Here is a 54,464-nt window from a genome sequence, read left to right as displayed (position 1 = left end):
ATTCCTACTTTACGAGTAGTAATTGGATCCATGGAATAATTGTTTCCATCTTGAGTGGGAAAGAAATTAGAATTATTACTTTTCTCCCCCATATATTTATTACTTTTGCCCTTGGAGCAAAAGTTGTGTGCCCAAGAAAAATTAAAGACATCTATCTGAAAAGTAAGAGATGTTAATGAAACATTGGGGAGAAGCAAAATTGAACATATCATTCAGATCTCATCTGGCAGGACAGGACAGTGCCCGCAAAAAGTAAGGATGTTGACCTGTTCAAACCTTATCACTTTTAGTGCTTAAATGTAGAAAGTGTTCTGTAAGAGAAAAAAATAAAGGAGACGTTGAAGAAAAGTAAACGACCAGAGAAAGTATTTTGGATGTTGGATAAACGAAAATCAATTGTTTTTCTCTATTTAATTCCTACATATAGAAGTCAGTATAGAGTTTATTTCATAAATCACATTAATGAAAAGGATGTTAGAACAAGCAGTCACCTCCAGGAAACAGAGAAAGATTTGTTGACATATTCCCATAAGCCTTCTTCATCTTCAGGCTGATTCTCAGGCTTCATCCTTCCTGAGAATTTCAGCACAAGTGTTCATTGTTATTTTTGGAACTGACTCCTGCACTCAAGTCCTTGCTTCTATAATGTGTTTTCCCTTCCCTAAGCTTTCTGTTAAAAACTTGGGTTTTAGAGAGCATGCACAGATTTCAGAATGCAAAGAATTGTTTTAAAAGGGATATAACACAAATAGAACACATTTTAAATAAGATTAAATCCCTTCACTACTTGCTAACATTTTCCAAAGTACCATTACACTATCAGAAAACATACACTCCTTATTTATTCTGTAGTATTTTCTTTCCTTTTTCAGTACACAAGTAACAGTCTCTTGAATAGGGAAAGTATTTTATTCTAAGCATTTTATGAAAAACAAGTATCATTATCAAATGCCAACATTTTAGGGTCAAATACCTGTCAAAAAACTACAAATATTTCATGTATACTAATTTAATCAAAAAGACTAAAGGATGATGGAGAGGCTAGATCTCAGTTGTTCTTCAGTTAGCTACTAATATTTCCACTAAAACATTAATATGATTTAATATATTAGAAATGTACTGTCCATTTCAAAGAAGGCAGTCTCAGAACTCAGAAGTCCTCTTGGAAGAAAGCTTTAGCAAGGAATAATCAGTGTAGTCTCCACCACAAACTTTTGTTTCTTTTCAGTTTTCCTCTGAACAAATGGAAGCTTCTGTAAAATAAGTATTTCTAAAAGAGAGAGGATACAGAATGGCAACATTTCTGAAATTCATCATAAGTAAATTCATAAAAAAATTAATCTCTCTCTAGGTGTAACTCTATTTAAAGTCTTAAAGACACCAATTTTTCCTAGCAAACATTCTATACCAAAAATCAGTGATACTTTCATTCTTTACATTTCAGCACTGCAATGTCATTTGATACTCTACAGCCTTTTGTGTAATCCTCACTTGTCCTATTAACTGCTGACAAGCATTTTAAACCTGTAATGCTGATGCATAATCCCTAAAACAGCCTTCACCAGGAAGAGAAAGGAGCAGGGGAATAATCAGCCTTTGCCCAGTAACTCTTTGTTTATGAGGTGTTTATCATTCAAATAAAATTCATTTAATATGTTTATCAATCATGTCTTCCTGGAAAAAGTAACATGTTTGACAAGCTGGAAAACACTAAGCCAAAGTCAAAAAGGTGACTCCACTAGGAAAATGCAAAACTATAAGCAGAGAAAATATCAAAGTCCAGAGGGTGAGTCCAAATTCTCTGTAAGCACAACACTGGATAGTGACTGTGAATAGGAATCACCCCGTGCTTGCCAGAAGGTGGCAATAATCACACTGTACTTGCATGGACAGGTTTAGATTTAGAAAGTTGGAAAGGATTTAAGCATTAAAAAAATTACCTTTGTAGAACTGCACTTGTACTGCTAACTTCTTATGGCACTCTTCATTTCCCACTAGAACAGGGGACAGAAAAAAAGCCTCCTGCATCCTACAGCTGCCTCTCTCGAGCTTTCTAAGAGAAATTCTATGAAGCAAAGCCAAGACTGGACTGTTTCTCTGATTCACTTTTTTAAACCACACTTTTATACCTACTAAATGCACTGCAGAGGTGGTGGATGGCTACCTGTGCAAAACCTAACAAAAACTGAACAAACAACTCCGTAGATTTAGGAAACCATCTAACTCAGTAGAACATAATTATGTTTACCAGCTAAATAAGGCAAACACAATAATTGGAGGAAACACGAACAAGAAGTAGTAATAAAAGATACTAATCCTTTTATCCACCATAAAATATTGAAGTTTTAGTGACTACAAAAAATATTTCTTGGTCTGCAAAAACACGACACCTTCCAGTGAAATATTAACATGAACCAGTAAGGACCATCCATTCTTACAGCTCTGGTTTTGTTACACTTCATGCAGTACTGAAGGAAAAGAATACCCATAACATTGCTCAAAATCCATTTAATACAGCCTACTTCAGCACTCCTTGCCAGCAGGATAAAAAATCCTAACTCCTTAAAGTAGCAACTTTGAGATACACAGCTAATACAGCAGCCTCTGGGACTAGCAGATATTAATATTAAACTAGTTTAATAGCAATATCAATATTAAACAGTTTAATAGCAATATTAAACTAATAAAAAATTATAACCATTAAACCTATTTTCAGCACTCTTTTAACCAGTTTGCCCAGAACTTTACTAAACCTGCTTTCAAGATTTACATATTGTGTCAGGGCCTAAAATAGATTAATAAGTTCTGATGGCCCTGGACATCTCCCCCAGGTGCATTCTGCTGCTGCCCTACCTACAGCTCAGAGCTTTTATCCTAAAAATTAGGATACTAAAAGAGCTGAATTTTTGCTGCTAAAAGAGCCTGCTCTGACCACCCAGCTGTTGCAGTATATGTTGCAGTTGAGACAGCCACAATACGCAGAGCATCATCAGAAAGCTCCAACCCATACACAGTAACACCTTAACCACACCAGAAGGCTTCAGGTGTCTGCCCATACAGAGCGACACCCAATCACCTCAGAAGGCTGCACACATCTGCCCTTCTTGTCCTTCAGCCCAACCTTTTAATATCCCTCATGGTTCATGCACTGCACCTGTGTGCCCTCTGTTCCCTTTGGTGACAGGTCAGTAACACCTCAGCACTCCATGGCTCATTGCCCTCAACACTGCTCACCTGCTTTTCACAGCTGGAGCCCATTGGGGATGGGGCTCAGCCACAGCCCAATTCCCAATTCCCAGCTGTGTCCACACCCAGCTGGCTCTCATTGGGGCTCATTTATTTAAGGACATGCACCTCAAGCACAAATGGTAATTTGCTTGCAAAGAGAGATGGTCAGGTAGGTAGAGGTCTTTTTTTTTTTAATATACTGCTATTAAAGTACTTTTGTTAAGCTCAGTTCTCCTTCCTGAAAAAGCTTTATAATTCCATATGATAATGAAGCTTCCAGAGCAGTTTTTTGTTGGTTTTTTTTTTTTTTACTGAATATAATATATATCACAAGTGAAACTTCAATTTGCTGTATCTTATATTTGTTATATCAGTTTTTCTTGTTTAACAAGATCTTTTTAACAATCCAAATTCAATTTCCCCAGTAACAAAATCCCATGAAATAAAAACAAAAGACAGCAGAATAAAACAAGCCTCTTTTCTTGAGATGTCCCTAAGCACTCATAAAGTGAAAAAAAGCAGCTGTTTTCACTGGAGCAATAGTTTACACACTAAAGAGATGCTACATAGCCAACTGTGACTTATTGTTATGAGTGTATATGGAAAGAAAGGGAGTCCTCCTGCTTTAAACAATATAAAAGTCAATAGGATAGTAATAAAATTTTAAACCATTTAAAATGTGTGAAATAGGTTTGTACCAGAGAGCAAGAATTGTTTTCCCTCTTTAACTTTGGCTTAATATTCCATCCTTTAAAGGTCTGACCCTATAAAATCTTTCATTAAAACTAATTTTCTGTCCATGAGGAAATCTAGTTTTCTGCAGCAACTGGTGAACAAATACTCAGGAACAGGCTATCTTTTCAATCCAAAGAGCTTCAGCATTAACTGAAATATCTATAAAGTAGTTTTCTGATTTTGAAAAATCAGAAAAGAAGGCGTATGAATTCTATTAAATTAGCACCTGGCTCTGCATAATATTGGTTCTGGCATGTTCTTAGTGCAAAAAATACATACTCCCATAAATTTCAACATCACTCTGTTTTCCTGTCACATTTCTCTAAAATTGGTATTTATGGAAGAAATCCACTCATAGAGTAGAAGAAATATTTGGCACAATGCATCGGAACAGGTAACTCAGTTCAGAATAATTAGTGCATAAAACAAAATCAGAAGGTCACTTTCAAAATGTTAAGTAATCAAAAAATGCTGCTTACTTTGACTTCACAAAACAGCCGACACTGCAAGTCATCTAGTCGTTACCCCTATAATATATAGGATTATAGTAATTCATACTTATTTTTTAAATAAAATTAACTGATTTAATGCCTTATAGTTGTGACTATCAGTTAATTCAAAGTTTTGTATCGTGTGGACAATTAGCTACAGGACAAAATCAACTTAGCTCTAGGGTTTAACAGGCTGCATAAATAACACTGGAGGTTGGGGGGTTCTTTTTAATAATTTCTGTAGAAATGTGAGAATCTTTTAGTCTTACTACCCTTTTTTCCCCTTGGTACAACTCTAAAAATAAGCAAGATGGGTCAAGATGGGTCATAGGTTACTGTGCTTGCTGTGTTTGATCCAAATATGCAATGTATCTGCCATCATAATTAGAAAAACACAATTTAGGAGCCCAATTGTGGAATTCCTTCTTTACTTTGCACTTCCGTGAGGCTGAGTCAATCACACGGCCAGGGCTCCAATGTTACCACTTTCCGTATTTGTCATTAAAAACACTCCTCTAACTACAATATAGTTGGCCCACCTGAGGCTGAAAAATTGTACATACGGACCAAAAGTATTACACCAGCTAAGCTAGTCGGATAATGTAAATTTGGAGTTACACGTTGGTTTCCCACGAAGATGGGGAAAATCCGCCCGTTTTAACGTGTTTATTTGGAAATCTTTTGACGCTTTCGAGATGCCGTGAGGAGAGGCGCCGCCTGAGGGAGCCCCGAAGCCCAGGGAGCTTTACCCGGGCAAACCTGCTCTATTTACCGCTGTAAATGTGCGTGTACGCACAGACACCCAGCACAGCCTCTCGGTGATCCATAGGTGCAGACAAACCAATTCCTAGGGGCGGGCGTGACGCGGTCACACCGACAGGCACCGCCCTCACACCGCCCCGGGGCCGGGCCCGCCCCGCTCCGCCCCCGTTCCCGAGCACGTCCGGGTCGGGCGCTGCCGTGAGGGGAAGTGCGCGCGGCGGGCCCGGCCCGGCGAGTGGCGGCTCCGGCAGCGCTGTCGCCAAGATGTCGCGGGGCTCCATCGAGATCCCTCTGCGGGACACCGACGAGGCGAGTCGGGCGCGGGCGGGGAGGCGGCGGGACAGGGCAGGGAGGGCGATCCGTGGCGGGCGCGGGCGGTCGCCGCTGCCGCCCGTGGTTGTGCCCCGGGCTCGGGGCGAGCGTCGCTCGCAGCCCCCGTGGCGGGGTCGCAGGTGCGTGTCCGGCCGCGTTCGCGCCGCGCTTTGCTGGGTCAGGGTCTCTTGGTGTTCCTCAAACAGCGCATAGACACAGGCAGGGCAGAGGGACTGATTCTGTAAAGTTATTTCACCCTGGAGCTAAAAACTTAATTTGACTTTTCTTTATTTAAGGTACGCTGTCACAAGCCAAGGTTAAGGTTAGAAAGGTTCAGAAGTGTGTGGAGATTTGCGGCATATAACAAAGTTTGGCATTAAATCATTCCATGGCAGATATTAAATTAATAGTGTAGTTAAGTGAGGTGTTGAAACATAATGCTTACAGGTTGAAGAATATTCTCTGTGAACATCTGTATCCCTCCTCTTCTATATATGTACACATATCATACATATATGCATACATGTATACATATACATGTGTACACAGAGACATTTATATATGCACAAATATATATACAGAAACAAATTTCTAGATGGCTGCCATTGAGGTTTTAAGTCACATGAAATTACTTTATTCTATGATGGAGTTTGCATGTTTAAGGGCATTTTCTTCTGTGACAGAAATTTCTCCCTGAGGTGTCAACATGAATTGTGATCTTGGTGCTGCTGTTCAGGGCAGGACTGCTTGGATCCCAAAGTTCTGAATTGATCACTAGGGAATGCAATAAAATACCCCTCCACTCACTCCTGCTCTCTTTTACTTCCATGTTTATTTACTGTGTTGGTAATACCTATTTCTCATTCATAACTATTTTAGTTGATGGATGAAGGCCATTATCTGTCAAACAGGAGGTGCTATGCAAGATAAAAGTAAAATGAAACAAAGTTAAGCAGAAATATTTTTGCTGATATTCTAAAGTCTTGTATAGTCAAAACTAGAAGCCTTTATAAACTGGATTGTTCTAATTGAGCCTACAGAGGAGTCCCAGCATTGGTAATCAGGGTACAACAACCACACTTCTTTCTTGCTGTAAAATTGACTAGTAACACAGATGACTAACTGTTACAGGCAGCATGGCTGAGTAAGGTGAACTAACAAGCAGTTAAATTGCGTTCCCAAATATCCCATCTGGGGAGTTCCTGTTCCTTTTTCCTCATTTTATAATATCAGAAGATTAGATCAACATAGGACACTAATACTCACAAAACAATGCCTGAATGATGAAAAGTTCTTGATGTCATTTGCTGGTCATATCTACAGTTGTGAATATTCAGAAATTTAGCTGCTTCAGTAGTCTCTTAATTTCCTAGGGCATAAAGATGTTTTTACAAAATTTCAGGAATCTGAGTCTTAGGTATTGATTTTCTGATACCAGATGACTTGGAAGATTTTGTCTATGAGCTAGATCTCTATATTACCTGTAGGGAACGTTTTAGAAAGTCAGCAGTGTGCAGTCAAGTTGATTATTAGCTGATTCTCAGCATGAACTCCATAGTGAAAGAAGTTGAATTAGGATCTCTGCTTATTCTCCCTCACCTGTATCCCAAACATTGGTTTATCTTTTCTCTAAAGAGAGGCCATTGCTTTTATCTTGAAGAGAATGCAATATATTATCTCTCCTTTCTTTGTCCATAACCTTGTTTAAACACAAATAGTTATTTATGTTTTGTGCTCTGACAGGTCCATTTCCTTTGAGCTCAGTGACAGAGGATGTTTTTAATGCTGTGTGAAAAGATGATCTGTGTTGTTTGGTTCTAGGTTATTGAGCTTGACTTCGATCAGTTGCCCGAGGGTGATGAAGTTATAAGTATACTGAAACAGGAGCACACCCAGCTGCACATATGGATTGCTCTAGCGGTCAGTATAGATACAAATTGTGGATTTAAACACTGTATTCACATAATCTATGACTAGTGATAACTGAGTTCCAAACAGGTACTTTATGGGGTCTTTCAGTCTTTGATTCTAGGCCAGATGTTCTGACTGACATATGCATATTAGGATTTAAATTTAATCACTTTTTCTTGAAACAATGCTTCTTGAGGGTTGCTTTCTATGTTTATTTTTCCTTCAATCCATAGTTTTCCTGGTTTGTGCCTTTGATTATGTGCTTCATAAAAAAGGAGGGGGGCAGTATCTACACTGTGGAAAGTATGGTTAAATGTCATAATGTCAAAGAGGAAGACCAGTGGATTCTTCACTTCTTCTTCTTCAAAAAGTTGTGTTTTAAGGTGGTGAGGCACTGGCACAGGTTGCCCTTAGAAATTGTGGATACCTCATCCCTGGAAGTGTTCAAGGGCAGGTTGGATGGGCCTTTGAGCAACAGGAAAGTGTCCCTGCCCATGGCAGGGCAGTTGGAACAAGATTATTTTCAAGGTCCCTTCCATCCCAGGCCATTGAACGATTCTAGGACAGAAAAATATTTGGCATTTTAAGAAAACCTTTCTCTGATGACACCTACATTTATTTCTGCTTTATCCCTACATCCTAGAAGAAGTGTCTGTGATACCTAAAGCATCAGCTTGGTGTGATCTGTACTCACTGGGGTGGTGTTGTCAGTTAAAACTGTGTTTTGTAGCTGGAGTACTACAAGCAAGGCAAAACAGAGGACTTTGTGAAGCTGCTGGAAGCTGCCCGCATCGATGGCAACCTGGACTACAGAGACCACGAGAAAGACCAGATGACATGTCTGGACACTCTGGCAGCCTACTATGTGCAGCAGGCTCGAAAGGAGAAGAACAAAGACAACAAGAAGGAGCTCATCACCCAGGCCACCCTGCTGTACACTATGGCTGACAAAATCATCATGTACGATCAGGTAAAACTGATATCTGATCAAAAAACGTTTTTGTAAATTAGTGATTGTAAAGAAAACAAGTGTTCATTCACTAAAGGGAAGCTAGAAACTGCTCAGGCTTTCAAGTCACACATAAGCAAAACTTGTATCTGAAATGTGCATGGTGCTACCAGGAATAATTCTGTCTAGCTTGGCACACCTGATAGAACTACTTCAGTCAACTTTGGAGTTTCAGAAAGAAGAACTGGTATCCTTTTGCTTGATAAATGTAAGAGAAATAATTTAATTGTAAAAAGCATTATTAGGCAATTAATCTTTCCTGTAGGCCAAACTTGACATTTTACAAAGATAAATGTATTGCAAATTCTTTTCCTTGTCTAGAATCACTTGTTGGGAAGAGCCTGCTTTTGCCTGCTTGAAGGTGATAAGATGGACCAAGCTGATGCACAGTTCCACTTTGTGCTCAACCAGTCTCCAAATAATATTCCTGCCCTGCTTGGTACGAGTTTATGGATATTTGTAAAAACCTGGTCTTTGATTGAGTTTTGGAATGGATTATGTGCTTAAGAGGGTGTGTGTACAGAGAATGTGATCAAGACACACATGGCAGAGACTAATTCAAATTTGGGAAGTACACATAGGTGAAAGAGCTAGGTGCAGTGCTAACTGGCATCTTCTGAGACCCATGGGCATACATCCAGTCCAGCTATTTATGCTTCCCTGGTGGTGGCAATGAAGCTGGACACTCTGTTAAGGGTGAAGTTACCACTTGGGAGGGGTCAACAGACTGTACACTTGTAATTTAAGTTGTTTACTAGTCTCAGTAAGTATCTTTCCTCTGGACCAATAAGGAATTAAGTTTCTGCAGAAAAATATGAAAATGTAAATTTAATGTGTTTTCATGTTTGCTTTTTTCATATACTTGACATCATCAAATCTAATAAAAGTTGTCATTGTGTGAATTTTCTGTTAGTTTTTAGCTGTAACTTTTGAAAATGGGCACAGCACAAGTTAGCCAAATAATACTTGAATTTCTGGTTTATTATCTTTGTTTTATTCCTGGTGTGTTCTAACAGGTAAGGCATGCATTTCTTTCAACAAGAAGGATTATAGAGGAGCCCTTGCCTACTACAAGAAAGCACTGCGTACCAATCCAGGCTGCCCAGGTAAGACAGAAAGTATTTGCTATGCTTGGAAACTAACTCAGGTCTTCCTAATTCAAATTCAAAGGGCATTTTTATGGTCTATATCTGTCAAAAGAACCCCAGCTCTCATTGTAGAGGGGTTCAGGCATTCATTGACTTGAAGTATCTCTTAATATTTAGAGAAGGAAGTTGTGTTTAGGAAAATACTGTCCTTTTTTGGAGTATTGCCTTTTAAAGAGATATTAGAAAATGGGATTTTGAATGAGAAATTAAAGTGGTATGGAGAGGGAGGGAACTGTTTAAGACTCTTGCAGAATTTCTTTCTCTATAAGCTCTTGGAGCAAGGCTTCAGAAATTACATAACATTAATGAAACAAGACATAAAAAGCAAAATTCTACTTACAGTGCATGATGTGAGTTTTCCTGGTCTTGTATTACTTTCTTTATGCAAAAATCTGGGAAAGTGATTTTTAATGGCTGTAAAAGTGATACATGGGATTTAGATACATTAATTCAATATATTTATATTAGGATCAAAAAAACTTGAAAGTCTCTTGAGAGATGTGATAGACTTTGCCTTAACCTATCTGAGCAAAGGTTTATTGCAAAGTTGATGTGTGTTCTGTAGTCTGCTTTACCATAAGATTGATTGCTACAAAAGCCTTACTTTTCAACAAACATCTTTCCTTTGCTCCCCTTTTTCTAATGGACAGAGGTTTGAAACTGCTGCTTATAAATTCTCTGTACTCTTAGATCACAAGTAGTCTGAAAGGGCAGTATGATGTGAATTTTCTGTATTAGTCCATCTGTACTCGGTCATGGAAGTTGGAGGATGACAAACAGCATGTGAATCAGTTGATCGTTTGAGGAGAAATGCCAGCTAACTTGCTTATTCATCTGTGTTTTCTGAAGCCCTGCTACTTTGGGGTGAACTTGACTTACCTAAGAAATGTCCAGCCCTTCCATCTGGCAATTTTTTAATGCTTTTTTCTATTATTTTTTAATACATTCCCATAAAAGTAATTTTTTATTTGTTTGGCATTGGAGTCTGTGGAAGATAGATCAGTGTTTATGAAGAAATAAAGTCTTACTAATACATTCAAGTTCATTTTGTGGCCAGCCAAATATGGGCTGCTGCCTTGAAAAGCAGCAAATTGTTTTTAGATGGCTTTACAGACTTTAAGGAACTGTGGAAAACTCTGCTTTCACTCCAGGTTGTGAAAAAAAAGTCACAAAGTTGAAACTTTGGGATTCTGAATGGTGTCATGTTGTTCTCTAGCCGAGGTTCGCTTGGGAATGGGCCACTGCTTTGTGAAGCTGAACAAGCTGGAAAAAGCTCGCTTGGCCTTCAGCAGGGCTCTGGAGCTGAATTCCAAGTGTGTCGGGGCCTTGGTTGGACTGGCTGTTCTGGAACTCAATAATAAGGAGGTGGGTCTGACTTAGCAGGAATCCATGCTCAGTTCACTTTCTTTTAGCTAAAAAAAAGCAAATTTTTTATCCTTTCAAAGATAGTCCAGTTTTGAATGGGTAGTAACTTTTGTGGTTGAATAATTCTAAGTCTGGGCTACTGTTGAATGATGTTAAAGATAGTGCTTGTGATGTGAGCAGCACATTCTGAATAGCTTTCTTCTGTTGTTAAAAATCATCCATTCTTTTATTTATAGAAGAATTAGGTACAGAAAAACAGTGCTAGGTTAACTGTTTCATTTAAAATAATAAAACTCCATAGTGAGATATGTGAAGGAAAGTCAAGGTAAAACACATATTTCCAGGAGGTTAGAACAAGTTTTTTAGAAGTTCAGGAGTTAAGAACAAATTTTCAAACAAGTCTCAGAGTTACATTCAGGCATACATGCTGCATGAGCAGGCAAGAAGAAATTTTAACTGGGCTGATAAAAGTACAAATAAGTTTTGATCCAGCTTTCTAGGTATTGTATCACTAGAAAAATACATGCAAATGTAGTGTAGTTGGGATCATAACTTCCATAGCATGGATTAACAATCTCAGATATATTATCACTGGAGGATGAGACTCTTAAGTGTTTTTAAAAATATTAATATTGTTACATAATTTATGTGGCTAAAATTTAGTGTGCTGCTTTCAGTTCAATAGAACTGTACTATTCTGTAGAACTGTACTACTTCTTTCTATAGAAAGATCTTTTGTTAGCGGAGACTGTCTGAAAATTTCTTGGTTTACTACTTTGTGAGGGGAAAAAAACCCCTATTATTACTTCCATGAAGAAACTAAAAAAAAAAAGTGAGTATAAGAGGTTTTTCCATAAAACTACAGAAAGAATCAAAAATAATCGAGAGTCAAATTTTAATAAATTCCACAGATGAGAAATTGATCGTATCTGGTATCTTTCTTTTCCTGAAGAACTTTTGACTGAAGTCAAGGGATGAACCCACTCACCTGAAGATTCAAAAAGCTGTGATTAAAAGCTGAGCCACTCAAAGATGTTTTGTGTTCTTTCTAAGAAATAGATCATCTGTGCTTTACTTCAAACTGTTCTCACAACTTTGTGGTAAAAGTTAGTGTAACACTGAGGAGTTGACTCAGGGAAGGGAGAACACTGGGGAGAAGAGCCTCTCTGAGAATCAAACTAATTGGTATCTTTTTTGTGCTTAGATATTTCTAATGTTTCTTCCTCCTAGAAGATGTTATGATGTCAGACCAGGGTTGAGATCACACTATGCTCTCATTGAGGTCTCTCTGATCTGTTTTTCTTAAATGAAAGCACTTAGAGCTTTGGGACCTCTACCCATTTACTGGATTGGGTTGAAGGTAGGCATGAGACTCAAGGTATTGAAGAACTTGGACAAATGCACAGTATGATTATAAACCACATTAACCTTTGAAAATGAAAGCAGGAAAGATTAAGTATTTCCTTATCCAGATGTATTGTTATGTTGGGTTTGAAAAGATTGCATCTGTTCAAACTGAAATTGATTTTTTAGTTGCCTTCATGTTATGTTTTAACCTCTTAAAACCTAATCTGTTCAATAAGACTGCTTTCTTCTCATCATAATTACAAAGTAAAGCACAGCTGTTAGATGACTGATAGCCTTGATAGCCTTTTTGGTTATCAAGGCTATCAGTCATCATGCAGCCTAATGTGTACTTATTTCTCTTCAGAAATAAGTACACATTAGGCTGACATGCCTGTGATACAGATTTCATGGTTGTCCTAAATAAAGAGCAATTATTTTATCAGTTGTAGATTTGAACTAATAGGTAAATCACATTTTTGCCTGTGGGAAGCTTTCTTAAGGGTGTAAAGCTTCTTTAGAAAAGAGTAAGTTGATGCAATGATATTTCAATATAAACACCTCAGACTTGCACTGATTTTAATTTTGTTTAGAATTTGAACTTAAAAATATCTTCATTCCACTGTTGAATGAATTGGGTAAAACATTGAACCAAACAGGCACTGGGGACACTGAACAGTAGAAGGAGCAGAAGGAAAGCTGTCAGGCTGTGAGTGTGACATATCAAAGGACATCAACACTAAGTCTTTTTGGGTTTTATTGCCTTTTTGTTTTTTCCTAAAAAGTCCTGCTGTGCTCTTTTCCATCCCTGTGTAGTAGCTTCATTTCCTATTTTCCACCTGTATGCTGCAGGAAGAAAAGCCGGTAGCTGAATTTACTTTGTTTTTTGAGAGCTAAGTATGGTGTTGTCAGAAATCCTGAGCAGCCTAGACTGAAAAATGGTTTTGAAGATGTTAATGAGATACAGATACTGAGGTGCTGCTGATACCTGTCAATGTTTCATTTAGGCTGATTCCATCAAGAATGGTGTTCAACTCCTATCTAGGGCTTACACAATTGATCCCAGTAATCCAATGGTGTTGAATCACTTGGCTAATCACTTCTTTTTCAAGAAGGTAAGAGATCGCTGAAATTTTACAGTTAAATGCTTGATAACCTCTTAACAGTAAGAATTTTGGTGTTAGATTCAAACACATTTCATCAGGTGCCTAATACCTGTTAATCTAGATAAAAAAGTGTGAGGGTTTTGGCCTGAATTTTGTATGAACCTTTCTCAAGAAAACCAAGAAAGGTACACTTACTTAAATCAAAATCAACTTAGTGTCCCGAAGGGGTTTTGGGTTTTTGGTGTTTGGGATTGGTTTTTTTGGTTGGTTGAGGTTTTTGTTGGTTTGTTTTTCCCCCTCCTCACTCTTCCAAGCTTTAAAACATGAAATAAAGAAAAGATTAGTAACAGCTAAAACTAAATCTGTTGTTATTTAGTCAGTGCTGTGACTAAAGCTTTGTCATATTTTCCAGCTATCCATGTTTAAATCATAAGACCACTTGACCATAAATAAAGTGAAGACTTCCAAATTTCATTGAACTTCTTTTATTTTTTTGTCAGGACTATGGTAAAGTACAACACTTGGCTCTTCATGCTTTCCATAACACAGAAGTGGAAGCGATGCAGGCAGAGAGCTGTTACCAGCTGGCCAGGTCTTTTCATGTGCAGGTAGGACAGTTTTTAAAAGTCCCCTTTGAGCTCACATTTTAAAAAAGTCTTTGTTATAAAAGTTCATGCAAAGGTTGCCTGTAAAAACACTGACTGTTCTTCATTTAATTCCTTTTAATTAGGAAGATTATGATCAAGCTTTCCAGTATTATTACCAGGCCACTCAGTTTGCCTCATCTTCTTTTGTACTTCCGTTTTTTGGATTGGGTCAAATGTACATTTATCGAGGGGACAAAGAGAATGCTTCACAATGCTTTGAAAAAGTCTTGAAAGCCTACCCTAACAATTATGAAACTATGAAAATCCTTGGATCTCTTTATGCAGCTTCAGAAGACCAGGAGAAACGGGATATTGCAAAGGTGAATTTTCCTTCCACCTGCATCGTGTTCATTTGCAAGAGCAGAACTTGGAAATCAGACTTGAAATCAGTTTGTTCCTTAAGTTGAATAAAACTCAGGGTTAGGTGGCTGTAGATAGGGAATATTTCATATGGGCTGTCATGAGGGGTTTTCCTGTCTGTGAAGAGTCACAACTTCTGGGCAGAACTGAGACTCCCTTGGGCTCTGGGTAAAGCATGTCCAGGAATTTAGAGAAGCTCCGTCCTCATGTCTCTATTTGGTACGTGAAAAGGGCAGAATTCTTTCCATATAGGTATAAAATTGTCTGAAGATGGGAAGTTGGCTCAGGATTTCTTGAAGAGAGCAAATCAGCTGGTGATTTCCAGAAAGCACTTGTCCTGTCTGGGCTAATCTGGAAGGACAGTGATGCTTTTTTTTAAATGAAAGGTATTTCAAATCTAATGTTTGGTAGATACAGGCAAGAAATGTTAGACATTTCTCTAGGTTTTCATGTTGGTGTAATAGCCTTTGTTTCTCTAAGACTTGAAGCAGGTGTTCTGTTCTACAGAAGAATAGAATAATGAAGGAAGAAAACTAAAGCAGATTTATTACTGTGCACATGTTTAGGATGTTTGCTTCTGTATGGTATATCTTTCTAGTGTTAAGATTAATTCCTTCACTCTTTCTCTTTTTTTCCATTTTTTTAAACAGGCTGTGTGTCTTTGAAGTGGCATAATTATCTTCTGTTTTTCAGGGGCATTTAAAGAAAGTCACAGAACAATATCCTGATGATGTAGAGGCATGGATTGAGCTAGCCCAAATTCTAGAACAGACTGATATACAGGTATTACTAATACTCACTTGGTGAATTGTGTGTGTGCTTTTCATAAGACCATGTAGAACTCATTCTCTTCTTTCTTTCATTCACTTTCTGTTTCTTTCCAAAGGGTGCTTTGTCAGCCTATGGAACAGCCACACGCATTCTGCAGGAGAAAGTACAGGCTGACGTGCCTCCAGAGATCCTGAATAACGTGGGTGCCCTGCACTTCAGGCTGGGAAACCTGGGAGAAGCAAAGGTATGCAGTTACTCAGTTTGAATGGTGTTTCTTGGTCACACTGAAGTTTTTCTTTGGAGACATTCTGGAGTGCTTCATTGCTCTTTTCTTTTCTGTCCTTCAGAAATACTTCCTGGCGTCGCTGGATCGTGCAAAAGCAGAGGCTGAGCATGATGAGCATTACTACAATGCCATCTCTGTGACAACATCCTACAACCTGGCCAGGCTCTACGAGGCCATGTGTGAATTTCATGAAGCTGAAAAGCTCTATAAAAATATTTTGAGAGAACATCCAAATTACGTTGATTGTAAGAGACATTTGGTATTTCAGTTCTACAGTCATCCTTATAATACCAAAAATCTTCTAGTTGACAGTGTCTTCTGCTCTCCTTAAGTCTGTCTTCCCTTGTTTTCACAGTAGCATTGGGGTTGAGTAGCCTGTGCCATTTGCTGCAAGCTGCAGCACTCATCATGCCCCAGCCTCATCTGTAGTCTTTTCCCTGCTTGTTTTCCATTGTCACCTGCAGATACCCTTCCCAAAGCTTGTGGAGATGGGAGAGCTATTTAAAGTGGAGGGAGGAGAATTAAGTAACTGATGGATCCTTATTTCTTTGCAGTTTTTCAGCTGCCTTTAGTTTATGAAGCCAATTTAAGACATTCACAATACTTTAACCATTCAAAACCTGCAGTTTTTGTCTGGCCATCATGGGTGCAAGTTCCTCTTCATGTCATATTTCTTGTTGTGAATAGAATGTGAAAGGTGTCTTAGTGTTGGCTGTCCCTAGCTGATCAAGAGAAACATTGCTTTTGAAATTGATGCATGGACAATATTTTTCCTGGTTTTATTTCATTTTCTGTCTTTATTTTCAGGCTACTTGCGCTTGGGAGCTATGGCCAGGGATAAAGGGAATTTTTATGAGGCTTCTGACTGGTTTAAAGAAGCACTCCAAATCAATCAGGTTTGTAACCCTAGAAGTGTTTAACATTAAAACACTCTAAATAATAAGTTAACTTAAAATTTAATTTTCCTCTTTTTGTGTTTTTAATTTGTCTAAACTAGGGGAAGAAGAGAGAGCTGCCAGATCTGCTCTCTGTGTTTTGTTTGGGGCTCTTTTGAATATGGAATTATGTTTAAGAAGAGTAACAGTTTATACTAGAAAAAGAACCCTTGCAAAGGAAAAGACTTTCCTTTTCTTTGTAACTTAGACTGAATTTTTATTTAGGATCATCCAGATGCCTGGTCTCTGATTGGCAATCTTCATTTGGCTAAACAAGAGTGGGGTCCAGGACAGAAGAAATTTGAAAGAATCTTGAAGCAGCCCTCCACACAAAATGATACATATTCCATGCTGGCTCTTGGCAATGTCTGGTTGCAGACTCTCCATCAACCCACAAGAGACAGAGAAAAGGTAACGGGCATCTCTCTGCCATGTGCGTGGATTTGTTTATTTTCATATGTTGTTAGCTATTCAGAACCTCTTCTTAATGTCTGTTTGGCATCTTCTAGTTCATAAAACCTCTGGGTAGATCTTTTAATACCCCACTTTAGAAGTGAGTGATGAATTGGGGCATTTCTTTCTGCAGGAGAAACGTCACCAAGACCGTGCATTAGCCATCTACAAGCAAGTCCTCAGAAATGACCCAAAGAATTTGTATGCTGCCAATGGCATAGGTGAATATCAGACTCTAGTTTTCCTTCAGAGGTGATCATATTCCTAAGTTTCATGCTTTAATAGAGAATTGTTTTTTCAGGGCCTGAGCACTGTAGTGTGGAGCCCAGGAAATGGCAGCTATGTCAGTTTTTTAAAGGGGCACTTCATTGAGGCAGTATTGAATTTTCTGTGGTAGGAGTGCACAGTGCATGAACCTGGAAGCTCACACTGTCCATATTCCTCTCCCCTCAGGAGCTGTCTTGGCACACAAAGGATATTTCCGTGAAGCTCGTGATGTTTTTGCCCAAGTGAGAGAGGCCACAGCAGATATCAGCGATGTGTGGCTGAATTTGGCACATATCTACGTGGAGCAGAAGCAGTACATCAGTGCTGTGCAGATGGTAACATCTCCACATTGAACTACCTCCTGTCTTGGCTCACATGACTTCTGCATGTGTCTTCTCTCTGTCAGGGCAGCTGGGAAAGTTTCTGAGCAGTGTTTTAACAAGTTCTAGGCCTGTTTCTAACAAGCTGTTGGCTGTCAAGTCTAGATTTAGTAACAGACTGCCAAATGTGGGTGGGGAGTAACAAAGCACTTATCATCTTTTATTCTTTTTTTGGTAGCAGGGTTAGATTTTGGTTGTGGAATAAATTATCAGCCAGAGCAGTTTCAGTCAGTGTAGTTACTGTATGTGATTTACATGCAGATGTTTCCAAAGTAAGTAAATACAATTTGCTGCTGGGGTTTTCTTTTAAATAACAACAATTCCCATTTTTGTTCTTGTAAATGACCACATGAATACTTTAAAAGCTGTCTTAAAAGCTGACTGGGCCATAGTTTCACTCACCACCGTTAAAATTACAAAATAATTCATGTTGAAAGAAATCTGTTGAGGTCAGCTAGTTTGACCTGACCTGCCCAAGCAAGTAAATGTTCAAGTGTCAATCTATTCTAAGTAAATTGATCTCAACTGATTGATGAAAAGCATACAAATAAGCTTAAAAGCACAGCATATGTTGAACAGGACAGAAACTAAGAACAAACTTGTGTCATTTAAGATGAGTCCTTACTGAGGCTCAAAGACACTTCATTCAGAGCTATTCTGAAGCTTTTTGTGGTGCTTAATTAAGAAGTGTTTACTGGGCCTTTCTTACATGCTCAGGAGCTCAGTAGTCACTGTCCTCCAGTGAACTATTGTTAGCAAGCTTTGGCAACACAGTCACATTCACTCTGTTGTGCTTGAATGGGGTCTGTTGTTTTTTTAGCACTTTGACTATTTTTATTGACAAAAAACCTAATGAAAATCTCAGTTTAGCAATTGTTTAAGCAGTGAATTACAGTGGGGAAGTGGGTATCACTTTCATCTATTGATTTGGGAGAAAAAATATTTTAGTCATTTGCTAATTTATTTAAGAAAAGGTGTTATTAGAAATGTGTGTGTTTGTTTACTGAAGTGTTTTATTGTTCCCTGGGTTTTGCTATGCAGTCACAGTGTGAAATAACATTATACTGGACTCAAAGGGAGACAAATTGAAATTGCTAGCCCAGCTTACTGCAGCCACAATAATTATCCTACTGAGTTCTCTACCCTAAAGCATACAAATCTGAGGCAGGCTTGAGCTAAACACAAAATCTTGGATGCTGAAGGCGCTCACAACACAGTGAGATCCAAGAGTAACAACCTCAGGTGTTACAGTTCGGGGCAATTTTTCCGTACTTGAGCTGCAAATAAAACTTACTTTGTATTCTTTCCTATTTTGGAGGCTTAGAGAGGGTGAAGGGTTCCTTGAGAAAAGAGTATGTCAAACAGAAGGTGCTTTTTACTGAAAATGATAACATTTGCTATCTTTTAAGCCTTTAATTCTAGACCCACAGAAGTTATAGTAACAAGTCATCTTTTACACTTTAGAGAAACTGATATCCCTTGGCATGGGTAAGTTCCTTGGCTGGGTGGACAGAACAAAGTTGAGTTATCTGGAAAGTCTGATTTTTTTTTAACTAATTACATCAGATATATAGAATTAGGATATTAGATGTATTTCAATCTGTAAAATATCTGATATGAATAAAGAAAATAGATCATTTATTCCCCCCACATACTGTGGAGAATATTTGAGTGATCTTAAAATGAGTCATATTGGTTGGACTTTTTTGCAGTAATTATGCTACTTTAAAAAGTTTTTTTTGTACTTAAGACCTACAGAGTCTTCTGGGCTGCAGCCAGTTTCTAGAAAAAATCAGGAACTTGCTATGGAATAGGAGAGAGGATGTTCTGATCACTGAAAGGGAGGCACCCATGTAGCATAACACACTTCTATAAAAAACAAAAGGCATATTAGCAATGCTAATTGCTATTAGTATATATTAGGCATATTGGTAATGCTTTTTAGGAATAGAAACATTTACTAGAGTTAGCTAACCAAAATAACAAACCACTGTTGCCTCTTGCTTTGATTTTTTTTTTCTTTTATTTCAGTATGAAAACTGCCTCAGAAAGTTCTATAAGCATCAAAACACTGAAGTGTTGTTATATTTGGCCCGGGCACTGTTCAAATGTGGCAAATTACAGGAATGCAAACAAACTTTGTTAAAGGTATGGGTCTAGAACATCATGGATCACAGAATAAAATCACTGTTAGCTGATGTGTGTTTGTGCTTCTTTAAATTTGGTGGTTTGGTGGGGTTGAAATGATGGTGTTTATTCTCTTTATGTCATTTCTGTATCACGTTGTAGCTTATCTTAAAAGCATGGTTTTTTCCAGGCCAGGCACGTGGCTCCAAGTGATACAGTCCTCATGTTTAATGTGGCTTTAGTGCTGCAAAGACTTGCTACCTCTGTTCTGAAAGATGAAAAAAGCAATCTGAAGGAAGTCCTTAATGCTGTGAAAGAGCTGGAGCTCGCCCACAGGTAAAGATCATTTGTTTCTAATCCTTATAACCCATGTTGTTGTCCCCTTACAGTGTACTTGCAGTATTGAACACAAATCTGGTTAGAGAGCAATCATCTTCTACAAAGCACTGTGTATTTCTGGAGTTTCTAGTAGGAAAACAAAATATGGGGCCTGACAAAACTGTGTGTTCAGCTTTTGTTCCAGAACCAGTTTTGTTTGACCAGGTGCCAATATGTGTTTCTCAAAGAGTTTTGTTATTGCTGTGACCAAGATGCTCTTCTTCCCAGAAATGCACAGTTGAAATGTTGACAATTATTCTTCAACTTGAATACTATTTTATGACTTCTTTCAAAGCAAACTGTAAGGTTTAAAAGCAAATCTGTTTATCTTACATAAGCATAATTAATGACTGGCAGTCCCTTAAGACTAATTTCACCCTCCTTTTGGTAAGTAAAGCCCAAGTACTGTCACAATTTAATAACAAAAGCAATTTCTTAAGTGCATTTGAGATCTTTTAGTTCTATTTAAAAAACAGTAATAGAAAATTTTGTGCAGACACCAGTGTGATTAATCTGATCCAGTTGTCACCATCCTTGAACAGAGCTTTCAGCCATTTATCCTGCTCCTTGGTGTAGCTGGTGCATGAATTGTGCACTCCTAGCTCTGCTGTTACATTGAGGATGGAAGTTCTGACTTAAATTTAATGAGAAGCTTGTTGTTTATTGTCTTGAAGAAGTTGCATGAATTTCTTTTTGCCTATTCACTAAAATTTTTGGAAAATACTCTCCATAGTCTAGACCTCAAGCAAGGAATTATTATATTCACATACCCAAGAATTTGAGTCTAGCACAAAAACATTTCATTGGAATGTGTCTGAGGGTATATGGGAAGAAATTGTGGCAATCTTGAAAGTTAGAAGTAATTTTCTTTTAAATTTGAGAAACTTTTTAAAGCACTGATCATCGTATCTTACTTGGAAGTTTGCTGTATTCCCAAGGGCCTGTTCAGTGGGTCAAGGAAGCTGTTCTGAAAGGATTTTTGAAAAACAAGTTTCCCTTCCTTCTCTTATGCTGAATTCAGGCATGTAATCTTTGACAGATAAATCAATCTTTAGGGGTCAGCAATGTTCTTATGGTAGGAGCCAGCAAATGAAATCTCAGAACTCTCTTTAGAATTTTTCCTCTCCAGAGTGGTTTTAGAATGCTTTGGATTTGGAGTACTCTGAATGCACTTTTTAACTGTTAAAAGGTGTTGTATTAAAAGGTGCTGGCACAGAGGAAATTGGTGGGATTTCCTTGTCTGTTGAGTTTTACAGGTTTGTCATTCAGGTCTGAATGGTTTGTTTCAAGGCAAAATTGCAGTAAATATGTAAGTAATGCTATCTTTGCTGACTTTGGTTTCTTGTGATTTCCTCCAGGTACTTCAGTTACTTGAGTAAAGTAGGTGATAAGATGAGATTTGACTTGGCACTTGCTGCTACAGAAGCCAGGTAAAAAAATAAAACAAAAACAACCCACAAAGAAATCCTTCATTCAGATTCCAAGGGGAATATTTTTTGTCCTGTTTTGGTTTTTTTTTTTAAGTATTAAAGCTAGATTCCGAAATTTCAACTGTCATTTTGTTAGAACAATAGAAATACAAGTGCAGGGTCCCTACTACTCCCTACTACTGTTTCATTATTTTCCTGTGTTTCACTTCTGCACATTCTTGTAAGATTTCCACAGCCCCATACAAATACCATGTGCTGGCCATCCTGCACTGCACATCTGAATGGGTATCATTGAAGCACTTTGTGCAGAGAAGAAAATTTCTATATTAAAATAAATGTCATTTCAGCATCAGCTAAGAGGGGGTTGAAAGCACCTTGCTTTAATGTTTTGTGTGACTTGGACACTTCATGCAACCTTAACTCTCACACTATTGGGTTTTTTAAGCTTGAATATTACCCTACCTTTCTGAGAAGGTTTGTTAGGTTGTTATGATTAAATAGAAGCTCTTATTAACCATACTTCTGAAGCTCTCCAAATTGGTTGGCATTTTTCCTTTTATGTTCATGTGTGGGTTTTCTGTATATGAATTGGCTGCGCTTGAAGTGTGAATCAATATGTTCTGAAATGATCCATTGGAAGATGAATTAGCTTACTAAAAATGCTTTAATTTACTCAAAAATCTGCACTGCTCTTCTTTGTGCTATTTCAAGTAGCTGTTTTTAGTTCACTGGGGATATGAATGTAGTGTTGTGATGCAGGCACTTTACAAAAGCATTTCTTTTTGTGTTTGCCACCTTGCCTTACCTGAGAACCTTGGAATTTGCAGGCAATGCTCTGACTTACTGAGCCAGGCCCAGTACCATGTGGCTCGGGCACGCAAGCAGGATGAGGAGGAGAGGGAGCTGCGTGCCAAACAGGAGCAGGAGAAGGAGCTGCTTCGCCAGAAACTGCTTAAAGAACAGGTTTCATTCCACTAAATTCTGTACATTGCATTTTATAAGTGCACACACTGACAATATGTGCTCCTGCTGCTCTGGGGTGATACCTAGTAGCTGTTTTTCTTAGTCATAGTAAGTGCTAGCTGAAAACATTGCAGCTAAAAGGTGATGCTCTTACTTCCGATAGCCTCAGAAATACCTAGTTGTATAATGAAATAAAACAGATGTGCCAGAAGTTCAGCCATCAGACTTTTACCTATTTTACTGTGGGCTTTTTTGTAGAAAACTTTTTTTTTTTTTTGCCATGTGCATCTTCTGCTGTGACACAGAGCATCAAAAAGCAATTTTCCAGTCTCCTGACAGCAAGTAATTTCTGTGCCTGCTGTTATAATCACCGTGGGGGTGCAAATACAAGGGTAATGGTTGGCTTCCTTGGTGTTTCAGGAAGAGAAGCGCCTGAGAGAAAAAGAAGAGCAGAAGAAACTTCTGGAACAAAGAGCTCAATATGTGGAGAAGACCAAAAATATTCTGATGTTCACTGGTGAAGTAGAAGGATCAAAGGAGAAGAAACGTGGTGGCGGTGGAGGCAGGGTAGAACAGAATGTTTTAATCTCTTTTTTTTGTTTTTATTTCTTTTAAAACTCCTTAGTTTTCTCCTTCTGATATATAGTCTCCTGCAGGAGCACAGGTTTTTAATTTTAAACTCCTAGGTTCTACTGAGTAAAATTGCACAGGTTTAATTCAAAAATGTCAAAATTGGAAGCTAATACTTAAAAGTTCTGAGTGTAGTGGCATCACTAAAATGTGTTCAGTTGTTAAAATTAGAGAAGAATATTTTATGTGCCAGTTCTGAATCAGTTTCTAAATTATACCTCCCTAGTGCCAACTTTGCCATAGTCTCTAGAAGGTCTGTGTGTTCATTTCTTCTAGAACATGTTCAGCTAGATTTCCATTTGAAGTGTTTTCTGGTAGCTTTGTAACTGGGATGGGAATAATAGGTTGTGTTGTCTGTGTTTCTTACAGCGTTCCAAAAAAGGAGCAGGGGAGTTTGACGAGTTTGTCAATGATGACAGTGATGAAGATCTGCCCATCTCTAGAAAGAAAAAGAAGAGGAAGGGCAGTGGCAGTGAACAGGATGGGGAAGAAGAGGAGGGTGAGAGAAAGAAGAAGAAGAGGAGGAGGTAGCTGATACTTTAATTAATTAATTTTTAATGAATGTCAATTTAATATTAGACTTCCCTGAGCAACAGTAGGGCTTTTAAGTAAATTCTGTGCAGTCTTTTGTAACAGAAAATTACAAAAAATTAAAAACAAACTCTTATCAAGAGGTCACATGGTTATTTTTTACTAACACATTACACTGTATAAGACTTAAGCAACCACTCTGCAAAAGAAGTAGGAGTAACACTTGATGAACTGGTCATTTCTTGAGACTGGTGTTTTTGTATGCTTTAAGGGTTTTTTGCAGTATTATGCTTTATGCCATATAAAATGTGTTTCTGTTCAAGACCCCAGAAGGCAGAGGAGGGGAGTGATGATGAAGAACATGAAAACGGCCCACGGCCTAAGAAGCGACGTCCTCCCAAAGCAGAGAAGAAAAAGGCTGTAAGTTAAACCCTGAATAACTGCATCACTCTCTAAATATGCTTTTGGAGTTCAGCATTACCCTGCTCAAGAGAGATTTATTAGTGTTGAAAATTGCAGCAAAACCTCCTAAAGCCAACTGGTCTTAGAGCTTATTTTTAATCCTCCTTCCCTGTTGCTATTGCTGCTTCAAGGATGAAAAGGATATTTCCAAAGCCATCTAGAATTAAGTGATAGTAAATGGAAATTTTTTTTAAAGCTTGTCTGGTTTTCTGAACGTGTTTCTACATTTGGGCCCTGTGCCACATGAACAAGCAGCCCTTTGTTTTCCCCCTGTACAGCCCAAACCAGAGCGTCTGCCTCCTTCAATGAAAGGAAAGATCAAATCAAAAGCCATCATTTCATCAAGTGATGATTCTTCTGATGAGGACAAACTCAAAATTGCTGATGATGGGTAAGAACCTTAATTACCTTTGCATGAAGTTAGAGTTTCAATGCGTGCCTTCAAGAGAAAATGCAGTGTTAATGAGATAACATGAAGATAATGAGTAGTTTTTCATTGTACTCACAACATCCCTTCCCAGTGCAAAATAATTCCACTCATTCTTCTAAAACTAGCATTACCCAAATCCTGGTGTCTCACTTTATTTACCAGCTAAAGGGAGCACCTTTTAATACCATTTTCTTCCCCTCTGCTTTTCCCCACAGGCACGCTAGAAATAGCAACAGTGATTCTGAGGAGGGGGAGCAGCAGCACAGCAAACGCATTGTTTCCGATAGCGATTCCGATAACAGGAACAAGTCAGGCAGCGAGGCTGGCAGTCCCCGCAGGTCCAGCGCCCGCGCCTCCGAGGAGGAGTCTGACAGTGACCGCTCCCCGAGGAAGAGGCGGCGCTCGGAGTCGGAGCAGTCGGACAATGAGTCCGTGCAGTCGGGGAGGAGCCGCGGCTCCGGCGGCTCCGAGAACGAATCGCGCCCGGCTTCGCGCAGCGCCGAGTCCGACAGGGACTCCGAGAGGGGCTCCGACCACGAGGGGTCTGCCCGAGCTTCTGGCAACGAGTCGGAGCCAGAGGCATCTAATGATGAGGGCTCTGAAGGGGGCTCGGATGACAGTGATTAGGGCTGAATTACAGACCGAATTTTTAAAAAGTTCGTGTAAATACATCTCAGTTACAGGGGAGATAGAATTTTTATATTTCAAAACTGTGATTTAAAGAACCTTAATGTTTTAGTAAACTGTTGTGAGACCTTCTTGTGATTCTTTCTATTAGTTACTAATGGATGTTTCTCTAAGTTGGCTTATGGTGTATTTTTAAATTTAAACCACTGTAGGTACACAGAATCTCTGTCCTGTAGTCAGCACACCGAGGATGGAATGCATGTAAAAACTATGGGACATAAAATCTCCTTAGGTGGTTCAGTGTGGCTGAAACTTTGTTCTGTGATTAAAAATGCATAGATGGATCTTAAAATCCTACCAGATGCAACAAAGAGCTATGAATATTTATCTTTTTCCTCACTCGGAATAAAGGTCAGTAGGGAAGTTTTTCTTACTTTCTATTAAAGAATAAATGTGCCACAATGCAGCTCTTCTATGTTTTCAAGGGTTTGTTCTTTTGCTTCTGTTTTTGTGTTAAATCAGTTGAAAATGTGCAGATCTTAGAGAAATTTTATAAACTAGTGATGCAGATTTAGATGAAATATTTAAATTGGCTGGTAAAGACATTTGGGAGAATTCTGTATTACTTGAGAAAGGTAAAGCTGCAAGTGTCACAATAAAATGTTCTTGCTTATTTGCTTGGAGTGATTTATTTTACTCCTTAGAAGGTGGAAGCAGAATACCTGAAAAAGTTGAATTTGGAATCTCTTTGGAAGAAGTGGTCCTCCCTGTATTGTAAGTACATGGCTTTGGAACTAAGTCCTTTCACATAATGTGTTCAGGAATAACAATGAAAAATTGCTGTGCTATAGACTAAATTGGATTTCTCTCTGTGGTTCTGAAAAAAATCAGTTGTACCAGTCCAAGGGAATGTTTTCCTTTTTTTTCATTGGTCCTTAACTCCTATGTCAAGCATTTGCTAAGAGAAGGTTCTGTAGGTCAGGACAGTGTATGGCTACCAGTTCTAATAGACTGTGTGGCCTAAATATGTTGCCTTGTTTTTGGTAGGCCTGGATTGTCACTACTGATAGTTCACTTGAAGCACTAAGTGAAAGTGAAGTTTCCCATGCTGCTATTTCTGGTTTGTTGTGAGCATGAGCTGTTCTCATTGTGGATGGGTTTGTTCATGTGTTTATGGGCTGTTGGTAACCATAGCAGACAGCAGAATGCAGAACACTCGAGACGTCTCTCCTTGTGGCTCAGTTTGATACCAGTTTCTGTCTGTGTTCTTACCTAAAATTCAGCATCAGAGTAGAAGATCAGCCCTCATGTTTGCTGGGTCAGAGCAAAGCTGAATCATGACCCAGAAGCACAGGGAAGCAGTGGATAGCTGAGGTGGGAATACTTGGTGTCACATGGCTTCATTTACCAGGCTGTGAGGAAATTGGTGCAGCTGAGGAAAGCTGATACATGCAAGGTGAAACAAATGGAGCACAGCCAGTGGCAGGTGTGAGAGTAGCCAGCTCTCAACAATAGGAAGGAAAAAGATGTACAGCACTTTCTATGGGATCTTAGAAACTTTTCTCTGCCTCAAATACACCTCTGCTGTCATAGCTTTGTCATGTTACTAATTCCGTCTTCCTTGTGAAAGGTCTGCAGATTTTGTTTGATGCTGTATGTACAGAAAATACATTTTGTGTTGGCTAAAGATAGCTCTTGATGAAGAAGTGCTGTGTGGGTCTTCAGACCTAACATCCAGCTGGAGAGAAATGCTCTCTGGAAGTATAAAATAACAGGGATTTTCAGACATCTCTTGTGAGAGGTATTTTTTGTCTCTCCACAGAAAGGAGTTGTGTAAGGACAGGTTATGACTTTGTGGTGTACAAGAGGCCAATCAGCAGGGACAGAAAGGGGACAAGGGATGCTTTGATTTGCTATTCCTCTGCTTTTATGTAGCAAAAGAGGAATCAAGAAGCCACCAAAAACCAGAAGTCATTTTCTTTTTCCTTCCCTTTGAGGAGGAAAGTTAATGGGAGGATTAAGATTATATAAAAAGTCATGTGCTGCTGTAATTGGAGAGAAAGCTGTGTTTTAGCTTAATTCATATTTTCTAATGCTTGTTTTTTGAAAGTGCTGTGGTGGAATAACATTGCCGTAATTCTCTCTTGGCAGCATTCCTTGCCTTCTGAAGTAGGTGGTTGGCTTGCAGCTATTAAATGCCTTTATTTTTACAGCAACCTGTTCCTGGGTGAAATACAGCAAGTTAGAAGTGTAACACTGCCTTGCTAGGGAAGTGCTTTATTCCTGGGTTGTGTTTTGCATCCACAGTTGTGTGATGTGGATTGCAGCCATTCAATCCACAGTTCCATGGCTGCAGGAAGTGTTTCCTGCTGAGGTCTCTTGCTGCTCAGCATTTTGCCGTCCTCACGTGTGAGCAGCACATAATCTCCAGAATATAAGAGGAAAGAGGCATGTAGAATTTGCTCTCATTCCTGAAATTTGTAGATTTGGCCTTTCACAGAACATTTCAAGTGTAACTTGACCAAAAAGAAAAAAGTTGCTGGGTTGGGTATTTTGTTTTTGGGGGGTTTTTGGAGGAGGGGCGGAAGAAGAGAGTTGGTTGGTGTATGTGTGTTTGTAAATTCTTGGGTTTTTTAATCCACTTACTCAATTTTCTCTTTCAGAAGCTTTTCCAGGTCCGTACTTGGTGGGAAGGAGTAGCTGTCACTGCTGAATGACAAAGCATCTGTATGCAAATTGATGATTCTCTTTGCAAATGTCACTTCTGCTCATTTAACTCAGAAAACCACTGTACTCTCTCCACACAGAAACAAGGAATATATCTGGGAATGTGCTGCCAAGGAAGGGTTTGGACAAGGCAAGACCAATGGTAGGAGTACAACAGCTAAAATTATATCAGTTCTTTCTATAAGGAAATGCCACTTCCTGGGAATAAGTTGCTTTCCACATTAAATATTTCACTGCTTACAGCAGTGTTTGTTGCAGCAAAGTTTTAAACTTACATTACTGTTGACATCTTCTTTTAAGACTTTCAGGCTTTCTGGAACAAGTTTGCTCCTTATTTTTTTCCTCCTTACTTTGTTTTGCAGTTTTTTTAGACTGCCTTGTTAAATATTGGTAGTTACCTTACAGTCAATAAATCTGGAGCTCAGAAATTACTTGGAAAAATTCCTGCAACTGGAGCAGCAGTCAGCAGGGACAAATTCAGAATTAATGTGAGTAACAAAAAAAGTTGGCAAAATGGATGTGAAAAAAGGTGTGTAACTGAATGCTCATTATTCTCATAGATACAAGTACTTACTCCAATAATAGTATTTTGTTATTTATCTAAACATTAATTGATCTGCAGAAGAGGATTTGAATTGCAGAGAGAATCTAAGGGAATACCAGATATGGGAATACCTAGGAGAGAAATTCAAAGTCAGTATACTGGAAAATGAGTACTATTTCCATCCTGTCTGTGACTTTTGGCCCACATCTGCTCAAGCTTCATACTTTTATACTAGAAATACTTAAAACTTCAAGATTTTTTGGTCTTGGCTGCACTATAGAAGGTACAGTTCATGTGTAGTCATGCAGCTTGTAATGTCTTTTTACCTGTGGCTCATAACTATTGGAGAGATTAAGAATGCTCATCATAGCTTTTTTGTTCTTTAAGTGCTTCTGGGTTGTTTTCTTCCTTTTTTTAATTCTTCCTTTGCCCTGAGGCAAAAGCTTATTTCACTGCAGCTTTCAGAGCTTGGGGCTGGTGAAGTATTTGGGGCTGGCAAACTTGATTGAGTTTACCTCCATTTGAAATGAAAAATGCTAAAGAGTCCCTGCTGCTGCTTCTAAATATGTGTCATCCCTATTTTATGCAAGTCCCTTTATCTCCCTGTTTGGAGGTGCCCCCAACATTGTTGTGCTATTGCCTGAACTCCAGCAGTGCTGTTTGGCTCAACAGCACACAAGAATTCCATATCTTCCCACCCAGCCTTTGCTGATTAAAATAGAAATGCCAGTTTTAGCTGAGGAAAGCAGGGGGGTTTAGCACCTGAGAGTGAGTTTGTGGCAGTGACTTCTGGGGTGTTTCCTTTTGCCTTGGAAGGCTCCAAGCAATGCTCTGGCTCTTTAAATGTTTTTGAACCCTGCAGAGTTCTTAGTGCTTTAATCTCCTCTCTTGCCTCTCTCATATGCAAATCCCACATGCTAATTGCAGCAGCAAAGCATTCTTGGACACACTGAGGAATACCTAAAACATTCTTGGACAGTTTGAGGAGCATTGTGGGCCCACTCTGGTTCTTAGGACCTCCTGTCAAAGGTGCATTTGAGTTGACTGCACAATCTACCTTCAGTGACAGATAGATCTCAGCCAGAATGTTCCAGACTGTCTCTGCTCAAGCAAAAGTGACTTTCTGATTTAGGGCACACAGGTAGTAGTAGAGAGCACATCTTTGCTGGCTGCTCATTGTATAGGACAGAGGAGGTTGCTTGTAATTTAAGAAGAATCTCATTTAATGCTATATCCCCTCTGTCTGGTTCCACAACTCTATTAGAGAAAACTGGGTTTGGAGTCTTCTCACCTTTGCACCTGAAGGTTCTGGCTGTACAGACACTGCTGAACCATAGACTCCTTTAAGCAGAGCTAACACTGATAAATACTGATAAGTACCAGTCTTGCTCTGAGCTGGTGACAGTAAACTACCAATTCTGAAGATGCCTCAGTGAAGATGAAACATTTCTTCATCCATCTCTACTCTAAAGACAGATAACTGCTTTGTTCCAGCTTTCAGAGTTTGAACTGCTCTAAACTGTATCTGTTATGCTGTGCTAAATTATTCCAGTGTGTGTTCCATTCTCATGGGAATCTGTCTAACCAAAAGGTAACATTCTTTTTTCTTTTGGAAAGCTGATCCAGACCAGCTGGAGAGGAAGAATTATTGTCAGCAGCTATTTACTAACACTAAAAAGGAAAGAGGAATTGGGTCTCATTTGGGTTTGCAGAATAAAGCACATTCATGCACAAATTTGAGGTGGTGATTTTAGTCAAATGTTCATACAGACTGTTCCATGTCCATGCAGTTGTTTTGTTTTATGCTCACTGCATCAGGGGAACTGGCATGGACTGCAGGAGATTGAACCCATAACTCTTGGAGTTTTCCTCATTTCTTCTGCAGTCTGGGCTGCTCAAGGTTTGTCCAGACAGTAGCCAAGGTATGGCTGTGAGGTAATTAGGGGTTGCTATATAAACAGAATGGTATTACTGGAAGGGGCAGGGAAGGAAAGAAAATCAATGATGTGTCAGATCAGTGCTTAGATAGATATTATTTATAGTCTTAATCCTTAATTACTTGGGTCTCTGTATTTCTATTTTGGATCTTCTCTGGTTGGTTTTTTTGCTCTGCTCTCACTTGTCTGTAATTAATGCCCCAAGAGGCACTTGCCTTGCCATGAGTGTTTCGATTTCTGTTGTCTTTAAACAGTGCAGGGAAGGGATATTTTATTCAGTGCATGTGCAAGAACTATTGATCTATCCAATGTAAAACCAGAGAGTGTAAGTTGTAACAGTAGAATCAAGTGTAGTATACATTAAAAGTAGGAAAACTGTAACATCAAAGACACAAGGATCTAAAGGGATTTGTCCAGTCCAGACTGTGCTGTGATCCCAGAAGAGCCCAAGATTCACCTCAGCTGGCGGCAGTGCAAGCTCTGCATAAGGGAGAGGTTGGTGATCTCTATAATATTTGCATAGAAATGATTCTCAGTGAAAAAGAATTGCAAGTTTTAAATTGTTCTCCATCCTGGCCTAAATTGCCCCAAAACAGCCGCAGTTCCCTTCAGCTGTACTTTTGCAGAATGTCCTGTTGCTGTATCCCAGCCGAAGTGATGTTGTATTTCTTAGGCCTTCCATACATTTTTGTCTTTGACATTGCTTTTGAGAAGTGTGTAGGGGAGCATGCTGGGCAGGGGGGTGGGTGAAGCTGTGGGATCCAGATTGCACATCAAGACCACATTTCATGTGGCACTGACATGAAGCTGCTTTGGGGCAGGGTGATTCCTTACTGAGCTGTACTGAATTTTTGTCTGATCTGCAAGGTTTTTGGAGCATAAATTGTACCTTGATTTAAAAAATTACAAACATTGTTGCTTGAGTAGTAATAGAACCACAGCCTCTTTCTCCTTCTTCATAAGATCAAGCCCAGCAAAAAAGGTCTGTCTTTGGTTTTGAATGATTTAATTTAAATAAATGAAACTATAAACACATAATTTTGCAATTAGAAAGGTCGGAGTGCTGGCCAAGAGTGTGACTTGAAAACAAATTATGGCCAGAATTGTCTTACAGAATTAAACCTTTATTGCCTAAAAGCTGACCATCCTTGTTGATCGCCACATTGAAGAGCTGAGGTTTGGCCAGGCATGACTGGATTCAATTCCTGGCCAAATTAGACTGCTATGAAGCTGCTTTGCTTTCACAGAGTACTTTTTGTAGGCAATTAATCAATATCTCCTGGAGAGCTTCAGCAGAGGCTGTGGTTGTAGTTGCTCAATCACCGAGGTTGCCAAATAATCACATGCATTTGTTTTGTTTGGGAAAACTTCATGTGATGATTTGTTTAAAAAAACAAACCCAAAATTAACACAGACCAATCACTGTGGGTGGCAGCGGGGGTGAGTGTGGGATGCACAACCTAAAAGCCATGAAAAACCCTCTCAAAGTCCAGATATTATGTGGATTTTCTGGAAAAACTTCACTAGACAAACCTGCAGGCCCACAGATGTCCCAGTCAGAGAATCAGAGCTGCTTTAGGTACAGTCCAGTGATTGTGTCTCCCTAGACTTCTGGTCCTGTCCTAATATTTAGCATCCTTCCTCCTGCCTTGCACCTGGGTTTAGTTTAATGCCCAGGTGTGATGGTCTTTGCTGGGAACTCCTGGTCAGCTTTCTCAACTATTAACTGCTACAAATGCAGACATTGCTTCTGTTCATAGTTAAGAGGATGCATTTCTGTGATGTCTTTTTAAGAATTAGTAAATCTGACATGGCTAAAATGAGCCAATGGTATAACTTTGGGGTACAAGAGAAAAGCTACAGCAGGGCTGGTTATTCCACAGCCAAGAATTTCTTTTCCTGAAGCAGAAATCCTTCTGATTTACATCTCTCTGATGGAGATGGCCATTTGGATCAACACATGGAATAGACTTCCTTGTGGATGCTCTAGAGACTAGAAAACAAAGTCAGCCTAAAAATCAGCAGTGTGAGCAGAATTCAGCTGAGGCTGAGGGCAGGGAAGGGCAGTTTAAACCATGTCCTGGCTGTGCTTCTTCCCTGCCCTGTGAACTGCTGTGCCTTGAGAGGCAACGGGTGCTGCTCTAGCCCCTGGAAACAAATGTGCTGAATCCACACCCAGTCTTGGGAATAATGTTCAGGAATTTGCTATTTGGTGATTTTTTAGTTTTCATTTTTTAACAAAAGCAGTTGGTAACGTTAATCTCACAACTAAAATGCTGCTCTGTAATTTCAGATTGACCTGTGAAATTGAGAGATGTAGAAGGGAATGTTCTTTTTACTTCAGTTAAAGGCAATTACAGCCATGATTAGTGTCAACTGGAAAAGGATTATTTTGAAAGCAAGCTGGGACTGTACAGAATAATGAAGGGTTATCTTGGAGAACACTCATGTAGAACATGAAAAGAATAAGCTAAAAATCAAGCTGGGAGAATCAGGGGAGGACAAATCTAAATTTAAAGCAAAGCAAGCTTCTTAAATAAAAGGTATTGATACATTAATAAATCTAGGGAGTTTTGTCAGATTACAAGGCTTCTTTACCTCCTGTCTGCTTCTCAGGAGTTCCTTTTGATTGATGCAGTTGTCCCTGAGCAGCAGAGCATCAAGTTCTGCATTCAGTATTGCCACCTTGTTTGATCCTTATTTTTGTTTTACCTGCTGCTTTCTCTAAGCCTCACCTGCAAGAACAAGGAGAACTAACACTCCTCAGTGGTTTAGGATTTTTTTGTTTTGTTTCATTGTCTTTGGTTGGGTTTTTTTGTTTGGCTGTTTGTTGTTCTAAGTGTTCAGCCTTTGTGGCTGCAGTGAAAAGCCTGGATGTCTGAAGGGAAGTGCCCTGGGATACAAAACTGAATAAGCAAGGAAAAACAACCCGGAATTTACCATGTGTCAATATTCCTTATTCAAACATTCTGGATTTAGGATTTGGTGGACTCATCTCACATCCTTGAACGGTTAGGGTGGGAAATGAGGAGGGAGATAGCACAGGGTGATGTGAGGAGAAGCACGTGTGCATTTATTTTCCTTTGTGCTGCTTCTAAATTCCATCATTGTCTCCCCTGGGCTCAGAGAGAGCTGTCTCAGCAATTCAGAGCTGCAGCAGCTGAAGAGGCTGTAGGGAAATGGGGCTGACACCCTTCAACAGGGCAAAGAAGAGAAGAGGAAGGAATGTGGGTTAGAGGTGCAGAAATCCAGTGTTTTGGAGAAACTCCTGAAGTCTCCAGAAGCAGAAAAATCAAGAAGGAAAAACAAAAAGACAAAATAATTATGTAAATAATGATTACCAATATGATAAAATGGGCATTTAAAAGGCAATATTAAAAAATTAATAATTTCAGAGACCTTGAGACCTTATGGCCAAGATTTTCATTATGTTTATTGCTGGATTTGTTTTTTCCCATAGAGCTGTATGTATTTCCTGCACCTGATCCTACAGGTTTTATATCTAAATTTGCAATTCTAATTAAATGGGTTGCTGTAAGGGCTGTATAGAGAAAATTACTGTGTTGATTTCCAAATTGCATCAATCTCATACTGTCATCAGAAAAAAAAAAAAGAAAAAAAAAGTTAGTTAGGGCTGGATCAATCACATTCTTAAATTTTCCTCTAGCAACAATGGCATGTTTTATTACAGTGTTATAGGGCCAGGTGATTTAAGTGAATTTTCTTTATCTTCAGACATCTAAAAATTAGCAGTCTAGACACCTTGTAGAGAGACACCCCTGGCCTGGCATCCCCAGGGGGCAAATCATCCCATCCCAAGGTAATTGTGTAAGGTAGGAGGAATGAGTCACTCCCAGGAACCTGTTCCTGTCTGCTGCCCCAGGAGTGTGTGGATGTCTAGACACCCAGCATTTGGATAGTTAAGTAAGAGGAATCCCACCCAGCTGCCAAAGGAGCTCAGATGTTTCCTTTGTTATTTGCTTGAATTAGTTTCCAATTTAGATGTAATCTTTCCTCCCCAGACCAATCCAGTCGGATCAAGTTTACATGAACCTTTATCACACTGGGGAACTGAAAGGGAGATTTCCCAGAGCAGGCATAAATACAGCTGGCATCCATCTATCGGCTCCCTTCTTAATTGTGCTTTTATGGGTTTTTTTTGTTACATTTAGGGGTTTTTCTCCCCAAATTGTGCTTTATGTCTGCCACTTCGGCAAATGCCAACAGCGAGCTTTATTCAGATTGTCAGGCAAACTAAGGATTACTTCTTGTGGAGCTGTGAAAGTGCCTGGCAAACAGCATCTGGGAATTGGGAGCTCCTGGAGGTGCTGGGGTGAGTACACAGAGACAGCACAGTGTTTGTGGTGTTGCAGTGCAGGGAGACTCTTCCTCTGTGGTGCGTGTGCTGGGATCCAGAGCTCTCAGCCTGAGCCAGGTTCTGTAGGAAGCCCATTCCCATCTTTCCAGGCTCTAGTGTCTAATTTAGCTGTTGGTTCTGTGTCTTACTGTACAGGTAACAGGTGTAGGACCAGGATTCAACCCAGTCTCTAGTGTCTTTTTATGTTCCTTATTGAAGGATGAAATCCAAAGCTCATGTGATGTCAGAAATAACAGGATTACCTGGATTTATATTGTTCAATCCAAGGAGCAGCCTGTTCCTAAAGCATTTGGGGAAGGAAGAGTTTGAATCAATGACATTTCCCCTCACAAACCAGTTAAAGTGTGTAGAATGTGAGGAGATTATCTAAAATATGAAATTATTCTTGAATTGAGTTGCACTTCAGTCCTTCATGAAGATTATTATGGAATTTGCACTGGCAAGATTCCACAAGGATAAAATAGCACATTCTGTATTTCTAATTGATGTGTTTTACCAGAGCCATTCCAGGCCCTGGGCTGCCACAGTCAGTGCACTCCCACTGACAGGTTTCACCTGTTGCAGGTGTCTGCTGGGGTTTCACTGCATTATGGTCCCTACCTGCATGGTGAATCTACTGAGATATCTAATTGAATTTATGAAGGGCCTTTCATCACAGCTAAATACTTCATGGTCTTGCCAATTAAATTACATCAATCCTATAGAAGGGAAACTGTGGGAAATTGGAGGTCACCATGGAAACCTTCACTGGAGCAGGAAATGAAACTGCTGTGTTGATGAAGTGAGTAATCAGTTATGTACAGCCTAAAAGCAGTGCAGTGCACCTACCCTGCCTCTCATGGCTCTGTCGTGCTGGGCCTCTTCCCCACAGCCTGGCTGGGGCTCTCTTGACTTTAAAAATGTTCTTTGTATGGAACTGAGTGAGCCCTGCCTTTCTGAGCTCGGCTCACAGGGCTGTTTAAGGTTAACATGGCAGCTGAAGCCCAGGCCAGTTCCTCTTTTGTTGTCAATATTGGGAAGAGGGATTAGGACTAATGCTTCTACTGTTACTCAGAAATATTAACAACCTAAGCTTTAAAATAATCAAGGGACTGAATGGCATTTCTCCAAGAGGAATAAAAGGAATAAAGATAAATGGGGATATACATAATATGTATGTGTGTACATCTGTATGAATAGCAAAACCCAAGGCTTTAATCCTTCCCCTGCTTTATGGCTCTGGGAAGGAACTGGGAGGGAACACAAAGCTGGCCTGCTGCATATGCCTGGAGCCTTGTTTGTTACTCTGCTGTGGAGGCAGCTGTCTCTGAAATCTGAAAGAACATGCAATCATTTCTTAAAGGGTTAAACAAAATCCCTAAAGAAAGGCACATCAAGCCTTCACCTGTCTTTCAGTTTTAACTCTATATACTTCCACTTCTCAAATTTCACTTTGTCCTACCAAAAAGAGAAGCATCCATTTTGTAACAGAACAAACTCTATAAACTCCTCCACACTATCAAACCAGTTAAAGATCCCTTTTCCTTTCACAAAGTTAAGGGGTTTTACACAGCTTCTTAGATAATATAATGCTGGGAATACTCCACACATTAGATCCTTCAAGCACTTCTACTGCTAACATAATCAAAAACTAAATGCAAGATTGACATTGTTCTAAACTGCAAAATATTTGAAGATAAAAATCCCCTCAGCTGGCTGCTTTCCTCGCTCCAGCCATGTATCCATGCCAAGTGTAACTGTTGCCATGGCTGCTTTGTCAACTCATTAAAAATAACAGCTCACTCCTCTCCAACTACCCTCCCTTAAAGGAAAGGGATGTGGCCTCCCTAAATCAAACCCAGAGAAGCCTGTGTGCCTTTACAGCACCACTTGAAAGGCACATTATTCAAGGAACTCCTGACTGTCAGAGGGAAAGGCCTGAACCTGTTTGCAAGAATTCTTGGTCTTTCAGAAGTGAAGCTTATTCTGAAATGCCAGGATAGGGGGTGGATCCAGGACGATACTGTAACCAGCTTGTATCTTGCTGGATAACAAATACAGCTACTTCTGAAGGACTGACAAACTTTTTTGGGCTATATCTTGTGTTGTATGTAGAACACCCCTGGCATAAAGACACCTCAAAGCCATGTTGATAGAGTCTCCTTTAAATTACTGTTACACCCTGCCTGCAACTGTAGCTGTGCAGCTTTTCCCTCTGCTGTCACAGAGCACAGCTCCCAGCCCGGCTGCTGGTTCTGTTTTGCTTTTCCAGATGCAGTGTGTGGAGATACAACTGTGCCAGGCTAGAGCTGTGCCTACAGGACCTTGCCCCCTGAACTGAGCCCATCCCTGCCTGCTGGGCAAGAGGACTTGCTGTATGCTCTGATTCTCTGGCCAACACCAAAAAGAGGAGCAGTGATCAATTTACAGGAGAATTATGTGAGGTGAGGGAAAAAGCCACTACCTTTGTGTGACACTTTGACCCATTCTGCCACTACTCCCACTCTTGCCCCTTCTCATGTTCATTCAAATCATTCGATGTAGGAGATGCACCATGGCTATTTATCAGCTTCCAAGTATGGACCTCCTCCCAAATTTAGGGGAATCCTTGTGACAGCAGTGGTGCCACGTAGCCCAAGCCCTTGCACACCCCCCACACCAGGACAAGACTGGAGCTGAGCAGCATTTGAAGCAAATACTGTGGCAACCACAGCTGATAAATGGGAGTTTCTCAGGTACCTGTGAGCACAAGCCCACCACCCTTCACACTGCTGTACCAGCTCCCTGGGAATTCACTTTGGAGAATAAGCATGAATTAGCAAGAGACTCTTTTTTAAAAATCAGTCTCTGCAGCTCCATGCCTGGGTTGCAACATAAGCCATGATAATTCATGGTTCAGATGTGTTCTAATTTTTTACAGTTCAGGAGTGCACTGAAATGATCAAATTGTTTGGATTTACACACTGCTCTGGGGAAAAAACACTCCAAAGTCCAAATAGCTTTGAGGAAGCTTCCAACTGCTAAAAAAGCAGGCCAGATAAGCCACTCTTAAAAAATTTTGTTCTGGACCCAAGCCTCCCCCTTTTCCCACACACTGTAAGGCTTCTTCCTGCACTGCTCCCCAAGAAACAGAACTGCAGAGGAGTCATGAAGGTGTTTTGACTTTTAGGACCTGATCAGGTGATTCGGAACATCCCCCCCCACCCCGGGGGAGAGGCTGAAGTTGGGTTGTTGAGCTTGTGTAAGGTTCTCCTACAAGAAAGCTGGAGAGGGACTTCTGACAAGGGCAGGTATTGACAGGACAAGAGGGAATGGCTTCTAAAAGAGTTTAGATGAGGTAAAAGGAAGAAATTCTTTACTGTGAAGGTGGTGGACACTGAACAGGCTGCCCAGAGAACCTGTAGCCGCCCCATCCCTGTAACTGTTCAAGGCCAGGCTTAATGAAACTTTGAGCAAGTTGGTCTCTTTGGGAGGTGTCCCTGCACATCACAGGGGTCTGGAACTAGATGATTTTCCAGGATTCAATGATCAGAACACATTCCTGGAATTCTCAGATTTCATACCTAAGCACCACTGCAGCTTGGACAGATGGTGGCCTACTGCTATGATCAATGACAAGGCAGCAGCTGTCCAACTGTGACACTCTCCAGGAGCAGGTGAGAATTCACCATGACAGGTCCTTTTCAAAATCCAACCCGCATCTGACAGGATAAGGGTTCCTGAATAGGAACCTAATTCCAAATTTCAGAGTATCAACTGAATTGCTGTAAGTGGTAGGAAATACGTATAATATGCAGTTTCTCCCAATGCCCCTGGCAGTATAATTATACCCAACCCTTTACAAAAATAATGTTAATAGAAGCCATTATAATTCATCAGTTACAGTGGTTTAATTTTGACTGTGACTTTACTATGTAGAATTAAGCACTCTGTTTACATTTCAAGTACAATGCCACTCATAGTCAACAGGAACACAGAAGTGAGACCAACAGCCATGCCTGTTCCAGATTAGCCACAAGTTTTGCACTTGAGCACTTAAAAACTTCAGCAGCAGTAAAGATTGTGAAGATGCTACCACCTCTCCTCATCTATGGAGAGACCACATTGATGTGCACACTGCAGTAAGCACCATTTTTACACCAGTTTGAAGAACCCAAAGATGTTCACACTGCACGAGGGTTCTCCAAGTCATGTGATGTTAATTCCACCTTTTTGTGGCATTTTCTGCTATTTATGTTCTATCCTGCATTTTTAGTTGTACTTTCTATAGTTTTCTCTACCAGAGTTCCTAACTCAGTGGTCAGTTAGAAACAAGCCAAGCAGCAAAGCCTCCATGCACAGGTACATAAGGCTGTAGTAAGGACATGTCAGACTGGGCAAGAATACAAGGCTTAGTTACTGTGACAAGGAGCCCAGAGCTGCCAGCTCAGCCTTCTCCAAAATGTGGCAGAAAGGCTTAGCTGCAGATTCTGGATCTATTTCCAAATTTTTACTTGCACATCCTTCTACCTTCTCCTCTCACCTCTGATAAAACTCGAGTTGGAAACCACTTTTTCCTGCCTTGTGGTTCCTCCCCATCTTTTCTCTGCAGTGCACAGGAGCAAAGTGCATCACATGCTTCACGTACAGATGACCTTGTACGCAGGAAATATGATAGCACCATACACCACCAAACCAACCAGCAGTAACAGCAAAGTTCAAGGAGAAACTGACAAACTTGGAAAACCACAACACTATTAGTGAAACAATGGCAAATTTCACTTCACAGCACCTTATTACACTTTAAAAAGCAATTCTAGAACAGAATTTTGGAATAGTTAGGATTAAATGGACCCCATAACTGTACTTTTATTTGTCCATCCTGCTAAATGAGGATTGAACTGCAGAACTTCAGTGCCTATGGCACACATGCACCTGAGCCTGCACATGGAGTGAGGAGAGTGAAGTCTGCACCCCTCTAGTTCCAGCAGTGACTACGTCACTCCGTAGATAGGGAAGAGTGAGTTTCAGAGGAACAACATATCACTAAGTGTTCTGGGAAGCCCCAGGATGTCAGAGCTCACCACTGCCACATGGGAGGTGCAGCTCCATCAGACACAGCCAGCTCTCGAGCTCAAGGCCCTGAACTGCATTTGAAGAATTCCTGTCTCTTAACTGGACCCCACCCACACCAAGTATCCCCTGCTCTTCCTGAAGTGCTGAATACACCCCATTTCTGAAATGTAGGGATGGTGCCATGAATTCTGCCACCAATTCAAGTTAATGCCTTTTACGTCACTTGGCTTGTAGAGCACAGTCCCTGGATTTCCAGGGCTCCACAATGCACAGAAGCTCCCAGGGCAGTAGCAGAACTCCCTGACAGACCACAGCTAAGAAACACTCAGGAGGGCAGAGCTATGACTGGAGTCTTTCAAAGCAAACCATGGCTTTTCCCAGCTGCAGTGTTACAAGGTGCTCCACTGCAAACTCCAACTCTCCTTTTCCTCCAAGCAAGCCTAGTTATCAGCTCTAGTCCCTTTCTTGGGCTCCACTTCTTCACCTCCTGTGCTGCATAACAGTTTATAGGCTACAGCACTCACACCACTGGCAAACAAAGCTCCAGTCCAGGAGCCACTACCCTTTTGCCACTACAAATACAGCACCTTAGAAGTTAAGTCTTGAGTATCAATGAGGACAAAAAAACTCACTGGGGACAAGGTTCTAGAAGTAAGGTGTTTTGAGTATTTAATAGATGACATTTCAAGCCTGTACAATGCAACATCATTCAACTCTTTTGTAGGCATCTTTTTTGCCAATTTGAGTAACAGGCAGCTAATAGACAGTGCCACTTGATTCAGAAACATGCATGTGGCCTGGGGGGAAGCTCAAAGCATTAACCAAGTCAAAAGCACATACTCACTGATAAAGCATACATTAGACCACAAGGCAAACCCCTACCATTTCTTCAGCAGAATTCCATCATTCTCCTCCTGTCACAACACACCTGTAGTGTCTTATCTTGTCTGTGACCTTATTTAGAATTCATCTGCATATCCAGACAAGGAGTGTAAAAATAATTTCAGGATGTTTGCAACCTAATGCAACTCCCACTGATGTTTCATTTTTTTAAAGTGAAGAAGTCATCAGCCAAAGCTTTTCTACTGGGAGACATTCAGAAACAAGTCAAGTATCACAATGTTTATTGATAGATACAAGTATATAAAATCAGGGCATGAACATGTCTTGATAAATAGACTTAATTTCAGTACTGTAAGAGGGACCAATTCAAATTTCTCACCATGTCATGTTTCACACCCAGAAAAACCTCTTCCAAAGGGCATTAAACCATCTCTTCAGCCGATCAGTTTTTGTGCAAGTAAACTGTTCCTTTTAAAAAAGACTTGTGCACTTGCCCAGGCTCAAGGATATTAAAACCTAGCACATAAAGCCCATTACTAGAGGTAGAAATACAGGCAAATATACTATTACGGCAACAACCATCGATTACAGTTAAGGATTCTCTGTAACAACCAAATGGATAATCAAATATTGCAACAACTCAAGTATTACACTGAGCAAAGTGCATTTCTACAGTATTCAGTGTTGCTATTCAGTTTCTAACTTAAAAACAGCCTATGATAACTGGCAGCAAAGAAGACCCTTGCAACAGACTGCTTCTGCTCGAGAACTTATGATGTAATTATTGCATGCTGCTAATACACTGTTATCTAAACATTGAAGATACTCTAAAATATTTTTATTGTAGACTATTAAGACATACTACAAAAACCTTTAGCAGAGAATATCCTACTGACATACTTCTGCTTTAAATATTGTGAAACATTACAGCGGAATGAATTTTCGCAGTGGTTAGGTCAAATGCAGTTACATCATAGCAACAGTATGTTTGCACAATTTAAGGCTTTGGCTGGTTCTTTAGTCAGCTTCTTCTTCAGATTCTTCTTCTTCAGCAGTTTCCAGCCAGGTTAACCACTGGTTTACCTGCAGTTACACAAAATTGGTTTAAGGGAGCAGGAACTGTTTCTCCATTAGGTACTTAACACAGAACACTCATCTTTCCCCTCCCCAAACTCATTTTAAAAAACCTTTCAGCCACTACACACAGGCCTCTAGAAAAGAGGAGAGATTGAAATCATCTTGCTTGTAACTCCTTCCTAGTGAAATATTCCATGCAGTTCCTAGATATTTACAAGTCTCAGACACTTCAAAAGTTCTCAAACACTTCAGTGCAGCAGAAATAATAAACACTGAGTCTCTAATGTTAGATTTACCTGGAATAAAGCTTTGCCTTTCCCTGGAAACTCTTGAGTAATGTCTTCTTTCCATGCCAAGAAGGCTTCTTCTTCAATGATCTCCATGTCATAGAAATGAACAAAGAAGCGCAGTAACATGCCTGTGAAAGTCAATTTCAACTTGGTTAGCTTTATAACCTTCTCAACCACTTGCTGAATTTTAACACATGTAGGGACAAGCCAATTCAAGTAAGACCTTGATATACTAACCTTTTGGAAAATTATTGTTGTAGCAGTGCACCTGGAGTGCATATAAAGCACTCACTTGCAGATCGACATGGTCATGGAGGAACTTCTGCATCACCGGCTTGAAGGAAAGAAGCAGCTGTTTTTCCTGCTCAAGCTGCTCTTTAGATGGAGCAGATGAAGAATCCGATTCGTCACTGGGTGGGTTTACTTCACTAGAAATATACTGCAAGAAACTGGACAGAAAAAAAGCCAAACTAAGTTCTATAAACTAAGAGATCAAAGCACTTGACATGAAGTTCAGATAGCTATCACTGCAACTATCCTCCTGCTTCCACCTGCAGTCAGGAGCAAGCAGCATAGGGAGTGGTACTGTGGTTCACAGTGCACCAAAAATCCTTGTTCTGCCTTTGTAACAGCTCTACATTCTAGAAAAACACATGGGTCTAGACTTCCTCCCCAAGAAACCACTTCACATACTGATACAAGCCTGGAGACTTGCCTTTCTTCTCAAATGCAACGGGATTTTACTACAGAAGGTTCACTCAAAACAATCTGTCTCCCCATGTACTGCATCTCAGATTTCTGCAGAGCTACATTTGAGCCTTTAAGCTACCAGTAGGACACTAATGCTCTAATCAAACAAATACCTAAAATACATCAAAACAGCATCCCACCTGGTCATCAATATATTCACAAATCCCTTATCTACATGAAGCTTGGGTGAAATGTTATCTTTAATCCACTTATAGATGGCTTGAGGGGATGGATCCGATTTTATTTGCTTTAGCAGTTCCTTCTCCAGTTTCAGAAGCGGGAACAAGAAGCTAAGCCCCTTCCCTTCCAAGATCTCCAGCATACGGTCCTTGTTCTGGTCAATTTCTGACAAGGAAATAAAGACACGTGTTAAGTGCTTTTTAAGAGCTCTAAGTGATGGTTCATGCTCCAGCCACCCCTTAAGAAACATCATTTCAAACAATAATGACAGCTAATTCCACCAAGAGAACCCTGCATGTTATTTTACTCTGGCATAAACTAGAACATCTCACCTACTCTAGGATCAGGTAACAGAAGAGTTGTGTGGCAGATCTTACCTGGTAACATTTTCTGCATGTTCACTTTGCTTTGTTGGAACAATTCTGTTAGCCATTCACGGTCTTGTAACTTAGCTAACTGCTGAAGACAGAGCAGGAAGAGAGGGAAATGGGTGCCACTTTCCAGTGGTTGAGCCAGTTCGGAAATGCTCACCAGGTCTGAAATAATGGCACGGGCTGCAAACTGTGCTAAGTAGGATTTCACCAATGGGATGTCCACCTCCAGTTTGGGGCACTGGTCCAATACATTCAGGAATGCCTAAGAGAGTAAACACACAAGATGAAATTCCTAAATAATTCTGTTCCTGTGCAACATAACACTCATAGTATATTTTCAGTAATCACTTGTAAAGAGGATCCCAGGTTCCAAATGCCTAAATACTTCATGTCTTCCTTTCACTGCTTCTTGTGCCCCTCACAGGTTCATGTACTATTTTTACCTCCTCAGATTAGCAGGACTTTAAAAAATATCTGCACACTGCCTTTACAGCAGATCAACACCATGAAGAGCCAAGAAACAAGAACTGCAAGATTATCAGACCACAATACCTGCATGAAGTTGTCACTGGTGGCTATTCCCTCCTGCTTGAGCAAGCTGATCAAAGTACTTGCTTTCTCTTTGTCCTCATCTGATCTATCTAGGGATTGAAGGATTACTTTGCTCAGCATCTCAGGAATGAAGTGTTTCGGAGCTCTCATTTCTCTCACAGTATTGACAGCATCATTAGCATTTCCATTGTTCAGATACTCAGTCACAACAGCCTCCTGGAGAGGAGAGCAGCACAGTTAAACATTCTTTTTGAAGATCACACCCAAAGCTCTAGGATTCACTATTGCACACTAACTTACAGTTTGTTTAAGTAGTTCTTCCTTAGAAGGAGGTGGTTTCTTGGTGGTCTTTGCAGGCTTCTCTTGTATAAGTGGTGGATTTGTTTTAAGACCAAGTTGAGGCGGCTGAAAAAGAGACCACAATTGGTTTCTTTGTAGCACATTTACCTTTGCTCATATCATGTTTTACAAAACAAAACACAAAAAATTAGATGGAACTCAAGTTAGTTTGGTTTCATACATTCTTTTCTCAAGTCCTGGTCTGTGTAATCAAAGACTTCTCTCTCCCCACATTTGAAATTAGGTTTTCCAAGCACAAACAGGAAAGTATAGCCAAAAACACACAGGAACTTTTTGTAATTACCTGTCCCAAAGGCGGTGTCTGAGTGCGTGGTGGTTGAGCACTGGGAGGAATCATAGTTATCTGGGGCTGAAGCTTTGGCACTTGGTTTTTATTCATCAGGAAAGACTGAGCAGGTCTCAGGCTAATCTGTAAACAGTAAGTCAAACAAAAACTCAAACTGTTTCAAGTATTCTGACCAACAATATACAGCCATGGACTCACTCCAACTGATCTCACTGAAGCATGACTCCATTTCTACAATATTAATACTCAAATACAGATTAAGCCACATGTGTTCTGAAACTCCCCCAAAAGCAAGTTACTGGCATTTAGTTCAACTAGTATAAAAGCCTGGAAATGCTCCTTTTAGATGCAGTATGTTAGAGACCCAAGAAGATAATCAGCATGCTTGCTGATGTATTTTACAGCCAAAATAAAACTCTACCAAATTGCTCAGAAATCGGGATACAAGTCTGGTTAACACTCAAAATCACAATGCAGTTTACTCTGCATTTGAAATTTTGCCTATTATCCAGTTCTAAACAAAAGAAAATAAAACAACAAAAAAATTAACCTGGTCCAGCACTTCAGGGTTTCTAAAGTTCAGGATTTTCTGAAGTTTTAATTAAATGTTTTGTTATCAATAGGATGCATGGGAACTGATGTCAGAGTAGTGTTCTTGGAAGTGTGTGGGAAGGAAAGGACACCCCAAAAATTGCCCTCATATCTCAGTCTTGCTCATAGGACGCTGGATACCCTAAGGAAAGTGAGGGGGGTAAAAGGTGAAAGAGGAAGGGACAAAGAAGGAGGAGAATGAGGAGGAGGAGAAAGAGTTCCAGCATTAGTCCTCATAATAACGCGTCTTGCTATAATCATTGGGCAATATTTAGAATAGGCTGTAAATAATGTAGGCATGTCATGTACCTCATCTGCATTAAGCTGTCCTTTCTTAGAAAACCGAGGTGGCATATCCTTCGACTGTCCTTGTTGCTGGGATAAGAGTCCCTGATTCTGGGTATGGTAGAGTTGGCTTTGCCCCTATTTCAGAAAGGGAGATATAGAGAAAGAAGTGCAGATGATGGAGTGGCGTACATCATTTGGTAAGTAGTACCAGAGGGACCAGAGGAACAAAGATTCTATTTGCCAGGAAGGGAGAAAGAAGGAGCAGGGGTGGTGGGAGAGTAGCATCTATCCCTAAAAACAGGGCCATCTTTTAAATAAAACACACCGTTCTGACCCACCAAAGCCACATGCACCTTTTTTTGCAGTTAAAAAAAAAAAAAAAAAGTGTACTTCTTGCATCTTTTGTACTATTTAAAAAGTGGTTTAGAATTTTTGTATCAGCTGAGCATCAGTTATCAGCATCAAATCTGAATAGGTCTTTTAACATAAGCAGACTTTAATCCATAACATACGCATCTCAGGAAGTGCTTCTAAACAAGCTGAAGTCACAGTGCGAACAGCTTCCTTACCTGACTTTTCAGAAAAGATTTGCCTAGGTCTCCAAACTGGGATTGAGCAGAAGGCATGAGGTGACCCCCATGGCCATTGAAGAGTTGGTTTGAACGATGGCGTCCCATGGTGGGTGAGAATCTATCCTGAATAACCCCTGGACCAGTACCAATTCCGCTACCTGGATCATCAAGGAGAAAAATGACAGTTTTAGTTCTTATTCAGCACAGCAGAGCCACAGACACCCCATCACCCCTGTGGTGTCAGGGTACCTGGCATTTGTCCAAACATATCAGCAAGCCCTCCGAGTGGGTCCCTGTCAAGTTTCATCCTGGGCGGCATGAAGGGTCCCTCCAGAAAGAAGTCGCTTCGCATCCCTTGAGACATAGGAGCAGGAATAAAAACTCCCAGATCCTTTAAAACAGGAATTACAATTTTGGTCAGTTTCAAGTAACAGTCCCAAGAAAGCCAAGCTTTTAGACCCCGGCTACACAAGTCCATCTGCTTTTAACCCTTAAGCCAACTGTGACACTGTGTGAGAACTACTCCCAAGCACAGAGCACCAAGGCAGGCTCTGGACCTCACACACAACACTCACTTTTACTGCATCTTGACGGATTTGATTGATAGTCTTTGGTCCATTGTCAAGAAAAGCTTTGCGAGGAACCCAGTTGTGTTCTCTCAACTCCACAGTATCCTTGGAAAAGAACAGGGTATTAGGAAAGAATTCAAGACCGTTTTGCAAGAAAAAAAAAAAAGCAGCAGGGAGCCATTCAATCATCATACCTGCAGCAGGAAACGAATCCTTGCTGGCAATTCCTTACTTGACATCAAGGAGCGCATTCGGGCAAAGTACTGATCCATTAAGGACTGGGGGAACAAAAGTTACAAGTTAGGATAGTTCTATCAGTGCCTGGAGTGTTTTCACTCAAGACATTCAAGACAAAACTCAACAAGCTGTCCTTTCCTGCCATGTCTAGCTCCTTGGTGACAGAGTTTAAAGATCTAATACATCAAGACACTGGAATCAAAGACAGCCAAAATTCTGTTCATTTTAAGCTTACATTCCTAACTCCCATCTCTCCAATCACCTAGCTGTGCTAAGAATAGTTCCTCAGCACCTCTTTTCAAGCAATGTTTAGAAAAACAATCAAATCATCTCACTTATATGATTTCGTGATGACCCTAACTACATCCTAGTGAGATGCTTAAAACTGTTTCAAAGATTGGCTTTTTCTATCAAGAGAATTTGTCTAGAAGCCACTCTTTTCTCTGAAAAAAAAAAAAATCAAACCTCTGTTTTGTACTTATGAATACTGAATACAAAGGTTCAAGCAATCAAAAGTCTTAGCCACATAATTTAATTAGGTTAATGACTACACTAGATAGGCACATACCTTGGCTTTCGCATGATCTAATCTAGGTCCCACTGTCCTCATTATCTGACAGAGGCACTCCAAATCCTCCCCCATATCTTTGAGTTGAACTCTCTTCTTCTTTTCCAAAAGCTGAAAAAATAGAGTGGAAATTTAGGATTTAAATGACAATTCATAATTACAACAAACTTTGTACACTGACACATAGGAACATGTTTTGTTCTGAAGGCAAATACACTAAAAAATTAAAATTAGGATCTGCCAATTCTTAATTGTGTGCACTTAGAAGACATGTGCCTTAGGTTCTTCAATCTGGGCAAGTCTATTTTCCCTTGGAGAGAACTCTTATGGCTTTGAACAAAGCCAATTTTACTTCTAAATCATGCCAAAATGTAACAGGAGGGGATGGGTAATCATCAGGAAACATTTTTCAGTCACTTTATGCTTCTGCTCCCAAACTCTCAAAGCAGCATCAACATTTGTGTGTGGGTTTGTTTGTTTGTTTTAAAGTTCTGGTTTGCTCCTAGCTTCCTCCCAATCTGTATACTCACTGTTTTGATGCACTTATGAAGGATAGATTCATGAATAAGATCAAGCTTGCCAAGTTCTCCAATGAATTTGATGTTCCCCAGCATCTTGATCTTGGCAATGGCTCTCTGTTCCTCCTCCTCAGGGAGGAGGGGACCATCATGCTTATCATAGACTGAAAAACAAAGAAGCCTGTTTTACATGGCTGTGGGAAAAGATGACAAATACATTCTGTATTAAAGTGGTTTTAAAACTTACTATCAACATTTCTGGTTCGGTTTTCAAATTCATCTTGAAGTTTAGATATTAGGAGGCGTCTGAATGTCTACAAAAAGAGAACAAAGACAACAATTAAGCTAATCAGGGCAGCTACATACACATGCAAAATTTACCATTCCAGATTGAGAGATGCACTCACTGTGCTTTGCTTCTGTCCTGGATGACTCTCTGCTGATGGGCCATCAAAGTTGGGTGCATCTTCTGCCAGTCGCAGACATAGTTGAGCGTACAGTGAGCTATACTTGGGCTCTTCAAGGGCTTTGTCTACGATCTACAGAGAGCCAGGTTGAGTAGGGCAGCGAGCAGCAGGAGGGTGCAAATGTTATTAGGGGACTGAGTTACAAGACACAGAAAGGATTACTATCACTCTCACCTACAACATCCTGTTTTCTGTTTAACCAAACACAGAAACAGTGTAGTCCAAGACCAGTCTTAATGCTGAAGTAAAGGACAAAAGCCATTGCTTGCTTCTGAAAAGGCTCTTTAATCCTTGGCCACCAAAACTCAACTTTACTATGCCAACATCTATGTTAGCATCACTAATCTGATCTTGTTTAAAAAAAGTGATGTAACAGTTGCATCAGTGTCCCCAGAGGTCACCAGTGGTAGCCTTTCCAAAACCAAGTGGCTTGCTCCTCAGGAAAAGAGGAAGAAGGGGAGGCCAAGCAAATAAAATGGCTAACTCACACCTCAGATTATTTTAAAAAATTATCATAGAACCCAAATCACATTTAGTCATTGTGGAGACTTCTAAATGAAAAACTCAAACCATTAAACCTACTTCCTCCCCAGTAGATCCTTTTTTACACAGAAAGCAGGCGTGGGACATGGTGTTTGATAACCCAAACACACAAAAGCATTATTCATGCTACTTCTGTATCCCATCAAAACCAACCAACTCTCTGCTTTTTAGCATACAAGAAAATTTCAGTTAAAATAAATGCAAGCAGCTTACCAGCAGTATGACCCCTTTTAGGATGAGCTTAGATTCTACACCCACATTGAGGAGCTCAAGGCATAGCTTGTCAAACTTTTCAGGAGTAAGCTTATTTAGTATGCTAAAAAGGAACAAAAATCAAAATCAGAATATAGAGATACTGTAAGCATGCTACATGTCACTTTAGACTCCACTAATTTTTATTTCTGAAATCTATTAACAATTGAAAAGTGTAATTTTCCATTCAACTGTTTTTTTACTATCTTCAGACTATGAAGTACCATTGAAAATACACATCTGCTTACAAGAATTACTTTTGGCATTTTCTGCTGCTAGATCATCAGGCTGGTTCCTTGCTAAAGGACACACCTCCCCCAAACTCAAGGCCCACATCTTTCTTTCCTCCGGCACATTTCTTAAGTACACACTGCTGATGAAAACAGTAAGGAAAGAGGTAAATCTGCATGGAACTTACCCTCTTACTTTCCTGAAGATTGCATCATGTCGTTCTTTGTCGTTTGCGGAGTCGTCATCTCGTCTAGTGCTTCGTGAAGGAATCCATTTCTGAGCGTTTTGCCCTGGGGTTTTCCCCAGGAACTCGCTGCAAAATTTTGAAGAATACAGTTGTTAAAACAGAAACAAGTGATTTGAAGAACTGCCCTTTTAACCTTTCAGTGATGCCTTACTCAAACCAATTCCATTACTTGCTTTGTTAAGAGGACACAATTACCCCTACCAACACTGCAACATCTGCTGCATGGGAAAGTACTCAACAACAACAATGCCTGGCACCCAAAAATACTCTCCATGCTTTTTATGTCAAGTACATGAACAACCCCATGCACTGCCTATCAACCATGAGGTATACTTTAAATGGCACGACTGGAGAACATTTAAAGATCTTTAACTCAGTTTTATACTCATTATCAAGCATGCTCTGACTTTGAAATCATGCAAATCAAAGAGCAAGATGACATACCTGTTGCTGGCAGTCTTGGGATAGTGCTGAGGTGCACCCCTACCACCTCCTCCGCCTGAAGAAGCACTGTTAAAAACAACCATGGAATCCTGGGTAAGTCCAAACATCTCAGTTTTGGTATAAACATTACACTAATTTAAGATGCCCTCCAAGAAGATTTTCCATTGCTAACTACTCATCAAACAAACAAACGGTACCTGAAACGAGAAGCACCCCCTTCTGCAATCGCACTCTCCACTTTGGCGGCTTGACAACGAAGAATCTTCAAAAGAATAAAATTAAATTGACGGGGTAGGGAAAAACAAAACCTAGAAAGACAAACCAAGCATTCATATTATACTTGTTTACTATCAGCCATAGCATCTAATTTCAAAAAGTACAAATGTTTTTTTGACAATGAGAACCCTCCAACACTGAAGTATACTCAAATTAAGAAAACTTTCATTAAGGCAATACTTTGGGACAGTCACAGGAAGGCCGATTTCATCATTGTAGCCATGTTTTTTAGCGGGGCTGAGGGCAAAGAGACAAGGGACTCATGGACTGAGCAAAACCTTTAAGTTTATCCAAAAGCCAAGACTGGAATGAACGCAGGAATGAACGCATTTTTTAAACAGCGCAGTGAGTTCTTTACTGACGTGATTTAGAAACTTTGATTTATAATGACACAACAAAGCAGCCAAATTCTGAAATTAAAACATCAGACAAGAAAACGCATGCTTAATGCAGAAAAAGGCGTGTATTCTGCATCCAAATGGCGTACTAAGCTACCAAATACGATAAAAAGCCACCGTCCACCCACCACCTCAACTTTTAGCTTGCATGAAGAACCTCCCCGCATCGCTCACGTAGCAGAGCGGCGAGCACAGGGACAGAAACGCCTGGGGGAAGGACGCCTGAAGTGTCCCGGATGCGCTCGGAGCCCTCCGAGAGCCGAGCGCACCGAGTGCCCCCCGCCCGCCCGGCGCGGGCACGCGGAGCGGGGACAACATGGCGGCGGCAGCGCCGAACAAAAGGCTCGGCCGCGGAGGGCGCCCCCCGCAGGCGCCGCGCGGCGCCACCGCCCCCCCGCCCCGCCCGGCGGGCGCCGCCCGCTGCCCGCGCCCGCCCGGCTCTTTGTTCTCCGCCAGGGCGCCGGGCGGGACCCGCTCCCCCGCACCACGGCGGCCGCCCCGGGAGACGCGAGGGCGAAGCAGGCGGTATCGCCCCGCACCGCGGCGCCCGAGCCCCCAAACAGGAAACATGGGCGAGGCGGCTGACGCGGCGCTTCGGGAGCCCGCTCTCCACTCGCGCGAAGAGAAGCCAATGAACGATAGTGAAAAAAATAAATAGAAAATCCTCTCGTCACGTCCCCATCAGCCATGAGGATCCTCAGACTGCAGCCCGCTATACCTGCCGCGGCTTCTTCCTCCAAGGGAAATCTGGGAGGCAGTGCGGGCGCCAGCAGACCGCGGCCAGACCACCATGCCGCAGCCGAGGCCACTAAGGCACAGCCCGTACGGACAGGCACTGCCCGATCCCGTCTCCCTCGCTCTAACCTGAAACGCTGCCGCTCAGCCTCCCCTCCGCGCCCGGCAGGGGCTGCCGAGCTCCTCCACCCCTTCGCTCAGCGGCGGCAGGGCCCGCAAAGCCGGTAGCGGGAGCGACGGCCGGCCCGAGCCGCCATTTTGTGCGGGAGAAACAGACAAGCAACTGACAAGAAAATGGCGGCCACTCCGGGCAGCCGCCATTTTAGGCTGCAGCTGCAGCAGTACCCGCTCACTCCCGGCCCCAGATCCGCGCTTCTCCCGCCACTCCCGCATTTCTCACCTTCCCTAAGGCCTTGTCAGCTTCCCCGGGTCCCGGCGGCTACCAAGGGCAGGGGAAAAGGCAAGAGAAGGGGGGGGAGGGGAAGGGAGCCGGGGACCGGGGCTGGGGAGGGGAAGGGGGGAGCGCGCGGGACAGGGCGAGTCTGCGAGTCTCCGAGTCACCACAGCAGCAGCAGCACCGACCCGACGCCTCCCCCCGCCACCTCCATAGAGCGCCGACCGCCGCCGCCGCGTCTCAGGCGCTCCCCGGCAGCCCCACTAACTTTATCACCCTTCACGCAACCTACCCCACCTCCCGCCGGCACCCGCCAATCGCCGCCGACCGCTCCACCGGTCCTGCCAATCACAGCCGAGGAAAGGGGCGGTGCCAGGGCCGGGGTGGGCGGCGGAGGGAGGAGGTTTGGTTGCGCCGTGCCGCCGCCGCAGTGCAGCACCGGTATTCACGAACGCTGCTACGCCAGGAGCTGCCGGCGACGCCGCGCAGGGCATCGGGGCCTACGCAACTGGCGCAGCCGCTGCATGGCGGCCGCTCGGCCGCCGCGTCCCCGCGCCGTTTTCTGCCGAGCTGCAGCCCTCACAGAGCTCCAGTGCTGGGGGGCCTGTCGTGCGAGCTGCAGGCGCGTTCACAGAAGGATACGTTAATCTATATATGCTAATACATATGTTCGCAAGATTTTTGTTTGTTTGGGGTTTTAAAAAAATAATTTAATATATTTATTTAAGCCCCCTCCATCACCCCACGTTTCGGATTTGCCTGAAGTAAAAAAAAAGAACCGATAGCCCACGGTAGCCCTGGGCTTGCAGTCAGACCCAGAGGAGGAGGTTTGCTATCTGAGCTCCCGGAGCCTGTCTGTACGGATCCAGTTTCAGGTTTGCTTTTGGGGTTTGGAAACTATTTCCCTGCATGTGCTTTCGGCTGTGAACCGGCCTGTCCGGGGCTGCAGGCCCCCTCGGATAACCAGGGCAGGGGAGAGACATTTGTGTTTGTCCTGGTAAGCACTCGGCTGTCAGTGGTTAGCACTCAGCTAGTGGAGTGTTCCTGCTCACTTAAACAAAACAAAGATGGCCAGGCTTCCAGCTGTAGGTGGAAGTTTGAGTCATGGAGCCTTCCAGAGACTCATCCGTGAGGGATTTCATCCTTTAACAGCCCGGCCTCCATCCCAGGTGGTGGCTAAGGTGGCTGCCACCCCGGCTTCCCAAAGGTCCAAGTGTAGTTGCCCTGGATGGAGCAGGGCAGAAGGGCTCTGGAGAGGTGAGGAGAAGCCCCGCAAACACCCACATGTGCTTTGTTCACACACACGCCTTCCGCTTTCGGTTTGTGTGACTCACGGTTCAGATGACTGGGAGAAAGTGATCCATGTAGTAACTCCTGGACCTTGCAGATGGCAAGTCCAAACACATGACCCTGCAGAACTTCCAGCTTCTTTCCAAAGCCAACCTCATTCCTAATGCTTTCAACATATGTAAGGCCTAAAGGGGGCCGTCATGTGGGAGTTCTTACATTGCATCTTACCTGGGATGAAGCTTCTTCAAGGTAGGTTTCCCCATATCATAGCTGTAAGCATTAAGCACAATTTATCCACTGGATTGTGTTATGGAAAATCTCAAACAAACTACCTGAAAGTAACTTTTGAGCTCATTTGTGTTGAATAAAGGTGTCACAACTGTGACAAAATACTTACCATACCAGAATTTTTGCATGATGACACTTTCCCACATGCAGCTATAAGCACACTACTGCAAGAGCTTGGACTTCATGAGTAAATCTGCAAGAACAGAACTGTGCAGAACGCCATTGAAATCCATGGAATCCAGCTTGAAAGGAGGCAACAATGGGCACAGAGGAAACAGCAAAGTCAACAAGATTTAAACCAATGTTAGAACCAATGAAGGTTATTGAACATTTTCAGAGTGAAAAGTAATCAAAAATTACTTGCAAATCTTAGAAGAGAAAGCAGGGATTTTGTTTTGGGTTGGCTGGCAGAATATTCTCATTCAGTGTTTCCAGCATTCCAATACTGTTAAACTGTAAATGAAAACTAAGAATTTATATATATTTGGGGGGGAAGGGCAGAGGACAGATTGGGAAACCTGCAAAACATAGCAGGTACATAGTGACAAAGTGTCACATTACGTTGTTTATTTTAAAGCATACTTAAAAATACTTATTACCATAACAACAGAAAAATCCCCCAACATTTGGTCAGTAAGAGAATAGCAATGTTTTCTTAAAGCTGTGGTTGTTTTTTTAGGACTGAATGCTGAAGGATTCAGCAGGGTATATGGTGTTCCATAGCTCTCACTGGCTTTAGCAGGTGGGAACCAAAGAAGTTTTTGTGCTTGGCTGCTCATAGCATCCCTTCACATGTGCCACACTTTGTCAGCCTCAGAGACCTGCTGCACAAGTACAATTGATGAGGGCAGTGAACCATAATGAGAGGACAAAAAAATTGTGAAATCCCTTCTATTTTCTGCATCTCACCCTCTCCTTAAATTCCTTTGCTTCTTGGCATGGAAGGCACCATTATTCATGTCTGAGAATGTAGCAGCCCAATTGTTTGTTTGGTAAAAAATTTACCTAAAGAATCTTTTGTTCAGTCCCCTTGACTTTACCAACAAAAAAACCCCCACAGCCCCTGTCCCCCCCAAAAAAAACCAAAACCAAAACAAAACAAATGCCAAAACAAAACAAAACAAAACAAAAACCAA

General features: G+C 41.0%; 2 protein-coding genes and 1 non-coding gene across 3 annotated transcripts; 1 reads left to right on the top strand and 2 right to left on the bottom strand.

Annotated features, from left to right (window-relative positions):
• Positions 1-5,383: 5,383 nt before the first annotated feature.
• On the top strand, positions 5,384-25,761 carry CTR9 (CTR9 homolog, Paf1/RNA polymerase II complex component). The gene is made up of 25 exons (XM_009102266.4): positions 5,384-5,525; positions 7,350-7,448; positions 8,170-8,409; positions 8,770-8,887; positions 9,465-9,554; positions 10,813-10,961; positions 13,313-13,420; positions 13,912-14,019; positions 14,142-14,378; positions 15,112-15,201; positions 15,305-15,433; positions 15,537-15,720; positions 16,283-16,371; positions 16,636-16,821; positions 16,997-17,084; positions 17,317-17,465; positions 19,542-19,658; positions 19,828-19,973; positions 21,374-21,445; positions 22,273-22,408; positions 22,829-22,975; positions 23,408-23,565; positions 23,893-23,989; positions 24,310-24,422; positions 24,677-25,761. Exons 1-25 carry the CDS (start codon positions 5,481-5,483, stop codon positions 25,086-25,088), a joined length of 3,507 nt encoding a protein of 1,168 aa, XP_009100514.2. The 5' UTR covers positions 5,384-5,480; the 3' UTR covers positions 25,089-25,761.
• A 15,054-nt stretch (positions 25,762-40,815) lies between these two features.
• EIF4G2 (eukaryotic translation initiation factor 4 gamma 2) lies at positions 40,816-52,244 on the bottom strand. Its single transcript, XM_050974717.1, has 23 exons — positions 52,065-52,244; positions 51,939-52,013; positions 50,145-50,209; positions 49,948-50,013; positions 49,444-49,569; positions 48,987-49,089; positions 48,171-48,302; positions 48,011-48,077; positions 47,776-47,927; positions 47,246-47,356; positions 46,635-46,718; positions 46,447-46,545; positions 46,121-46,262; positions 45,869-46,029; positions 45,321-45,434; positions 44,418-44,543; positions 44,075-44,179; positions 43,775-43,990; positions 43,226-43,484; positions 42,809-43,013; positions 42,156-42,367; positions 41,925-42,046; positions 40,816-41,634 (listed from the first exon to the last, which is right to left on the bottom strand). Exons 1-23 carry the CDS (start codon positions 52,242-52,244, stop codon positions 41,569-41,571), a joined length of 2,988 nt encoding a protein of 995 aa, XP_050830674.1. The 3' UTR covers positions 40,816-41,568.
• LOC115485515 (small nucleolar RNA SNORD97) lies at positions 45,112-45,279 on the bottom strand. Its single transcript, XR_003946291.1, has one exon. It is a non-coding gene; the product is annotated as a small nucleolar RNA SNORD97 (small nucleolar RNA).
• Positions 52,245-54,464: the final 2,220 nt, after the last annotated feature.

The sequence above is a fragment of the Serinus canaria genome, chromosome 5, assembly GCF_022539315.1.
Source record: "Serinus canaria isolate serCan28SL12 chromosome 5, serCan2020, whole genome shotgun sequence".
Lineage (NCBI taxonomy): Eukaryota > Metazoa > Chordata > Aves > Passeriformes > Fringillidae > Serinus > Serinus canaria.
Note: the sequence above shows the minus strand (reverse complement) of the source record. Positions and strands in the feature narration are given on the sequence as shown.

What these genes read in the sequence shown, in the direction of transcription:
- CTR9 (XM_009102266.4), top strand. Translation starts at nt 5,481, where the DNA reads ATGTCGCGGGGCTCCATCGAGATCCCTCTGCGGGACACCGACGAG. An exon ending in AGAAACGGGATATTGCAAAG is followed by an intron (nt 14,379 to 15,111) that starts GTGAATTTTCCT and finishes TCTGTTTTTCAG; the next exon opens with GGGCATTTAAAGAAAGTCAC. An exon ending in TAGAACAGACTGATATACAG is followed by an intron (nt 15,202 to 15,304) that starts GTATTACTAATA and finishes TTCTTTCCAAAG; the next exon opens with GGTGCTTTGTCAGCCTATGG.
- EIF4G2 (XM_050974717.1), bottom strand. Translation starts at nt 52,244, where the DNA reads ATGCCCTGCGCGGCGTCGCCGGCAGCTCCTGGCGTAGCAGCGTTCGTG. An exon ending in ATCTTCAGGAAAGTAAGAGG is followed by an intron (nt 49,090 to 49,443) that starts GTAAGTTCCATG and finishes GTTCCTTTTTAG; the next exon opens with CATACTAAATAAGCTTACTC. An exon ending in TCCGTCAAGATGCAGTAAAA is followed by an intron (nt 46,263 to 46,446) that starts GTGAGTGTTGTG and finishes CCTGTTTTAAAG; the next exon opens with GATCTGGGAGTTTTTATTCC.